The sequence below is a fragment of the Pinus tabuliformis genome, chromosome 2_1 (assembly GCF_031772625.1).
Source record: "Pinus tabuliformis cultivar Carrire ecotype Pingquan chromosome 2_1, CPIR1, whole genome shotgun sequence".
NCBI classification, from domain to species: Eukaryota; Viridiplantae; Streptophyta; class Pinopsida; order Pinales; family Pinaceae; genus Pinus; species Pinus tabuliformis.
This window is the reverse complement of record NC_142299.1, coordinates 198,386,400-198,458,488: the sequence shown is the minus strand read 5'-3', so window position 1 is coordinate 198,458,488 and position 72,089 is coordinate 198,386,400. Positions and strand designations below refer to the sequence as shown.

Genomic DNA, 72,089 nt, shown 5'->3' with positions numbered 1-72,089 from the left:
TCCATATGCATCTCCCTATGAAACAGGTTTTGAAATGGATGCACAGATATGGAGAAAATGCAAAAATGGCTGACGGTGATGGAGGCATATTTCTTGGAAACCGTGCACAGGAATTGGATGAAATTGCTCGGGCATGTTTCCATCGTCCCTATACAACTCCCCGTAAAACGGTTTTTCAAATGGATGCATGGTTTTCAATTTAGGGCAAAAACAAATTTTGTTCTATGTATTTTTTCTTCAAAGCATTCTGCAAGTTTTTGCATGGAAAGAAAAATTGAGCTTGGGCTGTGATGCAGGCATGGAGATGATGGAGGAGGAGTTTGAAGATTGCAGGAGGACTTTTGAACCCTTGAGGAAGCTATCATGTTTGCCAAAATACCTTTTTCAAATCCATTTCTAGCTTCTTGTAGAAATCCTGGAATTTCTACAGGAACTTCCTGTAGAACACACAGTCTTGAGGAAAGAAGCACAATGAGATAGAAAAATGATGGAGAATGGTGAGGGATGAAAACATGGATGCTTGCAGGCCTCATGGACGAATTCCCAGCCTTCAGGTCCTCTTCAGAGATCAATTTTTGCTTGTTTGTAGGTTTCCTATAGAAGACACAGAACTTCCTGTAGAAAATGTTGGAGAGGTAAATCCCCTCTACGGATAGAGGCGATCCCTACTAGCCCAATAGGGGTCTAGCAACAATCACACAATGCTGCCACGCATGTTCCTAGTTACAATTAAACAAGGAGTAAAGAGCACCTACTTGGATTCCTGCGCTGTCGTTTGACGAAGAGATGTTTCCTTCGCTCCTTCGCTTCAGCTGGTCACAGTCCTCCGCGATCCCCGCGAACGGACACCTGCACACACGAAGAGAAAGCAAACGCAAGCGTGAAATCTAGTAAAAGTAACTATATGTCAGTCAGAAAAGACATAATTCACATTTATCCATCGCATAAACAAACGAGAATGGAACAATAATAGCAGTCATCTATTATTAATCAGAATAGAGAAGAGTACAACCAAATGTTCTGACGTCGATAAACTTCTCAGGAGGGATCAGTCAGCATGTATCTCAAGCATTCACCTTTGAGGATGGTTCTCCCAAGACAAACAACTCTCTCTCTCTCACACAAATGTTACAAACAAACTTCCCCAAGCAATCAATCACTTCCACACCTAACACACCAAACCTATAGCAGCAATCTGAGCACTACAAGCTCTATACAATCCAAGCCAAGTCTAACTAGTTCCAACTAGCTGCTCATGGTGATGGTGGATGCTTATATAGGAGAAGGAGTCTCCTAAAAAGGTGGAAGGATGAGCTTATCTTCAAGGGAAGTAGTTGCAAAGGGTCGAACAGACATGCCATAGAAGGGAGTCGACATTCACAAAGCTAACAACCAAGCCTGGAGAGATCTGGAAGGCTGGTTGTTTGAACAAATTCGCCCAAACTGGATCAGCGCGGATTATAGGGAGACTGCCGCGCTGTCAGCACATATCAATAACTGAACAAGTCATGTCAGCGCGGAAGAACACGGGAAAGGCGCGCTGTGCATCATCGCGGAAAAGTGATGTTCTTCCGCGATGGCAGCGCACGAAATACACTGTGAGGCGCTTGTCATCGCGGTTATTTTAGGAACAGACGCGCTGATGCACAAAACTTTGGAAAAATGGGTTTTTAAGCCAGCTCAGGGATCAAACACTTAGTGATTGTGACTTCTGGACACAGCAGGGTGACTGACAGGAAGGCAGTGATAAATTACTGTGTAACAGATGCCCCCTAAAGCATGAAGACCGAGAGAGTGGGAGGGGTGAAATGCTTTACAACACATGCCGAACTGGAACACCACCAGGAAGTACCGAAAATCTCTGACAATCAAATACATGCAGTCTAGGCATGGGCGCAGCCATCCAAAAGACATGCGAGACCGGTCTATGGTATGGACGCAGCCACCCAGCTAAAGAGACCATAACAATGACAAGGTATGGTCGCAGCCATCCATGAAGACTCAGGTATGGGCGCAGCCATCCAGCAATGAGTCATGTAATGATTATCCACAAAATCGCAACCTGGACCTCAGTGAGCAAGGATCCAGGGTCTTGCGCTCCATCTCGACCCGAACAGAGTACAAGTCCAAGCATGTGAATACATAGGTTGAAGTCGAACATGCATGAACATCGTCTGATTACCGGTCAATGATGAAAACCGTTAACAGACGCGAGAGGTACCACCAATAATGACAATGGTCCTCAAGGTACTATAGGTACAATCCGTGGCGTGTGAATCAATGAGTTGGTGTCGAACACCCACGGAATCATTCGATCGTAGGTCAATGATGTAAACCTTGCGTCGAACACGAAGAACCTGCCATTGAGGCATGCAGGCTCCAAGGCACCTGGAAGGAGTCTCTAAGTCACTTTCTCGGATAATGAGTTGAAGTCGACGAGAAGTGACCTTGATCGAAGGTGGGCCATGATGATTCCCACATCATCGACACGAGACAGAGACATAATAGGTTGTGATGAGATAGCGAACGAGGTTGCATTGTGGCAGAGGACAACTTCTCTTGAACATATAACGGCACTGTAACGGATTTGGCAGTACTTGACATCAAATGAGTAGCGGATAAGATGGCGACGACAATGAACAGATGAGAGGTCAAATAGGATGTCCCAAACCCATGGAAGCTAGTGAAAACGAGATGAGATGATCCCACCCGGACACGAAACAGTGGAGTGCCATGTTCAAGAGTGACGTACTGCCGAGACGACTGTAATCATAGTTCCATTTTCCCCACCCTTGCAGGCAGGTACCCCGATTATTTTTGGATGACAAGCTTGACGGGGATAACATATGCTTGATGTGTGTCATGTTGACAATATCCGATGTCATTGAGTGTTTAACGAGCCTGACAAAGGAAAAACTCGGCTTCTTTTCTTGTTTCGAGAGTCTGAAAAGGAAGCGTAAAAGGAGACTCCAGGGGGGTCCTTTTTCGTACAGTTGTGTCTCTCGAGCCCGAAAAAGTATAAAACTATGCTCGAAAGAACCGCCCGGTCATTACAACCGAGGAGTACTTTTCGTGAATAGTGTCTCCGACCTGAAAAAGTAAAAAAGCGGTCGAAAACACGTCGTTTTAGAGCCAATATCGAGCGCGAAACGACAAACGCCCGGCGATCTTTCTTGGTTTAACGGTCGGAAAAAGAGCTTAAAACGACCGCCTTTCATTCCCTTTAGCGAGCTGAAAGGAAGCTCGGCTATCTTCTCTTGTTTAACGTCGGAAAAGAGCTTAGAGACGACATTTTGAGGGATCTCATGAATTGTGGACCGGCATGACCAAGCTGCTATACCTGTACCTGCACAGGGCACTACCCGCATAAATCCATTCGATATATGTAAAAACACATTAAAACATGCTTAAAACAAAACCAGGACTAGTTTTATGGTTAAAAATGGTAAAAACCCAAAAAATATGGCAAATTAGGAGTTTTTACTATAAATAGGGGGTGGTAATAAGTCATTTTTACCATTTTACTATTTGAGAACGTGAAGGACGTGGAGGAGCCAAAAAGTTGACGGAGCGATTTCCAGCCCGTACGGAGACCATTTCCAGATCTGCTTCTTCCAGGTAGGTTCTCGTTCCCTTGCCCTGCATTCTGGTTCATTTTAGTAGGTTTTTAACGGTCGAATTGGCCCAATTGGGCATTTTTTATTTGCATGGGTGCGCCCTCGGTCAGCGCGGAAATCGCCCACGGGGTCGCGCTGACCGAAAAATAACAAACGTAGCCAACTTCGGGTCAGCGCGGAAAAGTCGTGTTCTTCCGTGCTGACCTCGCATTTTTACGAAGGGCCGCCATTGTCATCGCGGCTGTTCCTAAAACAGCCGCGATGGCGCGGAAAAAATTTGTTTTTTGATAAATGAACGTAAATTTTCCTATGGAAGCATTTCTAATTGGTTTTTATGGTTCATGCAGGACATCATGGCCTTTCAATGGCAAGAGAGAGTTCACGATGTAGAGGATGTGGCTGCTTGGGGAGACGTGAATTGCTGCAACGCCATGCGGGCTTGCGGATTCATGAAATCCTTCCTTACGCCGCGTTTGAGGGCCCAACATGATCTTCTGGAGCTGTTGATCAGGGCATGGAACCCGGTGGACCAAAAATTCACCATCCGTGGTCACGACATTGAGTTTGACCACATGGACATCTTTTTCTTGACTGGATTGTCGCGCCGAGGTGCGAGGCCCATCCTGGAGGGACAGCGCCCTAGCGACGGTACTCTGGATGACTTGATGGCCCAGGTTTGCCCGGGGGCGGTGAAGACGCGGAGTGGGAAGTGCTCGATCCCCACAGTGAGAGACATAGTGCTGCGCACCATCTTGTTCATGGTGGCCCGGGCGGCGGGTAGCATGGCGAACCATGAGGCGTCTAAGACCCATCTCCTACTAGCTCTCGAGTGCCTCGAGCCTACCGTGTTCGATTGGTGCACGGCAGTGTGCAACAACATGAAGAGGCAACTGAGCAACTGCCGTCGCGGGGAGACGAAGCAGTTCGGCTACGGATCGATCCTGGTCCCGCTCATTCTGGAGCGAGTACCAGCCATGCGGCTGCAGTCTATGGCTGTGGATGCCCCCAGAGATCCTCGAGAGACGAGGGCCTCTCGATGGGCTCGGATTATGCCACGTGGGGGTGGCGGCCGGCCACATAGCTGGGGGGCATTTTTCAGAGACTGGCTGGATCAGCAGGAGATCTTCGTGCAGGATTGGCCATATGCGGGGATGGATTTCCGCAATGATCCTGATTTGGTACTGCCTCCGGGTGAACAGTGGGACGATGCAGGTATGACACTTTTGTCTTTTTGAGTTTTGTATTGTTTTTTAATTTTCATGTACATGTCCTAATAAATGTCTTGTCATGCAGATGTGGGGCCTACTAGACCGATTGGCCTGGCAGCCACGGCACGGAGAGAGGGCCCGGGAGCTAGAGCCTTGGCCTTAGCCCCTCCAGGGGCCAACACATCGGAGACTGTGGCTCGCAACCTTGAGGGGTTGCTGGAGGGGGTGCCAGACTACCAGGGGGTCGAGGAGGTCCCCGTGGAGCATCAGATCCACACAGTGGGGGTGGAACCCAGAGTGCACCGCCTTCTGAGGCGGGTGGCACGAGCAGTGGTGTACTACAGAGAGCACCATCCAGCTGACTAGTCACCTAGGTTTTACTTCCACTGTTTATTTTGAGACATTATGACTCAGATGTATTGAGATTTTGGGACATGCATTTCTATTTTTGAGCGCCTTAGTGCGCCACACGATATATATATATATACATACCGATTTTTGGATGAGTCGTTGTTACATGTGATGATGTGTTCTTAATGTTATGCGTTTATTCAGTACAATTTGTGATCTTATGTATGAATTTGCACGACACTCGACTCATAGATTTTATATTTTTAATGCAAGCTTAAAAGCACACACATGCAAACTATGCTTGAAATGATTATTTACATATGCTTATGGTCTTACTATGCTGTTCTATGCTTTCTTGTATGATGTTTATCTGTTTCGCAAATGTCTATCTAATACATGATTTGCCAATGCATCAGTCAACGTATTTAATCGTCTCGGAATGTGCTGATAAGTAATGTAATCAAAATTCTGTTCTAACAATCTTACACGTAGGTACAACCTTAATATGCGCTGGTCTCTGACGGAATATCGCCTGTTGAGTTGATGGACAACCAGCTGGGAGTCCAGGTTCACCACTAGCTCTCGGATGCCGAGGTCAACTGCTTCGGCAAGTAATTCTATTACAGCGCTGTACTCGGCAACGTTGTTAGTGGTACGACCTAGGCAGACACCCTGAAGGTCTATCAACTCTCCGTGAGGATCGTAGATCACCCACGCTGCCGAAGACAAATTACAAGTACTACGGCAGGCACCATCAGCGAAACCAACATAAGGGGTACGAGACATCTGCGCAGGAAAGAGAAAGCATAATAAGGGGCAAGACACGCCTTCACACCAAAGCAAAAGAAACACATGCAGTAAAAACTCAAAAACACACGTATATACAAAGTGAATGTGAGCAGCTATGCATAGTACTTCTTCAGATACAGCCCATTACGGGGCTTGTCAAGAGGATTTCCTTCATAGTCAATCAACTCATATGCGCCCTTTTGTAAAACACGTTTCACGATGTAGGGACCTAACCACATAGATTCGAGTTTTCCTGCCCCCAGCTTATCCTTAGCTTGATCGTAGAGCAGTACTAAGTCTCCCTCAACAAAGGAACGAGGATGAATATTCTGGTCGAAGTGAGCTTTGACTCTCTTCTTCTGTGCTTCGATAGCCAGAGAGGCCAAACGACGAGTCTCGTCTAACCGTTCTAGGTAAAGAAGCCGTTCCTCCACCGGAGTGGTGTTGGGAAGCAACTCGACAGCTAATTTTAATGAAGGAATTTCACATTCGACGGGAAGGGTAGCCTCCAGTCCATAGACCAGTTGAAACGGGGTGAAACCGGTGGCATCCTTCACAGAAGTCCGGTAGGCCCACAAGGCTGGGAAAAGCATTAGATGCCAGTTTGACTTGTGTATATTGACGGTGCGTTGAAGCATGGTGATCAAAACTTTGTTCACGGCTTCAACTTGACCGTTAGATTGAGGATAGTACGATGACGAACTATCTTGCCGCAAGCCTAGCTGGGTCGTTAACTCTGTCATCATATGATTTCGGAAATGCTTTCCGTGATCTGTAACAATAGCCTGAGGGACTCCGAAGCGAGTGATGATATGATTGAATAAAAACTGCGCCGCTGTGTGACCGTCTTCGTTTAATGTAGGCATCGCTTCGGCCCACTTGGTGAAATAATCCACGGCAACGATAATGTACCCATGCCCCCCGGCCGAACGAGGGTTACAGGACGTATAATCGATGCCCCATTTGGCAAATGGACCTACGGTTACGACAGGTTGCAGAGGTGCAACAGGTGCACGCATCTTCCGGTGGTAAACCTGGCATTCATGGCATGCGCGTACAGCAAGGATGCAATCCTTGAATATAGAAGGCCAGAAATAACCAGCGCGGAGGATCTTTTGAGCGGTAGCGTATCCGGACATATGGCCGCCACAAGCGCCGGAGTGGCAGTCATTCATGACTCGCTCAGCTTCCTCGAGGGTTAAGCATCGGCGAAGAATAGAATCAACGCCGAGGCGGTACAGGGTGTCGCCCAAAATGCGATACGGTTGAGCCTGATGACGGATCCGTCGTCGAGCATCTTTCGATGTATTGGGACGAAACGAAGACATTTGTAAATATACAATGATGTCCCCGTACCATGGGTCGAGAGTGCTGATGAGAAAGAGCGTTTCATCCGGAATCTGCTCCTCTGAATGAGATGGTGCAGACTGAGATGGTAAGGAACAGAGCAGTTCGGCAAAGACCAGTGATTTCTTAGACTTGGCGGCAGTGAATTCTAAGTCAAACTCTTGGAGGATTACGATCCACTTCGAGTATTTGCCCCCCAACAACTGACGTGACAAAATATAGGTCATGGGGTTGCAGTCAGAGATCACGGTCGTCGTGCGCAACAAGATGTAATGACGGAAACGTTGGACGGCGCAGACAGCGGCCAATGCCAACTTCTCGACATATGCATAGCGAGTCTCCGTATCCAGAAGGTTGCGACTAAGATAGTATACAACGTGCTCCGTGCCATTGTCATCGTCTTGCACTAAAACCATGCCGATGGTGGTATCGGCAGCGGCCAGATAAAGGGTGTAGTCGCGGTGGTAATTTGGAGGTCTTAGGAGCGGAGCTGAGACCAGAAGGTCTTTAAGGCGCTCAAAAGATTGCTGAGCGATAGCGTCCCAATGAAAGGGCGTGTCTCGCTTTAGTAATCGCGTGAAACCCTTGGCCACCTCGGCATAATTTGGGATGAATCGTCTAAGAAAATTAGCTTTTCCCTGCAAGCTTTGTAACTGCTGTAGAGTGGCAGGGGGAGGAAGATTCACAATGGCCTCGACTTTAAGGGGATCCAAGCGGATGCCCTCCCGGGAGACGATAAACCCGAGTAGTCGGCCAGATTCCACGCAGAAGACACACTTATGCGGATTGAGTCGAATACGATAGTGTCGACAGCGAAGGAAGATTTCGCGTAAATGAGATGGATGGTCTTGACGTTTAGCTGAATGAGCGGGTAGGTCATCCAGGTAAGGTTGTACGATGTGTCGGATATCATGAAAAGCATACGACATCGCACGCTGGAAAGTGGCGCCGGCATTTTTGAGACCGAAAGGTAGCTTCTTGTAAGCGAAGGTGCCCCAAGGACAAATGAAAGCAGTCTTGTGCTGGTCTGCGGGGGCTATGTTGATCTGGTTGTAACCAGAGAAGCCGTCCATGAACGAATAAATTTCGCTTCCTGCGCAATCATCGATAAGCTGATCAATAAAAGGCGTAGGAAAGTTATCTTTTGGACAGGCGCGGTTGATATCGCGATAGTCAACACAAACCCGAATAGTGCCCTGTTTTTTATTGACAGGAACTATATTAGATACCCATTCCGTGAGGGGAATGGCATAAATGAAACCAGCTCGAAAAAGCTTTTCAACTTCGGCCTTGATGGCTGCAGCCTTTCGAGGGTGCACTGGGCGTAAACGCTGACGAACAGGCTTAGCCCCAGGATAGGTAGGGATTTCGTGCTCCACGATACTAGGGTCAATGCCGGGCATTTCTTCGTAAGACCATGCGAAAACATCACGAAATTCACGAAATAGATCTTTGTAAATTTGAATTTCCTCAGGAGTACATGTGACTCCAATATGAATATTTTCGACAACCCCTGTTTTGACAGAGATGTCGATAGCCAAAGTCTGCGTAATGTTACCCATGTTCCCTTCCGAAGACACTTGATATAACTGGATAGGTGTTTGGAGAGGGATATGTGGGAGACATGAAGCAAACTTTCCGAGACACGTGGCCATTTCCGAATGAGGAGGGAGAAACGAAGAGCGATGGTGGTGATCTGACCAAGGGAGCTCTTCGGGAGACATAGTCTCGATGATAGCCTCGTCGGAGGGAAATGATTCCTTCAAGGGGTCCGAAGTGGCCTTCTCTCCCAACCAAGGGAAGGTTTCAGGTGAATCGGGAACGCTGCCTGGAATAGCAGGTTCGGGGGTTGAAGCCGATGCAGCAACTATTTCGATGTAGTTGAGCTCGGCTGGGCTCAACGGCATCATCTCGCCCCAGGACTCTTCTTGATTCACGGGAGGGAGAACCCATGGATCAGAATGCGTTGTGATCATATTAACGGAGGTGAGATTTGGAGGTGGGAGGGGAAAGACTCCCATCAAGGAGGGATCTTTAAACAATCCGGCACCCACACTCTCTAGCGATTTGAAGGTATGCTCCACGAATGGTACATTTCCTTCAGAAGAGGAAGCGAAAAAGGACAGCTGGTCCACCGTGACGATTTTTCCTTGATGGGGAAAACGAACGACACGGAATAAGGAGGAAGCCACGGCTTGCATGGCATAAGTCCAGCTTCGTCCTAGGAGGAGGTTATAAGTGAGATTAGCGTCAACGACTTCAACCTCGACTTCTACAGTTTTCCCTTCTAAAGAGATAGGTAAACGCGAGAGGATACCGAGTGGAAGAGATTCTCTTCCATCGAACGCCTCTAGGGTGGTGGGAGACTGGCTCAGAGCAGGCGAACCAATAGCCTTCCAACAAGCAACCGACATGATGCAGGTTGAGGCTCCTTCATCAATGACAGTACGATGAATCGTCTTGCCTTTGATGAGAACTTGTATAAGGAAAGCCACCTGATGAGGCAATCTCTGCGTGAAACCTTCGAGGTCAAAAGAAATTAGATCCGAATCTGCCGGGTCGATGCCACCAATTGCTGATAGCAGGGACTTCCTCTGGGAGGGGCAGCTCTGGAGGACTTCTAACGCGGACATAGCAGAGGGAGCCTGAGATAAGTCCTCGACAATGCTATAATGCTGAGCGGCACGAGCATTGGGGTTATAAGATGACTTCCTGAGTACACCTTTTGGAGGGGGTCGGGGGATCGTCTCGGTGCTGGGCCGTTCAATATGAAGAGGGCCAGAACTGGACGCGGGAGCGCTGGAGGGGACCTCTGGCTCCTTCCCGGCTGAAGATGGATAATCTTTCGTTCGAGTCGTAATATGGACGGGGATGGTTCCCGCCATGAATACTTGAGAACCGAACGAGGAAGAGGATTGAGAAGGGTCTGCCACCTGATGCGTCTGCTGGGATGGGAAAGGCTCTTTAAGCACGGCGGGGGACCCTGAAGCACCTTTTAAAAGCCGACTAACCTCGGACCGCCTGGGGCAGTCCTTGGTGTAGTGATCCTCCTCACAAATGAGGCAAGGATACTTAGGCTTCCGCTTGGCTCCTTCCTCGGAGGGAGGTTTAGGAGGGTTCTGCTTAGGTTGTCCGGATTTTTCTTTGGCCTTTCCTTTCTTTTTGCCTTTCGAGGATTTGTCTGCCGCGGTGGACTGAACGGCATTCACCTCGGAGGTATTCCCAGGAATAGATGGGCTCTGAGAAACGTTCTCGTTAGAGGCGTTTTGTTTCTGCTTCCCAGAGTTTGCGGTTGATTTCTTACTTGATGAATTCACGAAGCCAATAACTCCATCAACAGACGGTTTTGGTGGAGTTTTGGTTTGTCCGTGCCTCGGGGCATCTGGCAAATAGTCATACAAAGTACCTGACTGAGAATACACTAAGTCGAGGTATTGAGCTCGCGCAATCGCTTGCTCCTCAGTTACGCACGCCCCCATTGCAATATCTTTGGCAATTTTAGGGACAAAGGACGTGGTAAACCAGTCGGTCAGGAGTTGATCAGGAATCCAAAATTTAATCAAACGACGGCGCCTTCTCCATTCATGTATATGATCGGAGATGTGCGTTGCCGTATCCTGTTTCAGAGACGTGAGCAAATTGGTCCTAGTCTCGTACCGAATGGGTAACTGAAAATGAGTAAGAAAGGCCATAGCCAACGAGTTAAAGTCTGAAAACATGCCGCGATTAAGTTCAATGTACCATTTTGCGGCCGAACCAGTGAGAGTCCTCTGGAAGAGGCGCAGTCGGATAGAATCATCAAGCCATGAGTTAGATGAACACCAAAGGTGATAAGTCATTACGTGGGCCTGAGGATCCTCTCCGGCTTTGCCGTCGAACTTTGGACAGTCACCTGGTATCTTGGTCGGAACCGGTGGCCAATATGAGTTATGCAAAATAGGATCGTTTGTTAACTTGGACACATCGGGTAGTTCCAACGTAGCCAAAAATGGTAGCTGCGGGTTGAAGGACATCTGTGGCTGAGGGTTCGAGGCGGTATTAGGGTTCCACCCAGATTGGGGTTGCCCCCACGAACTTTGTCCGGACGGACCTGGCCCGAAAGGACCGGGCGCGTAGGAACTTGGTCCCGATGGACCTGGTCCAAAAGGACCTGGCGCATAGGGAGTTTGTCCGTAGGAGTTGTGTCCATGTGCGGACGACTGTCCCTGTGTTTGCCCCCCAGCTCCCCATGAATTAGCAGCTTGCCCGCCAGGTTGACCATATTGATAATTTTGATAGGGAGTGACCTGTGGTTGCTGATAATTTTGGTAAGGAGCATACTGATTTTGCCCCTGGGGTTGCTGGTAGCCATGTGACTGCTGGGTCCCATACGGAGCCTGGTAGGCAGGCTGCGTTTGGTATGGGGGTTGATAACCTGTTTGAGTCTGAGGCCCAGAGTACTGTCCTTGAACCGGTTGAGGTTGGACCATACGTCCCGAAGGTTGACTTGGTCGGATTCGAGATGGACCTGGTTGGCCAGCAGGATAGCCTTGCTGAACGCCAGGTTGTCCATGTGCCACCAAGGGCTGTCTTCGCGGAGCGGGTGGTCGAATTGGTTGGATAGCTGGTTGACGCTAAGGTTGGCCAGCTTGTCCAGGTTGACGATGAGGGTAGACCCCGGGTTGATTTGGCTGTATAGACGGTTGGCCCGTTTGTCCCCCACCGTAACTGGGTTGGGAAGAGGGTTGGGCTTGTTGTACGGCAGGCTGCCCTCCTTGGTATATGGGCTGAGCAGAGGGTTGCCCCCCTTACCCAGAAGGATTTGTGATTCGAGGGGCAGGTGGGCCCTGTTGAACATAGGGTTGTCCACCCTACCCAAGGGGATACCCTTGCTGGACGGCTGGTTGATTTGAAGGATTGTATACTGAGCCAGTTTGTCCAGAGGGGTACCCTGGCTGGAAACCAAGCTGGTCTTGAAAAGACGGCTGCTCTGGCTGCCCAGTAGGTTGATTCTGATATGGATATGGCGGACCTCCAATGTCCATAGGTTGTTCCTGGTAAGGTTGACCTTGTGGATGCCCAGATTGTCCTGGGTCAGGCGGGCCATACAATGGTTGCCCCTGAGGGGGCTGCACGTAGAATGGCGGATCCTGATTGGGTGGTCCTATGGGCTGCCGAGGAGGGTCTCGGTTTCCAAAGTACTTAGTAGTGTGGTCATACATGACATTCAAAGATTCCTCGTTCTGTTCGAAAGGGCGACGAGGGAGACCTGAGATTTCCTCAAGAAACTCGCCATTTTCATCAAAGAAAAAGATAGGACCATCGTAATCTGGGTCCGTTATAGGTTCCCCATAAGCATCATACGGTCCTGATCCTGGAATGCTTCCAACAAACGAACCAGCTTGAGGAACTTCAGACGAGGGAATCGGTACAGCACTGACGACCGGAGTCGAACGCGCTACACAAACAGTAGGTTGAGTGGGAACTGAGGTGACGGGCGGGTTGAGTTCTGTCGTGAGGGGTGGGAAAAGAGGCTGCGAAACAAAAGGGCCGATCGAGGCAGCGAGACTAGGATCCCATATAGTGGTAGAAGTTGTTCTAGCATCATACCTATCCCTCAGCGATTGATATCGTGGGGGGAGGGGAGAGGAAGACGGGATCGGGGTCTCAATGTCTGTGACCGCGGGTGTCTCGATGTCTGTGACTGCGGGTGTCTCACCCGTGCTGGAAGCTGCCCCCTCCATCGGAGATGACATACCTAAAGGGGTACGGGGGGTGCGGGGGGTATCCCAATCTTCCTCCCAGACGGGATTCCAATCCTCTAAGTAATCTGGGTTGCCTGGGGAACGTACGTTGATAGGCTGGATACTCGGAACAATGGGAAGAGTACCGCCTACAACTGGTACCTCGGGGGCAACAGAGGATGGAGAACCTTGATCACTTATACCAGAGGTTGATGGGTCAGCCAGGATGACCAGACCCCTTAGAACTCCTAAAGGAAACTACCGATAAAAGCCTACTCAAAACTATCGCACACAAGACCTAGAAAAGGTGATGTTATCGTGGCCAAATTAATTTTAAGACGCAAGGACCAAACTTGACCTTTTCATATTTCAGGAGTCGAGAAAAGGACAAAGATGACTCCAGTCTCCTTCGAATGTTTAATGAGCACGAAGTGACAAGACGCTCACAGGCACCTTTTCGTTTAGGGAGTCCGAAAAGGATCAAAAGCGACTGCTCTGGAACTCTAGGTAGAGGGTGTGCCAAACTCTTCGCAAAACCACAGAATACTTTTTAGGGTACGGGTGGTCAATCTTCGTGAATGCTGTGTTCACTGCATTGCGAATCGTAGGGCGGCCGACTCGGCTTCCTATGGATAACGGATAAAAGCCTAGTGGGGTCTCCCTATAAACTCGACGGTACGTGGGAGCGCAGTCCGTATTAGACCACTATCGAGTCACAGAAGGAGGAATCACCCAACCTAATGTGAAACAACAGTGACTATGTTTTAAGACGCCGGAACACGTCTCTAACCTAGACCTTTAAATATTTGCGTTTAGTTCCAATGCGTTTTTAGATTCATTTGGCTCATTTTACAGTTGATCTTGAGATTAAGTTTTGATTTCAAGCTCTATCGTATGTTCGCTCACAATTACTTAGATGCAATCTATATGCAAAAGAATTTCGTTTCATTCGATGAATTCTAGCTACGAGAGAGCAAAGAATTTTTTAAACAAAACGAATACAAACAAACAAGTAGCTAAATGCAACTAAAGCGAGGAAAGGAAACTTTTCTTTTGAAAATGCAATCCAACGAAATGTTCTTTTCCTTTTCGAATTTTTAAAGCAAGCTACTAATTTGATTTCTTTTCAGTGACATAAAACACCTAAAGGAATTTGGAGGAACCTGAACACCAAGTAAACTACTTAATGAGCACACAAAGTTCCCGAAACACTCAACCAAAGTTTCGAAATCAAAAGAAAACAAAGCAATGCACGAGCTATGTAATCTAAGCTCTGCAAAACAAGCAAGGATCGCAAGCAAGGAGGAAGCGAAAAAGACCGCTTGGAAGCGCAATCCAACACACTCTGACAATCACTGAACAAATGCGAAAACGAGTCTAGAACGAGCTGGTCAATCAAGCAAACAGAGATCCTCACGGGAGGCTTGACACACACACGGCCACTAGATGTCCTAGGGTTCAGAGTGCGAAATCAATAGAGAAAAGCAAACATCCGACGGACCAGAGTCACAACCAGTCAATTAGAGACTCAACACAATCCAGCAATTGCAAAAGTAAGGACGAAAACACGAACCAAGCAGCGAGAAGGGAAGGTGTTTGCAAACTCAAAACCGGGCAAAACGAAACCCTATGGAGCTGAGCTCCGTAATCAAACAGTTCAAAGTTCAGACAGTGAAAAACAAGTCATTAGACAAGTGGAGAGAAGAAGGGAAAGTCACAGCAAGAGGTTCAGGAGGCCAATTTGGACAAAAATGAGTTTTTAAGGCTCAGCGCGGGTAGCCTTCAGCAACTTGGCGCTGACAGGGGGAGGCCTTCAGCAACTTTGCGACGTCAGCGCGGAAAGACAGGGAAAAGGCGCGCTATCTCGAAAAACGAGGTCAGCGTGGATATAAAGCACACAGACGCGATGACTGAAATCACAAAGAAGAGGGGGCGCGATGTCAGCGCGGAAGAACACGAATAAAGCGCGCTGCCCTTGAAAACGAGGTCAGCGCGGCTGTTAGACGTACAGGCACGATGAAGATAAAACCAAAGAACGAGGTCGCGATGTCAGCGCGACTGTTCCGAAATAAAACGCGCTGAGAGCAAAAACAAGGAAAGCCAAAATAAAAACTTCCCAAACCAAAGGCAGGAGCTTTTCAATAATAAAGATGCTTTCCAGAAACACCCAGAAAGTTCATAAGCAACAACGACAATCCCAAAAACTCGAAAAGAGGTCAATCAAAACCAACACAAAAGTGGACTCAAGAGACAATAAGGCTTCTTCCCCAGTATGGTCGCCAAATTGTTGGAGAGGTAAATCCCCTCTACGGATAGAGGCGATCCCTACTAGCCCAATAGGGGTCTAGCAACAATCACACAATGCTGCCACGCATGTTCCTAGTTACAATTAAACAAGGAGTAAAGAGCACCTACTTGGATTCCTGCGCTGTCGTTTGACGAAGAGATGTTTCCTTCGCTTCAGCTGGTCACAGTCCTCCGCGATCCCCGCGAACGGACACCTGCACACACGAAGAGAAAGCAAACGCAAGCGTGAAATCTAGTAAAAGTAACTATATGTCAGTCAGAAAAGACATAATTCACATTTATCCATCGCATAAACAAACGAGAATGGAACAATAATAGCAGTCATCTATTATTAATCAGAAAAGAGAAGAGTACAACCAAATGTTCTGACGTCGATAAACTTCTCAGGAGGGATCAGTCAGCATGTATCTCAAGCATTCACCTTTGAGGATGGTTCTCCCAAGACAAACAACTCTCTCTCTCTCACACAAATGTTACAAACAAACTTCCCCAAGCAATCAATCACTTCCACACCTAACACACCAAACCTATAGCCGCAATCTGAGCACTACAAGCTCTATACAATCCAAGCCAAGTCTAACTAGTTCCAACTAGCTGCTCATGGTGATGGTGGATGCTTATATAGGAGAAGGAGTCTCCTAAAAAGGTGGAAGGATGAGCTTATCTTCAAGGGAAGTAGTTGCAAAGGGTCGAACAGACATGCCATAGAAGGGAGTCGACATTCACAAAGCTAACAACCAAGCCTGGAGAGATCTGGAAGGCTGGTTGTTTGAACAAATTCGCCCAAACTAGATCAGCGCGGATTATAGGGAGACTGCCGCGCTGTCAGCACATATCAATAACTGAACAAGTCATGTCAGCGCGGAAGAACACGGGAAAGGCACGCTGTGCATCATCGCGGAAAAGTGATGTTCTTCCGCGATGGCAGCGCACGAAATACACTGCGAGGCGCTTGTCATCGCGGTTATTTTAGGAACAGACGCGCTGATGCACAAAACTTTGGAAAAATGGGTTTTTAAGCCAGCTCAGGGATCAAACACTTAGTGATTGTGACTTCTGGACACAGCAGGGTGACTGACAGGAAGGCAGTGATAAATTACTGTGTAACAGAAAACACAGAACTTCCTTTGTCTTTGTTTTGAGCGATCCTCCTGACCTGTAATGTCCTTCTTGCAACCTACAATTATTCAATGGAAATTAGCTTTATTTTTCTTTTCTTTTTCTCTTTTTTTTTTTTGAAAAAAAAGCAACTAGGGCGCCTCATGGAGGTTTTCACCCTAATTGCCTGCCCCGGGCGCTTCCAAGGGAGGTTTTCACCCAAGGATCTTATTCTTTTTTTATTTCCTCTTCTTTCCAACCCATTGACCGCCTCATGGAGGTTTTCAATCAATGAGCCAATCTAAGGCGCCTCCAAGGAGGTTTTCACCTTAGATTTTTATTTTCATCTTATTTTCATTTTTTCCTTTTCTTTTTTTTCTTTTTTTTTTTTCTACCCTACCGTACTTGAAAAACAAAATTCTTTTCAAGTATAAGAATACTTCCAATGGAGCCATGTGCACATCAAGATTAGAGATAAGATGATGTGGAGGCTTGAAATGCATGCTTTGACAACTATCCGGATTTCAGAGACCAAATGATTTGACTTTTAAGGGATCAAACATAGCCGAAGAAGAGAGTATTGCTGCAACTTAGTGACCGTCTGAAACCATATTTTAATATAGCTCTGATATCCTTGGTCCTTCTCCTGATCTGGATCATTCTCCATATCTTCTTCTATCATGACCTTCACATCTTCCTCTTTGTGCTGATTTTTCTCTTGACTACATGGAGGGTTTGATGGTAACCATGAGGGAGCTTTCTTGATCTTTGCTTCTGATGTCTTCTCTTCATCAAGTGCAGCCCATGGTGCTTTGATCTCCTCTTTTGAATCTTCTTTTGTCTTTGGTCCTTCAATGTTGTCAATATAATCTCTGTTTTGCAATACTCTTCCTGAGCTATGGTGAAGATCATCGAGCTCAAGAGGAGTCATTTGGACATGTTGTGCCTCAGCTTTGCAATTGGGTTGAGCTATTCCAATGTGCAAGTTTGGAGATGGTGGTACGGGTAGTTGAGTGGGGGTGTATTTTTGAGATGGATGTGGATGGATTTGTGGTTGGGCAGGTGGTGGAGGCAAATGAGCGGGAGGAGATTTGTACTAGGGCCTCCACCCCTGATGAGGTGCATTCCACTGAGGCTGTGGCTGAGCATAAGAGTGAAACGAATGAGCAGCTTATAGGGCATAATATGGATCTGTGAAGGAGCAAGGAGGAGGTGTGAACTAGGAAGGGTGAGCAGGGGGACCCCAAGAAGGTATGGAAGTGGTTTGATAGGGGTCATAATAGGTCTGGGATGTACCTTGCATTCCCTGCTGGTAGGGTATGGGTCCATGTGGCCTCCTTTGGTTCATATCATAGTGTGATTTAGTGGCTCCTTTGGCTCTCTGGTATGCAGCTTTAAGTCCAGGCAAGGAAGAGCACTGATTTGTAGGATGGTATTCTTCACAGACGAAACACACTTCTAGAGAGTGCATTGGACATTCGTTCCTAGGATGCTTTCTAGTGCACCTAGGACAAAAAATGTCCAAAGCCCTCTTGACTTTCTCTTGCTTCCTTTGGATTTGTAAGGTACCCAGTTGCATGGCAAGAAACTGCCTCATATCACTCTTGAAATCTTTCATCTTATTTTCAAATTCGTTTTTGGACAAGGCACTGCTCCCAACATTTCTGCTTGTAGCCATTTGCTCCAGAGGAATGTTTTCTTCTTCTTCTTCCCTTGAGGTTCTTCAAATATGTCTTGCTTTCCACCTAAGGGTTCTTTAATCACAACCATCGAAGAAGAGAGAGAAGGTTGGCTGTGTGAAGCAGTGGGAGTGTTGTGTAATCATTTTTCTAAATTATCTCTACTCCTACAAGGCATGAAATGAAATCTTTTTGGTTGAATTTATTTATTTATTTATTTTTATTTTTTTTTCTGCTTGTACCTGCAAAACTAAAATAGATTGAACTGCAACTAACTATCTTGCTGAAATAAAAATGCGGAATTGAAATGAAAGCAGGAAAGAACTAATCTATTTTTCTCAAATGAAATTGCAGGAATGAAGTGCTAGTCTATGCTTGCATAAATTAAATGCTAATCTATGTTTGCAGAAATGAAATTGTGGAATTGAAATGCTAATCTATGAAAGCGGGAAATGCTAATCTACTTTTGCGGAAATGAAATTGCAGAATGGAAATGAAATGAACTACTTAGCAGAAGGTTGTAGTAGAAAATAGAAGAAAAGCAGCAATCACCAATACTCTGATGCTTCCCCGGCAATGGCGCCAAAAAAGATGGTGGGCCCCAGTATTGCAGCAATAATGTTGCAACTCTTGGGACTCCCTTCTTTACTTTTATCAACCCAGTAGTTCGTAACAAACTTGGAAGCGACGGTGCTGTATGCACAAGTACTAGCTCTTGCCGCGGCTGTCACTTGATCAGCTGGCACAAGTCCGCTAGGAGCTTAAGCCAACTTCTATGAGCTCTCAGAAGAAGCTTTTTAACTGATGGATGAAAGCTAACTCAAAGAAGGCTAATCTAATTGCAAAAAGAAGCGAAAAGCGGAAAGGAAATGCAAACCCTAGCAAACCCTAATTTTACCAGCTAGCCCTACTGATGCGAAAAAGAGGATGCAGGATACTGAAAGAGATGCCATTGACTTCTAGGAAGGTAAAATGCATGTTGCTAAGCTACTTCTATAGTAACATCTGAAAAAAACATCTTTTTGTATTTTTGAATAAGTTGTTAGAACTATCATGCATGTGCTTTTAACTGGCTTTTGACTGTGCAGAGGTAGATTGGCGAGAGGAAATGCTTGCAGAAGGTTGGGAAGGTTAGGAGAGTTCCTAAGGGGTCCCTAGCACCCTTCCCGAGAGTTTCACAGTGATCGGATCTCAAGAAATCACTTTCGTGAGCTTCTACAGGAAGTCTGCAGGGGTTCTACAGAATGTTCTGGGATTTCTACAGGATGTTCTATAATTTTTCTACAGGATGTTCAGAAATGGGGTTTTGAAGCATGGATGGAGGGAAAAAGGTGGAGGAATGAGTATGGAGGTGAAATAGGGGTGTAGGGGAGTTCAAGACTTGGAGGATGGAGTTGAGGAGTGGTGTAGATGGTGAGATTTGTTCAAGGAGGGATGAAACGATGTTGCACAAGAAGATGAGAATCATGGAAAAGTAAGCAAATGAGGCAAATGTAAGGTAAGGGTTCTAAGTGAAGGGTGAAGCAGGTAGGTTGGATGGAGTATGGGCAGGTAAGGAAGGATAATAGGTACTCTGCAAGTGGTTTTTCAAACTGAACAAACAAACACTTATAAAACCTATGACCTAGTTACTTCACTCTAATCTGACCTAACAGCAAAAGGAAATGGAAAGAAGTTTATTCGAAATGAAATACGTGAAATAACTATGCAACTAAGCAATCATAAACTGAAGCATGCAATCAAAACTGATATCAAGTTTGACAACTAAGAATCCAACACTACTAATTGCATGGTGAAGCAAAAAACAGTGTTTTTGTTGGCAGCAAAGTCACATTGGTCCCAGCTCATGATTCCACTGAGGGGGAGGTGAGATCCAAGGTGCTTGGTAGCCTTTTTCTGAAGATCTTCCCTGTGATTAACCGATCAAGTAAATCTGAACAATAAAAGCTATTTTAACCATAAAAAGCAACCTAAATAACAAAACAAGAGTTAAATCTAAATAGCAGATTTTATTCTAAGAATGCAACGAAGACACATGAAAGTAAACAAAGGAGGTACTAGGCACTTGAGATCGGCCCAATCACAAGAGCTACAGCCTCCTAAGAGAGATTTAGAGCTGGTGCAAAGCTGGATTCATCTTTATTGAGCAAGAAATCATATTTACATCAAAAACGGTCCACAAGGGAAAAGCTTGAAAATGTGCTGAAATGCAAAGCTAGCCTACTGACTAAAATTGAACTACAAACTAGCTAACTTCTGCCTACAAAGTGACTAACTACTGGCTAACCAAAATGAGGCCCTAAGCCTTCTTATTTATACAAATTGAGGACCCCAACAGCCCTCCTAAACTTTAGGAACTCGACTGCCAAAACTTGTAGTTAACAGCACTTTTACTAGCACTTGCTCGGCTGCCCTTGTGATAATTGATTTTGTGGCCCTTGAACTCCGAGCTGATGGTGGAGAATTCGACGTAAGGGCCCATAAATGAAGGGGACACCTTCCTACAAATCCTCTCCCTTGTTCTCCCACGAATTTGGCTACCAAGTGCTCATAAACCTTTGATTTTGTCTCCAAATTGACCAAAAAGACTACACAAAGCACACATTAGACTTGTTGGCATAATTACTAACCCAATTCACTCTATTAGCATAAATATAATAAAAAACATGCAATAAAGTAATGAGAATGGTGGATTAAGTCGAATTAGGAAGTTGAATGAGCCCATATAATTATCCATTTTTGGGGCTCATCAGCGACACATTCCTCTCGAGAGTCAAGGTCTCATAAGTCAGCCCCCTGATCCAATATCAAATGCCCAAACTTCTCATAGAGGTTTTCCATGTTAAATTTGCCACTATTAGACATCTGTGACAACGTACAAATATATGTATGTTCAAATACTAGTAAAGCAGATATGGAAGTAAGTTGTCACAATTATAGGAAAATACCTTGTTATATATGGTATGGAAAACTTTGTTATTAATCTAAGAACACGTAGCATTCACAACTTGTAGCCCACACTCTTCTAGTGTGAGTAGAAGATTGGAGTATACAATATGATCTTCAAACATGTTGAGGGACATCTTAACGCCATAATGGATGGAATTTATTTGCACCATACTGAAGACATAGGAAAATACCTTGTTATATATTTTCTTATATATAAATGAATGCTATAAATAATAATGAGAAACTTATCATGGAGGAACTTATTAGAATTGGAACAATCTCAAATCTCTAGGAAATTGATGGGTGGGAAGCCACATGGCACAAATCTATTTTTTTAATTTATTAAAAGTAGTGGACCATTTTTCTAAATAAATTTTGGTTATATATAAGTAGATGTTATAAATAATAATGAGGAACTTATTAGAATTAGAATAATCTCAATTCCCTAGGAAATTGGTGGGTGGGGAGACATAATTTTTAAAATTTATTAAAAGTAAAGGACCATTTTTCTAAATAAAATTTGCTTATATATAAATGAATGTTATAAATAATAATGATGAATTTATTAAAAGTAATAGACCATTTTGCTAAATAATTTTTTTTTTTATATATAAATAAATGTTATAAATAATAATGAAGAACTTATTAGAATTGGAATAATCTCAACATGGAGGAACTTATTAGAATTGGAATAATCTCAAATCCCTAGGAATTTAGTGGGGGAGGAGCCACGTGACACAAATCTATTTTTTTAATTTATTAAAAGGAATGGACCATTTTGCTAAATAAAAATTTGCTTATATAAATTAATGTTATAAATAATAATGATAAACTTATTAGAATTCGAATAATACTAACATGAAAGAACTTATTAGAATTAGAATAATCTAAAATCCTTAAGAAATTGGTGGGTGAGGAGCCACGAATATAATTTTTTAGATTTATTAAAAATCAATACAACTTAACAAACTTTGTAATACTAGAGCTACTAATAAACATTAAGAAAAAACATATACTAAGCATATTCCCTTGAAAATCAATTTAGATCCTCAATTCAAAAAAGTCAATAAATCTCTTTTGATCCAAAATTTATATATATACACCTATCAAAAATTTATAATAAAAATAATATTTATTTATATATTTTTAAAATTATTACTAGTAATATAATTATAATAAATTGTTAAATTATTTAATGTAGTAATAATGTGAATGTTCTTTGCATCATTACTACATCATTACGTCGTGATGTGATAGCCAAAATTCACAGCATTATAAATTGGTATCTTATAATGCTTCGAGGATGAAACTTTTAGGAAAAAAGGAAATGCTGTGCTCTTATGATTACCTTTATGGAAGGGAATGTCAGTGCTCCTCCGGTAACATTTTAGAAGAGGGGATGTTTTACTTTTACCATCATTATCTAAATTAATTTAGAATTGAATTTTTATACACATAATATGTAAAATTAATTATATATAATTATATATTATATATATTTTTAATGTTTTTTTTATTTTAATTTAAGTTGGATGAGAATGTGTTTATTTTTATTTTTATTTTTTTAATTGACGGCTTAGATTGAATATGCTTATCAATTATTGTAGTGTGTTATAAAATTTGTTAAATTGCATTGATTTTTAATAAATTTAAAAATTAGATTTGTGTTACTTGGCTCCTTGCCCACCAATATCTTAAGGATTTGAGATTATTTCAATTCTAATTAGATAGGGAAATTATATATAAGCAAATTTTATTTAGCAAAATGGTCCATTTTGTGTAATTCTTTGTTTTGTCAAACTAAATTAGATTCGTGCCACATGGCTCCTTGCTCACAAATTTTCTAGGGATTTGAGATTATTCTAATTCTAATAAGTTCATATTCTAATTAGATGGGGAAATTAATATATAAGCAAATTTTATTTAGCAAAATGGTTCATTTTACAATAAGATGTGTAATTCTTTTTTTTTCATCAGGGTAAAGTTAACCCATAACCTTTTTATACATGGCTAATCAAGGAAATGTGTACATTTGTAAGGCATTCTTCATGTTGCAATATTTTTTTTGTTATATTTATAAAGTCTTCGGCTACATCAACCACATTAATATTTTTAATGTGGTTGTACTAGTTTATATTTATTGTTCAGGGGGCATTGAGTAGATGGTGAAAGGATGTACATTTAAGTTATTTCATGGTGTAAAGGTCATTAATTCAAAACTCAGTGGGAAAAAATCTAACCATGCTAAGGGTTGGTGTGGGCAATTACGACTTAGATGCCCCTAGTTTGTGATTACTCAAAGCACAGATTAGGCGTGCCAATCATCTCAAGACTTATATAACTTAACAAACAAAAACAATATTTTTAATATTTATTATATCGATTTAATTTGATATTTTCAATATTATTTTGATTTAATAATTTTAATATTTGTTATTTTATTTTAATTAATTTAATTTAGTATTTTCCATTATTCAATATAGTTAACATTTCATCTTTGGAACGTATAACTCTAATTTACATCCTTAGTGATTCCACGTAAAATGTTTTTACTTATTGCTTATTATATAAGATAGGTCTATTGTTGTTTATACTGGATAAAATAAACTACTGGATAGGTGTGCTTTTATCCCTATATTAACTATTTCAACTGATAAACCTCCTATTATACATATACATCCTTTTCCAAAATTGAATTGAGACTTTTTGTGTTGTGCTTAAACCCTTTTGATTGTTATGTTGTTGGTTGAGAGTCATTGTGGTGTTACAACTGGGAGTTGTTGATAATGAATTGAGAAATGGACTTTGGTCCTTGTCAATGGTTGACTAGTTGAGAACTCCTGAGTAATTTACTTCCTCAGACTCTGATGCTAACTTGAGAGTGGTTGACTATAAGAAAGAATAACAATGCAGTCAACCTATGGTTGGATGGACAGTTGAATTCCCAGTCTCAGTTTCGAGTCATCTAGCTCTTAAGATAAGTGACAACTTGCATATCATGTTTCCTTATGTAATGTGTGATTCACGTACATTGAAGATTGATGGCCACTACATCCACATAAATTTATGGGTAGATCCACCCAAAGGGATCACTTCCCATCAGTTCATAGTAGAGGCTAACCCCGAGAGCGTCGAGGGTAATTGACTCTATAACCTTCCATAACAAAGTGATTTAACAACAGGAACTTGACCAATTGAATTAACCCTCAAAATTGGAAATTATATGGAGTTGTCTATAATGCGACTTTTTGAGATTCCGGTGACGGAATCCGGCGGAAGAAATTGAGATGAAATCACGATTTGTTGCAGTTAAAATGGTTTTTTAACTGCATATTCGGATTCACCACCCACCCCTGTGACGCTTTCATTGTGCAGAAACTAGTTATCAAGCTTCAATTTCAATAAATCACTGCCGGATTTTCACCGGAAAAAATCGCCGGAAAGGCTTTCAAAAAGTCGCGTTAAAGACTACGGCAAATTATATAACTCATACATATCAATATAGCTTTCACTACATTCTACCATACATCCTACCATAATGAAGGTAATCTTATATAAAATAATATAATTGTATTTTAAATATTTATAAAGTAAAGTTTAAGGTTTAAATTTTAATAGTGACTCCCTGTGAATCTCATGATTGAGTGGAATTATAATCTCATTGTAATGTTTTTATGTTATATTTATATAAAAGTATGAATAAAGATAAAACAAATAATATCCATAACATAATAATGGCTAATCCTCGGGGTTGGAAATTACATGGTTCATACATACCAATATGGCTTTCACTACATCCTACTATAATGAGGATAATCTTATATAAAAAAATATAATTGTATTTTAAATATTTATAATGTAAAGTTCAAATTTTAAGAGGGAGTCCTTGTGAATCTCATGATTTGATTTTATTTTTATTTTTATTTTTATTTTTTTAATGTCGGGTTTATTTTTATATAAAAAAATGAATAAAAAAAAGTAAATAATATTTTTAAAATAATAATAATACTAATTTTTAAATAAGTAATTAGGGTCATAATATTATTAGAGAAAAGGAGAAATGAGAGGGAAAATGAATTTAGACTTCTAATTTTACTTTCTTTTTTTTTCCTTTATTGCTAAATGTTTATTACTAAAGGTTTGATTAGAAACTTAATTACTAATTATTGAATGTAAAGTTGTGGTTGGTGAGGAATTCCACCTTCCAAAGTTATGAGGGTATAGGGATTGAGTACGATATGGGAAGAGGTGTAAGAGACACTTTTCTCATATGTATTTGAACTTCTTGTATTCTTGAACACTTCTTCCTCATGAAAATTCAAATTGGCCCATAATCCATTCATTCTAACCATTGGTTGCCACTCTTCTTACCATTTGCATGCTAATTTCCCTCATACTTGTGGATCATTTTAATTACATATTCATAGTTAGGACTAAGATTTGAACTTGTGACTAACTATATCGAGTTGTGCAAGGGAATATGGAAAGATTAAGAAGGGAGATGGTTGGCTACACAAAATCATAGAGGTTGAAATGTATAGGAAATCATCATTTTCATATAGATAACTGCTCATTGAGGGTCGATGAGCCAAGCAAAACTCTGCTAGGATATTCTTGAAGGCATACAATTTATTGGACTTCTTTTATACACATTAAAGAGAAATGAAAGGAAGAAAATTCTCAAGGGACTATTAACTAGGGAAGGAAAATTTATTCCTTGTTTTGTGTGGGATATTGGAAATGAATGTCATACCCATGTTGGCTAGATGATTACTTGGAGTGTTATGCAATGAAATTTGGTTGATTGAGAACAATTGGGTTGGGTAAGTGACTTAAGGGAGTACTCAACCTATTTCCTTCACATTAGTGGTCACATGGCCTAGCTTGGGGGTGGAAGCCATAGATGATTCCTATGGTTGGGTGGGAAACCATTCTTTAACAACTAGTTTGATGGAATTGCATTTATTTACATATAAATATTCAAATATTTTTTTGTTGGAATGGTTTTTGTTTAGAATACGATCCCTGTTAGCCTTGAGGGTTAGCTCGGTTGGTCAAGTCCCCGTTGTTAAAGCACGTCTGCTATTGAGAGGTCACATGTTCAATTCTCTCAACACTCTCGAGGCCAGGCTCCATGGTTGAGCCAACATGAAGTGATCCTTTCAGGTAGATCTGCTTGGTAAAAATATTCTATGGACGTAGCAGTTAGGGATCTTCAAGGATCGTGAACCACATAGATAGCCAATTGAGTTTAGCTTGGGTGGTCGTGTGGAATAGTTGTTATCCTCCCCACCCAAGTTCAAGTCTCGTAAGTTGATATGTTGACTCTTTGGAATAGAGTAACTTTCTTGCACTCTTAAGTGAGTCTATAGTAAGGGCTAGCCTTGTACCAACAACCTCTCTCTTTCCTTCGGGCTAGGGAGGTTGAATTTCTTCCCCAGTGGATATCCAATGCCAAAAATTTAATCCTTGATGGTTAGCTCAATTGGTCGAGTCCCCGTTGTTAAAGAACCTCTGTTATTGAGAGGTAAGATGTTCAATTCTCTTAACTGTCAGGGCTAGGCTTCGTGGTTGAGATGATAGGAAGTGATCCTTTTGTGTTGATTTTACTAGTACAATTATTTCATGGACGTAGTGGTCACTGGACTTTCTGGACCATGAACCACAAAAAAAAAAAAAAAAAAAAATGTGTGGTTCCTTGAATTTGATGTGTAGCGTATGAATTTAAAATATCATGCATTTTTATTTCACTATTGCATATGAATTCTAAATGGAATTGTTGTTAGAGTTCAAATTTTGCATAATAATTGGTTAATTAAAGAAACAATTTTTCATGTATTGCCATGATGGAAAAAGTAATGCATCCAAGTACATAATAGTAATGGATGCTAAGGGAAGAAGGGGTCAAGGCTTAGAATATCAACCAAGAATGCCCATGTATATTTGGATTAATGATGGGTTGTGGGATTTTTTAGCCACTGAAAATTTCAATTCCTTTCTCCATGCTTTACCTTTATTTTGACCTTTGACAATTATAAATCGTATAGATGTAATATTCAATGAAAAGGTCTTGTATAAGAATCAGTTGCAGGAAAAGAAACAGGAAAAATAAAACAAGGAATATATAGTTCTTGATGAGATCACTGAAAAAGTAAAGGTCCCTAAAAATAATAATAATCAGCAACCACAACAACAGCAACCACCACAACAGCAACAAGCACCCCAAACACCTAAAAGTGGTGTTAGAAGATCTACCAGGATAAGTATACCCCCTGAACGATACTCTCCTTCATTATATTATTTATTGTTCACTGTCTAGTGAACCCGAATGTTATGAAGAAGAAATTCAGGTTGAAAGCAGGAAGAAGTGGGAGCTAGCCATGGAAGAAGAGATGGACTCCTTAATGCATAACTAGACTTGGGACTTAGTTAGGTTGCCTGCAGGTAAAACTACATTGCCGAATAAATGGGTTTACAGGCTGAAGGAAGAAGATGGAGGAAAACAGAGGTACAAAGCTAGACTTGTGGTGAAGGGGTTTGCATAGAAGAAAGGTATTGATTTTGATGAAATATTTTCTCCTGTTGTTAAAATGACTTCAATCAGAACTATTTTAAGTCTAGTGGTAGTTGAAGATTTGCATCTTGAGAAATTAGATGTAAAGACAGCCTTTCTTCATGGGGATTTGGAGGAAGAGATATATATCCAGCAACCACAAGGATATGAGGTAAAAGGGAAGAAGAAACTAGTGTGCAGGTTGAAGAAGAGCTTGTATGGCTTAAAACAGGATCCAAGGCAATGGTATCTAAAATTTGACAAGTTTATGTCTGAACAAGTTTATGCTAGATGTCACTCTGATCATTGTGTTTATCTGAAAAAGCAAAATGATGGCAGCTATATTATATTGTTATTGTATGTAGATGACATGCTTGTTGTAGGGTCTAACATGTAGGAAATAAATGTTCTGAAAAGAAAATTGGCAAATTCATTTGCAATGAAGGATTTGGGAGCTGCAAAACAAATCCTTGGTATGAGAATAACTAGAGACAGGAAAAATCGCAAATTAACATTGTCTCAGAATGAGTAAATACAAAAGGTGTTGAAAAGATTTAATATGCACAATGAAAAACCAGTTAGTACACCTTTTTCTAGCCATTTCAAACTTAGTAAGGAAATGTGCCGAAAGACCCAAGAAGACATGGATTATATGTCTAAAGTTCCATATGCATCAGCAGTTGGAAGCTTAATGTATGCAATGGTCTGCACAAGGCCTGATATTGCACATGCAGTGGGAGTTGTAAGTAGGTACATGAACAATCCAGGAAAGGAACATTGGATGGCAGTGAAATGGATTCTCAGTTATTTGAAAGGTACCACAAATCAAGCATTATGCTTTGGTGGTTCAAGCATTTCTCTGCAGGGATATGTTGATGTAGATATGGCAGGTGACAGAGAAAACAAGAGGAGCACTACAGGATATATATTTACTGTAGGTGGAACAATTGTCAGTTGGGTTTCAAAAATCCAAAGTGTTGTTGCACTTTCAACAACAGAAGTAGAGTATGTTGCTGCTATAGAGGCTAGTAAAGAAATGATTTTGTTACAAAGGTTTATGGGTGAATTGGGTAAGGAGCATGATATGGGCACATTATACGGTGATAGCCAAAGTGCCATTCATCTTGCAAAGAACTCAGCATTTCATTCCAGGACTAAACACATACAGCTCAAGTACCATTTCATACGATCAGTGTTGGAAGATGGAGAGTTGAAACTGGAAAAGATACACACTAGCCAGAATCCTGCAGATATGCTAACAAAAGTTGTAACCAGGGAGAAACTGAGAACATGCTCAGTTTCAATTGGTCTTCAAGGATGACAATGAAGATGAGAAATAGCCAGGTCCAAAGAGGAGTCAATGTCCAGCAAATGAAGCAACGGTGGAGTTGCTACAATCATTCTCCAAGTGGGAGATTGTTGAGTGTGGAGCATGATTGTTCAGAGGTCTTTGTTTCAGCCGGATGTATACCCCAGGAAGTTTGTACACCCCTCCACGCGGGGGGGTGCGGGGGGGACATATCCCCCCGGCAGGGGTTCGGGGGGGCTGATCCCCCCCGGCTGGGGGGTCGAGGGGCCAGCGGTCCCCTGGCGGCATTTCGGGGGTAGCGCCCCCGAAGCTAAAAACATATGTAAAATTGCCTTGTAAAAGTATAGTAATTTCTAGTCGATATGGGTCGTTCATTAGGCGGATGATCTGATGGTAGAACTTATGTTTAGTTTAGGGTTTTTTGCCCTAGAAGGCAACCCCTCTCTTTGTGTGAGGGCATTGTATTTGAGGTTGTGTAATAGATGTGTATTCTTCAAGCAAGAAGCAGAGAGGTGAGACTGTGAGAGAAAACAAAGGATATTACAGTGGATCTATTGTAGGTTGTGTCTCTTCATTTTACTGGATAATAGAAAGGAAGGATTGGTTGTTCGGGGTGGATGTAGCCCAAACTAGGTGAACCACATATATCTGTGTCTCTCTTGTTTTATGCATTTTCTGTGTTTATATTTTTGCAATATTTTATGTGTTCCATTGCTCCGTAATATATAATTTTCTAACACCTTCCCTTAATGCTTGTCATCTCACGTGTCGATTCTCATCATGGGTAACCATTATTTACTCATGCTTTCATGGTCCCCACCGGGCCTATTCTGTGTGGTAGCGTCATTGAGTCACCCTTGCTCAAAGCATCCATGATGAGTCACCTTTGCATCCATAGAGCTTATTACACGTCCAATTGTATCATGTCATAGTATTTCATCCATCTTGGCATGTCGTTCATCCTGTGTTGCCCATTTTGGCCTCAAGTCATATTGTCCCCCATCCCCTCCAGAGTCAAGTCAGTCGCTGCCAAGTCAACCGTGCACTTTATGCTCTGATAAGGGAAGACATATGCTTGTCCCTCAGTCCCATTTTCCCCATTGTCCCTGGTGTCAGTCCATCAATCACATTACTATTTTCCCTCATGCCTTAGTTGAGGATCCTCATTATTTTGTCAGCATCAACACATTTATTCCAAAAGAATGGCCTAGCAGGCGGTGTATCTTGGTTCCAGCTTCAATTCTTGTTCGGTGCCTCAAATCGATCAGAGGGACTCATTATTGCCCTTTGACTTGGTTATTTCATGCTCCTAATTCATACACTTGATGGTCTAGTGATACAACATATTGTACCAGTGATTCCTGGGTGTGTGTGAGATGTTTCAGACCTCATGAGGGGGTGGCCCTCTAGGTAGCCCCCCACATGCCCGGATGCCTTCATATTATGTTACAACCTTAGATGTAGTTACATAGATTTAATGGGTTTGGTTCCTGCCGATTGCAATGTTCATAACATGCACGCCTCCTTCAGATGGTCCATTCAGTTTCGCAGAGCCCTTCCCTGTTCAACAGGGCTTCTTCGGTTGTTCTACCCTCCCTCCCACCCATTTTTTGAGGGAAGGGCCATTATATCTCATGTACTCAGATGTTATTGTATTATTCCTAGCTCATGTTTTTTTCCACGTGCATTATGTATATGGGACACATTGCATTATTTTTTGGCTCAATTATGCCAGCATGTCATGTACCATTTAGCATGTACTTTATTGCTCAATTTTATGTTTAAGGGCGCATCATTATTCTTGTACTAAGTTATCTCAGCAGGTATAGGTATGCATCCCCCACCTCGCTGAGATCTAGTACCACAACATAAAATGAGACTTGCATTGGTCTCATCCCCTCTGTCCCTATCCTCTTTCGCTTCGGCTCCATTAGTCTCTCTCTCTCTCTCGAACTCCACTTTGTTGTCTAGTGATTGTGTCTTTACAACGTACTTCGGTCATACGTTTTGCTCCTAACACTCGTACATTGGGGGGCAATTTGTTATCACAAAAAAATGATCATCTAGCCTTAATTTACTAGATGGATCGAAGTACACCATGTAAGGCCAATTTTACCATAGTAAAATTGCTTTCACTGTGAAAAATTACTTAATAAACCACATTTTTTAAGCAATTTATAATTAAACCCATGAAGAATAATTAAATAAATCACTATTTCTTTAATTATCTTCTATGAATAACTAATTAAACCATTGTTTAATTAATATTCCTTGTCATATTTGACCCAGTTATGAGAAATAAATAGATAAATCATTAATTATCTTATTTTTCTCTAGGAATAATTAATTAAGCACTAATTAATTATTATTCATTGTCAAGTTTGACTAAATCCCTCATGAATAATTAAATAAATCATTATTTGTTTATTATTCATTAACCATGTTTCTTGAGATGATAAATAAATCAATTATTTATTTATTATTTCTAAATAAAAGTTTAAATATTTTTTCCCTCTAACTAGATATAATAAAATATTCCAAGTGGTTATTTTTAGAATGGGTTAATAATATCTTATTATTGCTCATTATTCAAGGATAACTCAATATTTTGTTATAAATAGAAGTGTTTTCCACTCATTATTCACTTTTGATCGTTTTCATTGTTGCACTCACTGTTTATCACTGTCGCACATCATTTTTCTTCCATTTGGTTCCCATTGAGCTCAAACAATTTATTTGTTGGGTTTACACATTATAGAGGAGAGAGACTCTACAAAAGCTGAAGATATTTGAGGATAGCCAAGAAGCCATCCCATAGAGGGGGACTAGTAACAATTATTTGTTCCCTTCACATGTGTTGTTTAATAAAATATATTCTTTGTATATCTGGTTTCCATTGGACTATTGGAGTTACCCACATTTATTACTATTTCATTTTGTTATTTATTAGCTATGATTGTGGCATAGATCAGAGCTTTGGCAAGTTTTGTTTCTATCATTTTCTACAGATCTACAATGTTTAGCAGTCATTTATATTGTTGAGATTGTTTATCATCCACAGTCTTAAGTGTTTCCTTTTCGTACACCTTCGAGGAGAAAACACTATAACACTAAGAATACACATGCATGTACCATCCTTGCCACATCTAGTAAGGAAATCACACATGCAAATTGATACCTGCAAGTGATCTCATTGTAGTTGCTTGATCATTCTCTTCCTTTCTTGATCTTTGCTTCCCTTGCCTTCTTTGTCCTTCTTGATCCAATTCTAGAATGCTCCAAGAACGTGTTGTGTCCAAGAGTGAAAGAGAGAGAGAGCTCCAAAACTAAACAGACAAAAAGGTACCAGCTGATCCTTAGAAGCCTTTTTATTAATGAGGCCTCTGTTTTCTTCAATTTTCCATTATTTTCCTTCATTTTCCTCCTCACATGCAACTTGTGACCTTTCACCTTCCTCTTCTCCTAATTTCCATTATTTTCATAAATAAAATGCCAATAAATGTCACTTTTCATTTCCAAATCCTTTGCCATTACCTTTGCCAATTTCCTTTAGCCATAATAAACCAAATGAACACCCACACTAAGATTTTTTTTCCCAACATTCAACTTAGAATACGTGTCCCATGACCTTGGTTATTATTTTGCCTTTATTAATTTATTACATGGATTTTTTACCAGGGTTGTTACAATAATGACATTGTCGCCCTCTTTCACAAATTTTTATGGCAAGGGGCCCTTGCAGCAAAGAAATGGACGTTGGTGGCATGGGAAAAGTTTGTCTTCCAAAAAATGGTAGTGGATTGGTAATGCATGACCCAAGCCTTCTTAACAAAACAATGGGGGGGAAATATGGTGGCAGCTCATTCAAGGCGGTAGGGAATTATGGAAGCAGATCTCAAGTCAAAAGTATTGTACAGAACTGGAAGCAAATGAAATCATGTATCTAAACCAGCTCCCGAATGGCTCTTCAATCTAGAACTTGGCAAAGGAACAAAGAACTTTTATTAGAAAGTATATTTTCTGGGAAGTTCGAGATGTAATCATGCCAGATTCTAGGATGAGTCGTGGCAACAGTTCCCACCTTTGGACTATAAGGAAGAATGGACAACCATTAAAATAGGCTCGCTTAGAGAGGGTGTGATTGTAGTGAAGGATTTCTGGAGACCAAGGGAGACCCGGGGAGGTTGGCGCGTATGGAAAAACTCAAATGACTAGGGTCATAAGGAGTTATCGCAATAGTGGAACGATTTGGAGGCCACGTTACAAGAAAGAAAGATTCCAGTGGCTAGTGACCTGAACTGCCTAAGATGGGTTCATACACATCTTGGAGTGTTTACTACTAAAGAGTCTTATACCCTTATGACAAATCAAAATGGGATACATGCTAACATTATTTGGAAAAAAATCTAAGGAAATAAGCTATGGTCTAAAGTGGCTAGCTTCTTATGGTTGTTAGGCCAATGCCATCTTCTCGCCTAGGAACTTCTATGTCGCAAAGGATTTGAAGGGCCATCCCAATGTCCTCTCTACCTTCAACACAAAGAAACTCTTGAACACCTCTTTAAGATATTCTCATTTGCCGAGAAATTGTGGACCTCAGTCCAGTCGATCTTTAGACGCTCGGATTGTACTCTTAATAGCATAGTTGAAACAATGGAGACCTAGAGAGGCTCGATATTTACATGCCATATTTTGAACCGAGTTTGGATACTTATTCCAGAGCTCTTATCCTGGAACATTTGGAAACCCCGAAACAAGGCGCTTTTCAAAGATATCAAAACTCCTTGAGAAGAAGCGTTGGGCGTAACCAAATGAAACATCAAAGAAACAATCTTTTCAGAAAACTTGACTGAGGAGGATTGGAAAGTGGAAGGCGAAGTGGACCAAATCTTGCAGTCCCTGAAGCTTTCACAGGAAATGATGGTCGAGTACTATGGTAATACCAAGGTGGGGCACTCATATTCCCCATCAGCTTTCTGGCTCCCTCTCCAAGTTTTATCAAGCTTAACTTTGATGGAGCTTCCAAAGGAAATCCTAGACATGCAGTCGACAATGGCATATTTATAGATGAGAAAGGTCAATCCACGGATTTTATGCATGCTACTGTGGTTACATTATAAACAACATGGCTGAATTCCAAGCATTGGAAAGAGGTCTAGCTTGAGCTGAGGAGAAAGGCTTTCAGAGAATTCAAATAAATGGAGACTCCTTACTAGCAATAACAGTAGTCAAGAAACTTCTGGATGGCTCCCCTATACAAAAAGTGGTAAAGAGTTGGTGACTGGATATTTAGCCCACAACATCATATATTTATTACTAACATTTTCATATGTAATCACATCTCATTCCTTACGATCTGCTAACAAAGTGGTTAATCTCCTAGCTAATTAGGGGAGCCTAGAACCCAACCTTTTCACTCGTCGGGACATGCCTCCTACTTTGCATGTAGAATGGACTCATCATCTAGCTAACATCCTCATCCAGGAACAAGGATCCCCGCTGGGGGTGACAGAGCACAGTAATCGTAAGGGGGTTGTATTAGGTGGTCATTCCCACCTCAGTTAATGTGCCATGATCCCAAGGACCAAGCGTGACATTTGGAGCATGTGTGAGTGGAACTCTGGAAGCTTCGAAGCAGTGGCTCTTCATTGGTTAACTTCATAGTGAGGAAAGGTAATGGCCTTTCATTGTTGGATGGGAGATGTAAGTTCAATTCTAGGAGTAATTGAGTGTGCCCAAACTGGTCTCTAGGAGGCACTAAAGAAGCAATGGCTTAGTGTGGGGGTTAAATTTTCATGGTGCAGAGGCACTTTGGGGAACTGTGGATATTTGTTGTGGTTTTGGACTTGGGACCCAGAACCCGAGACCAACAGGAGAGCTATTGTCTGGGTGGTTTTGTTTGCGCGTGGAGGTTTCGCGACATAATTGGGAGGTAATAGGGCTCCCTCATTTATGTTGTTTTTGTCCTAGTTTTGGGTTTAGAGAAAGCTACGTGGACCTATGTAGTTATAGGGTGTTTGGGCACTCCACTAGTTGGAAGTCGGTTTCTTTATATTTGTGTTGTGTTCTCGCAGTGTTGCCAGCTCAGGACGACATGTGCTTCACTTACCTTTGGTGGTTCAAGTATGAAAATAGGAGGGCCAAATCTCTGACCCTTGCTCGGTGTTGGTTGGGCGTTTGTGGAAAAGTTGGGAGAGATAATCTTCTCAGTAGCTCGATTAGTGGGAGAGTTGGGGTCAATTTTTGTTGTGGCTCTTGGTTGGGCAGCACCAGGTTGGTGCAGGTCTCTGTGTGTTGCCTTGAGGTTTGTGGTTCCCTCGTGTGGTGGTTGTCTTTTGTAGAGTTGGGGCACAATCAGAACTCGAGGGTAGCAGTGATGAGGGTTTGTGACTATCTGCATTATCTCGTTTGTGTGGTCTGGATGCCCCTCTCTACACTCTAGCGGTGTTGGTATTTCGTGTCGTCGGGTTAGGTCAACTGTAGGTCGCTACTTGTGCATAATTCGGGTTCAAGCGGTCCTCAGAAATAGAGGTGGGTTTTGGTGTCATTGAGGACGTGGCTGAGGTATAATGCAAAGCTTGTGTTAGAATGAGACATTTCATGTTGTTTCGGGTTGGTGGAGGGGATTACTCCTTCTGATATTTGGTGGTGTTGGTCCTTTGTGACGTATTGTGTGTATGATTTGGTTGCATGGTTATCTATGCAGCATCGGTGGGTTTAGCGTGCAAGGGATCACTTAGGTGGTATGGTTATACGTGATGCTCGACCTCTTGGTACCATTCTAGATGACCCCATTGATGAGGTGCATGGGAGAGTTGGCGCAGGAGTTTCTATCAACATCCTCGTCAACAGTAGCTCCTCCGACCCTTGATTTCATTGCGAGACAAGTTAACAGAATTATGGCTATGCTTGTGGACGGGGGGAGACATATGCGGGAATAGTAGTTTGAGGCTTCGGGCTTCATGGAGGATATTCATCATGCCCAATGGGACCAACTGGATCGCCTCGCGTCTCTCTCAGAAGGAACCAACATCATCTCCATGCTCGGCTGGAAAGACTCGAGGCTAGAATCGAGCACTTGGAATTTCATGTGCATGGACAACCTCCCGGCTCACCTCCAATGGGTAGAGACCCCCTTGAAAATTTCTAATGACTGGGGGTTTTGTTTACATTCTGAATGTATTTTGGAGCCTACACAATTGTTTTTTTGTAAACTTTTTTGGTTTGTAGCATACAGATGAATACAAAGATCTCTCTCTTCTGTCCAACAAATCTGGTAGGAGTGAGGCTGGAAGAGTAGACAATCATGGAAACTCCTTTTGTAAAATTTTGACCATCTAATGAAAATCCTTTTGATCGACCAAAAAATAATATTTAACTTTATAATGTTAATATTAGAACTAGATTACAAAGATTAGTTGTGTTATTAACATCCTCATATTCTTATAATAGAAACCCATTTAGGTAATACATTTAGAGTATTATGTATTATAGTAACACACATGTGCACACACGCACACATATATATTAAATTACATTGAGTTAGAATAGTTTGTATTATAACTAATAATAATGAATTAGTAATATATATTCTAATAATAACTTTCATTTAGGATTAAAATTTTAATACAATTAAACTATGGTATAGTATAATAATATATTAGTATAATGTTCTATTATCATAGATTTAGTACTATATGCATTGAAACATAGTTATATAGGCATATTAATATAGGTATAATATAAGAGATAAATATTTATACTTTAGTATCTAATATAACATTAGTATCTATTAGTATAGCATTAACACATAATTAACAATTAATGTTATCTTGACATATTATAAATAAGAATAGGTTATAATAACACTTAGTTTAGGCTAGATTAACCTTAGGCTAGCCTTAGGGTATGGGTAATTGGAGACCCAATAGAACCAATTAGAACCACCATTCCAAAAGGAAAAGGGTCTTATTTAGTGCCTTGGCTGGGTGGTCTCCTCGTTGTTGATGAGGTAATTTTTTTCCATCAACAAAATGGCACTAGATGGAAGGTCTTGAGATAGATTATCTATGTGGAGTCTTGTTTTTAAAAAAATCGAATAACCATGGATCTTGTGTGCATTCCTACTTTGGGTCATGCTTTTAGCTCATGCAAGCCTACCAGAGGCATACCTAAGAGACAACTTAAATCCTTATCTGAATTGCAATATGATGGTGAGAGTGAAATTTATGCTTTAGATCATGTTGATCAATTTATAGATAAATGTAATTGTTTTGACATCACTAATGATAATGAAATTTGCAGGTTATTTACTCTCACATTCCAAGGAAGGATTCAGGAGTGGTACAAGATGCTACCAACTAAGTCTATTCACTCTTGGAACCACTTCATGCAGGTATTCTTATGGGCTTATCACAATTATAGTTATGAGAAATTGTGCTTGGAATTTGATAACTTGACCATCAATGAAAATGAAATTGTTAGTGAATTTTTTGATAGATTTATGTTATTATGCTACAGATTCCATCATGATGACTTACCCCTAAGCAAGTTTTGATTGAAAAAGTTACCTCGATTGTTCTAAAACATAATGAAATAACTCATAATGAACATAAAGAGGAATCTCCATTAGTAAATCTTGATCCTACAAGTACTCCTATTGAACCCTCAAATGAAAATAATAATCCTCCTCAACCATCAACATTGGGAGAAAATCTTACATACTCTCAAATCCTAGATTTAAATCCTAGATTTAAATCCAAGATCTGAAAGTGTTCATGTTGCATCTCCTTATGTTTATGAAAATGAATTGAGTTCAACAGAATTCAATTACATAGAACATCAAGATTTAATGAATAATCGTGATGGTAATTCTTCTTCATAAAATGAGTTACGTTCTATTTTGACCACATGTGACTCATTATTAAACCATACATCATTTAATCATTTAACAAGAGAAATTGGAAATGATGATTTTGAGGGAACTTATTTTAATTTATTTTTTGGTTATCATTACTTGCAACATAAAGATTGTATGAGTCAACCTATTGGAACATTTACTAGTTCAAATTTTAAGAATGAACAATATCATGGAATTTCTTTTAATAAAACTCAAGATGTATCTTTAAATGATCATATACTTATTGATATCAGTTTAGAAACTTCTATCCATCTTTTTCGTGACATTCAATGCTATTAAGATTCTTATAAATTGTGGGAAAAGGATGTGACCTTTGATAACTATCCTGATACTTATGAACTTGGATCATTTGGTCCAATCATAACATATTTTCGTATTGATCTTTCTGATTCATTTCTAAGCACAAACTCACTTCATTCCATTCTGATTGGGATTATCAACCTTTATTACAAGTTTTCGATATTACTCGTGACAATCTTAAATTCGAAACTAGTTGAGTTAAAAAATGTTGATACAATCATCTAATGGCCCTCTTATCTTTGTAAATAAGTGTTGGTTTACTAGTTGGCTTGATTATTGTAGAACTAATACATTCACTAATTATGTCAATATAACAAATGTCTTTAAGTATCTTTCTTCTTTTTCTCTTTATTATAACAATCAATATCTCATGAGGGAAAATATGATTCTTTTAAACTTCTAGAAACAATTGATGTAAATACTTTCCATCTTTTACAGTTTTCAAAAGCAAGTTCTTATTGGATTCTTAAAGGTGATATCTCTAACCCTTTAGGTTGTACATATGATGATAGAATTTATCTAGAAATTGAGAATTCTTTTAGCATAAAATTTTCTAATTTTAGATTTCTTTTATCTTTATTTTTAGAAATAAATACACATATTGACTTTAGGGTTTTTGTACATAATTTAATGTTTGTTTTAACACTCTCACTAATGGTTGTTGTATATATTTATGCAGGAAATAAGACCTTATTTGGTTGCACTAGAAATATGACTATACCTAGTCATTTTTCCTCATAAAATTAGAGTAGGAGTAGGCTTAGCCTAGTTTAGTTTGATTTTCTTTTCTTTTAAAATAAAGTAGTTATGGTATTTTTTATAGAAATGATTTTTTACAATTGACTCAGTTATCATTTTCCTTATAGTGGGTTTATCATTCTTGAAGCTTTATATTTGATCGTTATCATTAGCTTATAATCGTAAAACTCATATAATAAGATGTTAACTTGAATATAATGCTCATTTTTATTTTATGTAAACATAATTGCATCATGATTAGAATTTACATTTAAAATAAAGGCTTAATCAATAAAACAACTTACAAGATAAAAATATATGAATCTTGACATAGAATATCATCTCATACATTCAATTGATATGCCAAGCTTTTTATTTTGTTTTGTATCCATGTGGCGCATTGCTTAGCTTAAATAATTTGAAGATCTTCAACATGTGTAAATTTTGAGGAAAGTACAACTTGTTTTTCCTATTTTTATATACCCTCCACGAGAGGATGTCAAGATCTATAAGGTAAATTTATTCTTCCAGGTATGTGTAGATGTGTTGATCTTCATCTGTTCCTACTTTCAGTTCTTATTTTCTTCTTTAGTTACATTTTATCTTTTATTTCTAATGTTCTTCTTTTTGTGTTTCTTCATTGGCTTAATTTGAAGACTCGACTTTATTAGCAAAATTAAATTTGTCTTAGAATAAAGCAGTTGTGAGGAGCAATCATCATAATGCATTCAAGGAACCTTTTTTTCTCATTCCAAATTTTGTTTATGATTTTACTATACTCATTGAAAGTCTTGTCTCTAAAAATTGATCTTTAAGACTTACAAAGTTAGTTTTGGAGCAAGATTTGCGAAAGAAATAAAATCCATGTTAAAACAAACTTTAAATCACAACTATGCTTTAGAATAAGAGCCTTAATCATGGATCTCTTTACAAGGCAGAGCTCTTATTATCTTGACATAAGCATTATTCCATATGCCTTTTTATGCTAACCCCTTTTATTTTGTCTTGTAAAAAAAAAAATTCTTGGCCCATTCTCTTGTTTGTTTTCTTTTTCTTTTTCAATGTGGTTTGATTTCATTTTTGTTTTGTTTACATTCATTTTTATCATTATATTTATTCTAATTTCTCTTTGATATTTTCATTTTTCTTTTATGTCATTTTATAATAAAACTAAATGGGGTATTTTATTGGTTTAACACCAATAAGTGATTCAAGGGAATTTTTACTCTGTCATTTACGTGGGTTTTCATTTACCTTAATGGAACATCTTTATTGAATTCTAAGTCCTTACGCCTTAATTCTTTTCCCTTTGAGGAACATTCATCTTTTCGAAGTGACAGGGTTCATCTTTTTTAGGAAAGAACCAACGTGAGTCTAATTCAATGAATCTCGCCCATTCCACCACTTCACATAAAAGCCTTTGAAATGATAATTGTAGGGAAAGATGAGGGAGTCAAATTTATAAGTATTATATCCATTACATTTAAAATCTCCTATACCATCCCACCCCTTCACCCACCTACATAAACTTAACTCACAAATATATTTATCAAAAATTGGGTGACATATAAAAGGGAGAAAACACGGGAAGTGCAAGCAAACATGTCGGGGTATTGAACAGGCTTGTTGGTAGCGAAGTGATGTTAGTTAAGGGAGACTATGTATATTGATAGATGTATACTTTGTTTAAAACTTCCTATCTCTACCTCTCTTGTCACTTATATGAGGTAAATTCAAAATAAATTATTTACCTAAAACTTGGATTCATGGCCTTGGACTTCGTTTTTGTCAAGTACTTATCTTTTCAAAACCTATATTGCTTGATCTATTAATATGAGACCCATGGGAAATGTTTTAGTGTTTGAAGACTTCATAGAATTCATCGCATCGTCTTTTTGGAAAATTTAAACCCATTACCTTTAAACCAGAGATAATTGTTTCTTCCACATGAGTCGCCAATTGTTGTGGCCACAACCCCCCCATAATTTTTCGCGCAAATCATGGGGACCCTTGATTTTTTCATTTTGGAAAACTCCCTTCATTCCTAGCATATTAGGGATTGATGATTCTTTTGATTGCTATTGTTTGGCTTGTGATATTTTTGCATATGCTTCATTATGGCCATTATGATTGTCATTTTGCTTACTAGATTGTTAACCTCTCTTTGCTACCTTTCATGTTCATGACAACGCTCTCTTGATGGTCATGAGAAGGTGATGTGACGCCTTTGGTTGCCACATCACCTTACAGTTTGCATTGTGTCACATTGGTTGTTTGTCTCCTCTTCTTAGTTTGACTCCTACATCACAAAAAAAGATGAATCACTCAACATTGTAAATAAATGAAAAAATATTATATGTAAATTTATATTTATATATAAAGAATGTACATATTAAATTAATATATCATATTATACATATAATTGTAAATGTAATAATAAAATAAAGTAAAAAATAATATATATAATTCAATTATTGTAATGTATTAATAAATATTATTAATATATATATAATACACCACTTGAGGAGGATAGCGTGCACAATTCGTCAAAAATTGAAAATGAGCCATGGTGTATATACACGCATAGGTTATTCTTTCTCCCATCGATATGGGATATAATTCTCATGGAATAAAAAAACAAAAACAAGAATACTTGGTATTAAACCGCAAACCAAGCCTTAGGCCAACGTGCACACAAAAGAGCCCATAACGCAAATGGGCATTAAGCACCCCATATCCGACACATGACCAACGTAGTGCCAACTCGAGTTTCAACGTTGCATTAAGATACAGGGTTATATAAAGTCATATGACAATAAACCCACATGTGGGATATAGTTGTAACCTTCGAAGATGAGGAGTCGTAAACAAATGAATTGCCACTCGTTGATCCCCTTCAAGCTAGAACTCCACGCCCATTAAACCCACTTTCCAGCCGGCAAGAAATGATTTTAATTAGTGTTGATTGTATATGGTAAGATTTTTTTTTGTTATCTTTTTTATTAGTCCCTGCCATCTGGCAATGGTCAGGGACTATTGTAATCGTTCCGGTCGACTTAACATTAGTTCGGTGCTCTTATACCGCTCTTATACCGCCCTTATCCTAAAGTCTAGTGACCTGTTCTCTGCAGTTAACCAAAGTCGATTCCGCCGTTCGCCTTTGTCATCTTATTTGGCCTCTTCCCGAGGCGGAAGAGGCCGGAGCATATGGTAAAATGATATTTAACCACTATCATCTGTGCTTGACTGTGTGCGGTTTACTATTAATGCTGGCATTAATTTGTTAACCTTTAATGTTAAGTCTACCACCGGTTCTTCACACTCAGCCCTAGTTCTTTAACGCCATGGGTTGGTCCGGTGTTTGTTCTTTCGCAGGTGAGCATGGCCACCGTATTAGTCTTCTCGACACGCTCTTTTGCTTGCTGCATGAATAATGGACGTGTCACCCCTCTTGCACGCAGGCTGCCATCTGGAAGGTAACCTCCGTTTCGTAGCTTTCGTTTTTCGCCTGTAAAAGTTGCCCACTGCACTTCTAAGATAGGTTTCCCTTCGGCCTCCCGGGCGGGGGTACTGGGTACTCTCCTGGTTTTGGCTTCCTTTGAGTGAATGCCGGATGATGGTAATCTCCGCTTCGTAGCTATAGTTTTTTTTCCTTAGAATGCTGCACACTGCACTCTGAGATAGGTCTCCTTTCGGCCTCTCGGTCGGGGGTTCCGGGCACTCGTTCTGGTTTTCGGCTTCAATTGGGCTGATGCTCGGTATATTGGTCTCTTCTGGCTCTTTCGAACCCAAAAGTTTGTGTATTACCTCTGCATGACCACTCCCTGTGTTCTATCAGTGATGCACTATTCCTTGCTGGAGTTGGCTAATATAAAGGAGAAGCATGACAGTGTGAAATGCAGGCAAGGGGACATTGTGGGCATGCCCTCTTCTTTGCCTCCCTTGGATGTTGTCTTCATAAACTGCCTTCCTGCCTTGAACCACTCTCTTCCAAGAATTCTTGACGCCGTAGTCCGACGCTGTGTACCAGGTAAGCTTCTTCATGCCTTTCCGAGGCTCTGCGGGATCACCCACAATCTTGAAGCACATACCTGTGAATTTTCTGTGATTATGTTCTTCCCAATGTCGCACAGATGATTGTGCATTCTTATCTGTGAATTTTCTGTGATTATGTTCTTCCCAATGTCGCACAGATGATTGTGCATTCTTATCTTTGCCTTCCCCCGCCAAATAGCAAGCAGCGTCCATGAACAGTGATTTCTCTTGTTCATCAAGTGCTTCAACTGTGATTTTCAACCTTTCTTTGATATTCCAAGGCAGAATTCTAGAAATCTTGCCCAATATAGCTTCCCATACTTTTCTATCAGCAAAATATACCGATTCACTGGGAACTGGTTGTTCATGCGGGCCCCTGCATTCAACCTACTCTCTGCAATATCGAATGCTGCCATGAAATAGATGGCACGCCATGCCATTATCCAATAAAACTTTCTATTTGAATAGAAACCGTTGCCATGAGGATTAATGAAGAAGGGTACTTTCATGGAAACCCTAGTCCATGCATTGGACTCTGAATCATAAATCTGCAACACCATTACATACCCAGTCCGTTCTTTACCAGTAATTTGACCGAGCAAGACAGTGCAACGCCTCAGGGTAGCGTCGAAGTGCAGTGCATTGAAATGCCAATGTGGGTTAAAATCGGCAGGGCGAGGGAGTTGTCTCCAGGTTCTGGTAGCAGGATTGAATAGGGAAAGATTCAATCTGTCTCCATTTCTCATACAGAGGCAGATGCTCCGGCATGAATCCACAATGATTAGGTTATTAATTGGAGAAAGGGCTTTATAAATATTTATATCCGAACCACCACCGTGTGCTAATTCTATGACCCACGGCTCCTGATATAGGGGATCCCAATAGAGTTGAATGAGAAATGCAGGGATTGAATTCACTGAAAAGTTTGGATCAATTCTTTGCAGGGCATCGCCAGGAAGTAACAGATTTTTCCATCGTTTGCAGACAATCCTCATTCTGGCAACATCCCGAACAGGAAGCCTAGCTAAAATCGAACACAGTAAACTGTCGGGCAGGGCATCCCAAATATGCGTTTCTGTTTCCATCTTTTGATTGACAGCACAAAAAAGTTTACTGTAAAGGATACATCAATCAAGAACAGAGGTTTCTGTTTCCATATATGTGGGCAATATATTACCCTATGCCTGGGTTGGAAATTCCGAGCAGCAATGCCCGGGGACTTGCGCATATCCATTCGCAATTAGCAGAGATGGCTTCCAGTTCTCTTATTAATGCCTGGTATGCCGGTAACTGGAATCCTACTCCAGGGTAATAAAGCTATGCAATATCGATTTTTGGGTGTGGATGTGGGCGTGGCGGTGGCGGAGGCGGAGGGGCGTACGGTGGCGGTGGCGGGGGCGGAGCGTATGGATCAATATCCGTCCCAACTGAGATTGCAGATCCGTGTGAAGGAATCTATGGCACTGGTGGAGGTGCAGGTTACACAGGGCAAGTGATGAATGATGCCCAGGGAGCTTCTTTTAACTTGAATATAGTGGACAGGTTCAACTTGCTGCAGGGACTCGCTGCGTCGCAGCTCCCCTTGTTTTGTTTCTGAGTCTATTGAAAAACTGATTGCGATTTTTTAGAAGTACTCCGTGGAAATGGAAAAATTGGGACGAGATTTGCCATAAGCTTTTGGCATCCACCCAATGTCGGAGAAGGGCACGAAGGCAATCTACATACAAGAGAGAAACGTGGTCAGACAAACCAGGTCCCATAGTCGGCCGCGAGACATTGATGGATGGGGATTTTCAAAGTTAAACTCTTTGGAAAATTTCTACTTATTAAATTCATGTGGAGAGTTTTGTTTGGTGATGGCATTATACATAGGATTTTCAGCGGGAATGTTATAGATATATTTGGGCACTGGAACCCCAATCATACATGTTTATAAACCAAGGGCTTCTAAGTCCCTAAAAGTGTTGTTTCATACCCTAAAGGAGCAAGGTCAGCTAATTACATAATCTCTCAGAAGTTCTCCATGAAAAACTACTCAGAACTGGTCAAAGCAGGACCATACAGACTGCCCAGTGCTAAAGGTGTGATGCATCTCACCTGCCACATGCAAAAAGTGCGATGCATACTGGAAAGCCCTTCTATAGGGTGCGATGAGCGAGAGCAGACAAATGGCACAAGCAGTTTGCTAGGTGGAAACCCAGAGAATCTTGTAGAAACTGCTCATTTGACACTTGCCTCTCTGAGTTCGCCCAGGGATGAGTAAGAGGTCTGAAATCTCCATGTGGAACCAGGAACTATTAGAGAGATGACACTAATCAAAATCCCAGAAGCTGACTCACCCCCCTGCAAATATCTATAAATGGATCCCTCATCCCAGGGATTTAGAGGTTGGAATTTAGTACTTTGCAAAGAGGTGCTGCTGGTTTCTCTTTGAAGACATCATTGGGTGATCTTGCTTTGTGTGAGGTGAAGAGGGCTTTCAAGCTGGGAGGATGGCGCTAGGTCAGACCAAGGGGTTGTAATCCTCTCTTCTACTACTTTTACTAATAAATCTATTTGAGTTTTCCTCCATATTCTTGTGTATCTCTGAATATTGTGTTGATATATGCATTTGTATGGTCAATATATATCTGATCCTATATTGTTTACAGTGAAAGATCTTTATGCTTTGATGGTATTATGCTGCTGTGAATCTACAGGTGCTCTTTGAAGCGGGACAAGTAAGGAAGCAGTGGCGAGATTCTATCAAAGGGAAAAGGAAACAAGCAAGGAGCCAAGCGGAAGACTGAGGTTGGTACTCTGCTTCTTTCTCATCTCTCTCTCATAAAGGAAAAACAAGTGACTTTAATCTGTTTGTTTCTAAGATAGCTACCCGTCTTAGTGGGACTAGCAGCTCTGAATAGACACTAGATTTCCTGATAACAAAATGGCGACTCCGCTGGGGAGCGATTAGTTTGATTGCTTGTCTCTATTTGTTTGATTCATAAACCACAGACGGAGCCTGAAGTTAAGCCAGCTAGCCTTCGAACTGCATTTGCTATGCAAGTGCAAAGTAGATCAATGCTGCTTCAGTCAATCTCCGGGTTTGTTTATGAACTGAACAATTGACTTGCAAACATCCTAAGTGCCCTAGAGGTAGCTTGAGTAACCTCATTAGATCACCCATGTACTTTGTAGTGACTGACTATCATTTGCTCGACCTAAATCCCTGAACTAAACTGCAAACTGTGACCAAAAACCAAGTTAAAGTCTTGTCCCTAGACCATCGCACCTTGTCTTCTTGGCAATCTGGATGCATCACACCTCCCATGTGCAGTAGGTGGGATGCATCCCTGTTTCCCTGTGTTACGAGTGCGATGATCAGACAAGACTAGATTTGCCTCCAGATTTTGGTTTTTTCTTCACTCTCCTCAGCTTTATTCAGGAATTTTGTTGCCTGTGATCAATAGACCACTGTTGAAACCCCCTTTCTTTGCATCATTCAACCTCCATTGTGCAAAGATTTGTGAATGTTTTTATGTATTTTTCGCCATTCACGGTTCTCATTTACAAAATGGTAGCTTAATCGAACTGTAGTCTTTGGATTTGAAAGTGTTGCAAGTGTCGTTTTCAGTGAAAGAAAAGAATCCTTCTCTTTTTTATAGTCGATTACACTGTTACTCTTGTATTTGATCTGAATTAATAGTACTTCAAGTGTCGAAAGCAGTTTTCAATTCAAAATCGCAAAGAGTCGTCTTGTCTCCCTTTTGTTTTTTTTGAAAAGAAAATCGTTAGTACTGTCGCTTTGAAAGAAGATATAGTTCAGATTTGTGCTTAGCATTCTTTTTGTCATTCACACATTAAGAAAGCTGAAAACAAATACATGCATGTGCATTTGCATTTAGACTGCTTATTGATTTTGATTTAGGATAGTGCATCTAGTGTGTGCTCTCTGCTCTATGTTGAAAGAATTTCATTTCGCTTTCTTTAGTAACTAGGATTTTCATTGCAAAAATAAGATTAAACGATTGTTTATCATCTTAGATTGCATTTTAGGAAGTGTATATCTACATCACGCGGTGAACCTGAAAGGCAAATTTCTTAAGAAAGATCAACTGTAAGATAAATTCAATGAACATAAAAACGCTTTGGAACCTAACGCACGACATCTAGAAGTCTAGGCTAGAGACGTATTCTGGCGTCGTAAAACCTGGTAACTGTCGCTTTCGTCGTAGGTTGGGTGATTCCTCCTCTTTGAGACGACAAGTACTAGTACGAACTTGTGCTCCCACGTACCATCGAGTATATATTGGGAGACCACAATAGGCTATATCATTTATCCTTAGGAAGTCGTGTCTGTCGCCCTATCGATCGCAATGCACTGAACACAGCATTCGGGAAGATTGACTGTCGTACAGTAAAAAGTATTTTGCAGTTTTGCGATTGGTTTGGTAATCCCTCTGTCTAGATTTCCAGAGTAGTCTCTTTCGTTCCTTTTCAGACTCCTTAAAGGAAAAGGTCCATCTGAGCACTTGTCACTTCAAGCTCATTAAAAATTGAAGGCGACTAGAGTCATCTTTAGCTTTTTCTCGACCCTTAAAAATTGAAAAAGCAAGTTTTGTCAAAGCGTCTAAAATTTATTTTAATCGGAATAACGTTATTGTTCCCTCGTTGGTCTTAGGTTGAGAAAATGGAGTCCACCAACCAAGGATTTCCCCTTGGGGGAAATCCTAGTCCTTTCTCTTCTCGGGGAGATGTTGGTGCACCTCATATGGCCACATTGTCCCTTCCAGGACTGACAATTGGCCTGCCGGTATGGCTTTTCTCGACCTCTGTCGTTCAAAGCACCGTGATTCCTGAACAATCGAATCAGCAACTAGATGATACCAGAGTTCCCCCCCAACCTTCTACTTCGTTTGTCTCTCCCTCTCCTTCTTCCTCTTCGCTTGGTGAAGATAGTAAAACTAAAAACCAAGTAACTGAGAAGAAGAAGAAAGGGAAGGAGAAGAAGAAGAAGGAGCCAACGGCAAAAAGGGGCAACTGTGCATCGTCTAGTGAAAATCCACACACTGCACCGTCCAAACCTAAATCTCCATGTGTCATCTGCAAAGGAGACCACTATCACCGAGATTGTCCTTGCATCCCACGGATCCTAAGGGACTGGTCTCCCCGCTTGCACAATCTGGTGTCGTCAACCTCTGACGATCATGTTGAAAGTACACCGTCAACTAGTGAAAGCGAAGTCATCAGACAGAAAGGAAAATCTAAATTTCCCTGCAGACTATGTGAAGGCGATCATGCCCTCCACCATTGTCCCTTCCTGGACGAAGCTAAAAGAGTCTTGGATAATCGTCCTGCATCACCGCAGCGACTCCCTCCTGGATACAAGAAACTCTTGCCGAATCCATTGCTAGTTGAAAATCCGACTGACCCACCTTTGGTGTCGGTCGAAGCACCTATCATTGAAGATAAACCCTCTGAGTCCACATCGGACCAAAGTCAACAAGTCGAGACGGCAGTCGACCCCATCTTGACTTCAGAAGATTTACCTTCAGATGATACAGTCACCAAAGAGAATGAGAACGACACTGTTCAAATTCTTTTTGTAAACACAGACTCTGATGAACATGGGGGCAATCTGCCCATTCCTTTACCGCAGGAAGGAAATTCGTCAGAGTTGTATCCGGCTGTTTATTCAGTCCCACCTCCAAGCAACCTAGTCGTTTCCTTCGATTGGAATCTACTAGGCAGACCTCGTTTACCATCTAATGTACCATTCTGAATCATAGTGCAAACTTACAAAATGGTCATGGTCGGTACCATCATAAATGAAGGGGCTTCTGTGAATATCCTTTCCTCAACTGCTTGGAAAGCACTTGGTTCGCCATTGCTTTTGCCTGAGATGCGAAATCTGACAGGCTTCGATAAAGGAACCAGTCAACCGTTAGGGATCCTTCCAAGTTTGCCTATAACTTTGAGAAGGAAAATCGTTTATCTGAACGTAATGGTAGTCCAAGGACCTTTAGATTACAATCTACTCCTTAGGCGTGACTACATTTATAGCATGGGAGCCATTGTCTCCTCACTCTTTCGAGTAATGTGTTTTCCGCATGAAGGCAGAGTGGTCCAACTCATAGACCAGCTTTCATTCCCTGGTTCACACATAGCTAATAGTCAAATGCCATCCCTAACAGGTCTTTTTGCACAAGGAATGTCTCATCAATCTCTAGTCCGTCCACCTGATGAGCGCGAGTGATTCGGTGGTCGTGACTGAAACCCAGGGGGCATGCACCCTGGTCTGCTTCGGCAGGAAAACTTCAGGTATAGGGTAGGTTTCCGTAGAGGATATATGACTGGTCTGACACACCTGTCCATTTAGGAAAATGGGATTAGACCGGAATAAGATACCTCTATTAGAAGGTAGGCCTTTCCCGATAGAACAAATGTTTTGTCTGCAAATTGAAGGGTAACTTGGAAAAGGTAGGCCTTTCCCGATAGAACAAATGTTTTGTCTGCAAATTGAGGGGTAACTTGGGAAACTCTACTTTACTATACCTGGGGGCATGCAGACCTTTTAGCGTGAAAGTGAAAAACGACCATTTATTTTCTTAGTTTGTAGGTTCTTAACGCTTTAAACTCGTAGGATTGGTCGTTCCTAGCTTACATAATAAAAGGAGTCGGAGCATAATTTCGAATGGTGCAAACTCCCTAAAAAATGAACCTATCGATGAGACATCCTTATTATACGACTGGCACGAGCAGTTTTACGCAAAGTTCAAGCTCGTTAAAAATTAAACCTGGCAATGAACATATGTTCCACCAGAGTTTAAGTTCATTAAAAAATGAACCCACCTCCAGTAAATAACCTTTGTGAATGATTATCATCAGCTTTTGAGCCTTGTTCGTGTTCTTACCATCACCTCCACTCTGTTTTAGTTGATCATTCGCCTCCATTTGATTGTTTACCCCTTTTGAGGAACAACTGCGACGAATGATCCTCTTAGCCATCTTCTTTACACTACCGTGATTGGAAAGTTCCAAACCTTACCTGGAACCAGCTGCTATCTGAAAACATCATTCGTTCCTCAAAAAACGAGTCTCCTTTAAGCTCTTTTCAATCTGACTCGTAAAATACGAAAATATTGTCGAGCGATTGGCCTCTCCAGCTCGTTAAAGTGATTGGAAGTGTTATCCCTCCTCTAGATTTTAATCTTTTTAGACCTAAGGGATTATTACACAAAAAGATCGAGCGTTTGTCTTGTTCGGCTCGTTAAAACTATCGAAAAGTCATCCCTTTCGCATTGTTTTATACTTTTTTCGGACTTAAGGGATTATATTACGAAAAAGGAATATTGGATTTTTCTTTCCATCTCTTTTCAGACTCTCTAAAATTGAAAAGGACCGAGTTATCCTTGTCGTTAAACTCGTTAAAACAATAGCGACAAACTTGTCCATTCAAACAAGAGCGAGTTTCATTGTTGCTAGGCTCGTTAAAACATAGCGACGGGTTTGCCCGAAGGGAAAATTATAGAACAAGCATATGTTATCCTCCTCAAGCTTGACAAAAATAAAGAGGTACTGGTCAGAAATGACTGGAGAAAATTGGGAAGAAAACTTGAAGAAACTTTATTGGTAGCAGGTCGCTCTTGAACATGACACTTTCACTCCACCATTATTGAGTCAGGTTAGGTTATTCCGTTCACCGGTCATACCACCATTGGTCCACTGTACCATCCACTTTTGGGGTCAACGCTACCAATCCATTTCAGTGTCGCCGATATGTTCAAGAGAAGTCGCTCAGAGAATTCACCTATCCAGCTTGTGTCTCATCCGCTACGATACCTTCACGCTTCATTCTTTCATGACCGCCACCCTGAACCTTGTATCATCAGATCATTTTCACCTCTACAAAATCATTTGCTTCGTTCCGTGTCGTAGATGTGGGATCCATTAATGCCCTCCTATGATGGGTCACTTCTCATTGACATCAACTCATTATCCAAGAAGCCGACCTAGGAACAACCCTTCCAGTACTTTGAAGCTTGCATGCCTCAATGGCAAGTTTCTCACTTCCGGCAACAGGTTTACACTAATGGCCTTCGACTGAAATATTTTGCGTGGTGTTCAACATCAACTCATGTATTCACACCACGTGAATTGTACTGCAATACCTTGAGGGTCATCATCATCAGTGATTCCTCTCGCGTCTGTTAACAGCTTACATCATTGGCTGGTAATCAGGTGATGTCCTTCCATGTTCGACATCAGAACATATTTTCACATGGATCGAATTGTACTTTCGGGCGAAGATTGAACGAGTTTTGAAGACCCCGGATCTAGTTTCATCCATCTGGGCTGCGATATATTCAGGAAAATAAATACATCAAATGTACATCATTGCTGCATAGATAATCATCCAAACTAAGGGATGATGGCTCTACCAGAATCATCAGTCTGCACACAGATGGTTGTCTGTCCTATGTACATGAAAATGAATTTATCAAACTGAGCATGGGAATGCCCACCTCAGCTAGATCATGAAAATATTATGAAGATAATGTATTGTATTGTATCTTATTACAGGTCACCTTCCAGTGTGAAAAACCTCGGATCCTCATTATAAAGCATTTCACCTGACATCAAAAAGGATTTACGACCTCATACTTTAGGGGGCAACTGTTATAGACATATTTGGGCATTGCAACCCCAATCATACATGTCCATAAACCAAGGGCTTCTAAGTCCCTAAAAGTGTTGTTTCATACCCTAAAGGAGCAAGGTCACCTGATTACATCATCTCCCAGAAGTTCTCCATGAAAAACTACTCAAAACTGGTCAAAGCAGGACCATACAGACTGCCCAGTGCTAAAGGTGCGATGCATCTCACCTGCCACATGCAAAAAGTGTGATGCATACTGGAAAGCCCTCCTATAGGGTGCGATGAGCGAGAGCAAACAAATGGCACAAGCAGTTTGCTAGGTGGAAACCCAGAGAATCTTCTAAAAACTACTCATTTCACACTTGCCTCTCTGAGTTCGCCCAGGGATGAGTAAGAGATCTGAAATCTCCATGTGGAACCAGGAAATATCAGAGAGATGACACTAATCAAAATCCCAAAAGCTGACTCACCCCCCTGCAAATGGATCCCTCATCCCAGAGATCCAAAGGTTGGAATTTAGTAATTTGCAAAGAGGTGTTGATGGTTTCTCTTTGAAGACATCATTGGGTGATCTTGCTTTGTGTGAGGTGAAGAGGGCTTTCAAGCTGGGAGGATGGCACTGGGTCAGACCAAGTGGTTGTAATCCTCTCTTCTACTACTTTTACTAATAAAGCTATTTGATTTTTCCTCCATATTCTTGTGTATCTCTTAATATTGTGTGGATATATGCATTTGTATGGTCAATATATATCTGATCCTATATTGTTTACAGTGAAAGATCTCTATGCTTTGATGGTATTATGCTGCTGTGAATCTACAGGTGCTCTTTGAAGCGGGACAAGTAAGGAAGCAGTGGCGAGATTCTGTCAAAGGGGAAAGGAAACAAGCAAGGAGCCAAGCGGAAGACTGAGGTTGGTACTCTCTTCTTCTTTCTCATCTCTCTCTCGTAAAGGAAAAACAAGTGACTTTAATCTGTTTGTTTCTAAGATAGCTACCCATCTTAGTGGGACTAGCAGCTCTGAATAGACACTAGATTTCCCGATAACAGAGAAATATCTAAAAGGTAAGTCATTTTTGGATTGGTTTCAAATAGGAGAAATAGACATTAAAAATGACTCATACATTGGGAAGAGTTTCCAGAATTACTCTTTCTGCAACTTATTAGATGGACTTTTGAAGGGGGAAATCAAAGTATGATTGGAAGAGACAACATCATGGGTTTGTACTCAGATTATAGAGACTTTCGATGAGCATTTTAGAAGCTCTACACCAACGAGGTATTTTCTTATTGGGACAAGTGATTAATGGGTGGCGTGGGTACATCCAACATGGAGGGAGGCAACACAACTCGATATGACAGGACACATCGTCTAGATTTGGAATGCTTTTGTAAACAATTTAAAGAATGTTGGTTTATGTTGAAGTTCAGGTGGAGACTCCCTCTCTTGGGATGGCAGTCTACAAAACCACTCTGTGGTGGTGGCGGAGTGTTATAGACACTTCTCTCTACATGGTTTCGAATACTCCACATGATCTTGGTACAGAGCAATCCGGAAGTCATCTGCGCCTTAAAAGTCATCTTTTTTTTTGTTGCTAGTATGGTGGGATCGCATTCTTACTTGGAATAACTTGTGCAAACACGATTTTATTGAATTGGGTTGCTACGTCTTGTCTCGTGCGAGCAAAGAATCGATATCACACATGTTCCTTCACTGTAGCATTGTTTTACATGTTTGGTCTATCATACTTTCTTCTTGCAGGTTACCTTTCATCATCTTTTTATCTATTAAACATTATTTGAGATGGGGAGTTGTCGATGGTGATACCATTTCTTACATTCCCCTATCTATATTTTGGGAAATATGGAAGGCACACAACCACTTTGTTTTCCATGAGTTGCCTTTCCACGTACACCAAATATGTGCAAAAGTTATAGCATGGCTAAATCACATGGAACCAAAGTGCCCTCGCATTGAAGACATGTCCAACGTCTCACACCCCCTCACATTATTCTACCAATGGGATACTTTGATGGTGCAGTGCAGCAAGGCAAATGTGGTTGTGGGGGGTGGCTTCGTTTGGATGGTCAAACTTGTTACAAATTGCATTGGAGAGCTGGGAACATAACAAACACCAAGGTTGAGATGATTGCCCTTTGGGGCTTGCTGTGGTTTTCTAAATAAAAAGGGATACACAATATTTGTATTTCTCGAGATTCACAAACCATCATCGATGGCTTCACGGGTGCTTCAAGATTTGACCCTCCGGATCTATAGGGATGGAGGGATCGAATCAAAGCTTTGCTTTCTCTTTTTGGAAGCTATATCATCACACATATTTACAAGGAATCTATTAAAGTTGCAAATGGTATCTCAAAGAGGGGACTACATGACCCAGAAGGCTTCATGTTCTACTGCTCCATCACGAAAGGCAACAGGCAGGAAGAAGGACAAATTGTCATTTCGTAGGTGATGGGGTCTTTTGAATTTATGTTTTTCTATATATGAATGTTGTCTCTTCTGAAGTTGTTTTGAAGTTTTTTTTATGGACATATAAGGCAACAATTTTTATATTTTTTGAAAATGTGTGGTGTTTTTTTCTAACTCTGATGACTATATGTTAGAATTTTACCTACAATGCCTAAAGAAGATACTCCCAGTTAGTTGACTTATCAAGGTTTATGCACAAGTGTTGGCCCGAAAGAGTCATTAGGGAGAAAAGACCTTGGGTTCAGGCGCCCTAGGCCAACAATGGTTCATTGTAGTCTAGGACAACGCCGACATTTTCACCTTACCCAAAGGGTAAGGAGTCTCACCTGAGGCATGCCACGACCGGAAGTAAGAAAGGTTCATCATGGGCTCAAGGGAGCACCAACCGAAGCACCATCCGATAACAAATATATGACAGTACACACATAACAGAGATAACAACATAACAGCTAATACACAGAAACTACTAGATACATGCATTTGACGACACATTAAATTTTTTTAAAGAGTCATCACACCATAGTATCCATACACATCATACTCCACAACCAGTCTGTCTTTTCTTTTCTATTAGCTTAACAGTAAAACAATACAATATGTCTTCGGCATTCACCGCAAGCAAATACAAGGAATACCCGGCTTAGACTCACGAGCTTTGTCTAAGTCCCAAGGGCCCGGCTCATCCAGACTCCTGCCTACTAATATCGGTCTGCTGCAACCAGATGTCCTCTCACCATCCAACCCTTCTTCCTTATTGGCCCTCTCCTTTTATATTCCTTTATGTCGTCTGGACTGCCAGTTCCTGCTCGGCTGCTCTTGCACCTTCCCGCCCACTCGGCTGCCTTTGTCTTCCACTGCCACCTCGCCGCAACTCTTCCACAACTGCTTGTTTATGCTCTGTTGTCCAGCTAACTCCACAATCTAACCGTTGCTACCACATGTTTCCTCCTCATCTTTCGGTCAGCCAAAATTGATCAAAACCTTTTCAAAATTAAACGAAGGCCCCAACCATAATTCTTTGACTCATCCCTGAGTCAATTTATTTCGACCTTGGTCAGTCCTGCTGGTATTTCCATGGGCTCTGCGAGTGGTGGCTGCACTTCCAACTGCACTGGTTCTACTAGCAGCTGGGCTGGTGCTTCTTTCACCTCGGTCGTTGCTCATGGAGTGGCATTTGTTTCTACTACACTTTCCTCCCTCTGAGGTTCCTCCATTCCAGACAAAGGCTCCAACTCTAGAACAGCGATCATGGTTTGCTGCCTGAACTCTATGTATCTTTGAATGGCAGTGTCCCATCCAGTGAGGATTGCATCAGCATGTTGAGTGAATGCTTTGGCCTAATTTTACATTATCTCTATTGGTCGTTGGCTTTGCAGGTCACTCCATTATTGTCCGTTGGAGTCACACACCTCCTTCAGAGTTAGAACCTGCATCCGAACTGGTGGCCACAGATCTCTGATCACCTTCTTCGTCTTTGCAGACTCCTCCTCAATTTGATCAACTTGGGCCTAGATGGCATCAATCTGGTCGTTGATCCGCTGCAATTGGGAAGGGTCTGTACAGTCCTTTGTGCTGGCAAATAAGGTATGTATTTTCTCTCTCATTGGGTAGACCAAGTTATTTTTAGCACCAGGCTTCCTGGCCAGTCATGGACTCTGTTCATCAGAGCGTAACCGTCGGCGAGGGCGTTAGCTAAGTCTTGTTTCCTTGCTTACACTTCAATTAATTTTCCCTCGACCATCCTCGTGTAGATCTATACTGGGTCCGGCAGTGCTGATCTCACCATCTCCAGCTTCCTTTTCATTTCAGCATTGGTAGCTACCAGGTTTGAGCATGCTGCCTGGATGTGGTTGCAACAATTTACCAGCGTGCAGGTTATGATGTTCGTCAGCGCCTATGTGTTTGCATCAATGATTGTTGGCCATAATGACTTGAGTCGTTGCGTGACTTGATCAACCTAGGCTTGCAAACCTGTATTTGCTCACCGCAGGTGATCGCGCTCCTCTATCACTTCCTACAACCACCTTGCTTGCTACTCATGTTCCTTGGCCAGATCCTCATGGATCCTTTCAGCCCTGTGCGCTGCTTGCTGTATAAATGTAAATAATTGTGCCGACGACCAGTGCTAGAGTGTGTCGGCCTGCATTGTATTGGGTTCAGGGAAATATTGTTGTATGGGTAGGCCACTGGCGATGGATTTTTCGGAGTGGGAGGCGGGCGAATGAGCTTGTTGTGACTACAGAGTGAATTATGGAGTGGGGGGAATGATGGTAGGGTTCGGGACCACTGTGAGCTTTATAGGGAAAACGGGCGGGTACGACTCAATCCTTTCTCCCTGTAGAATAGCGTCTAGGCTTCCTCCTTGTGGTGGGTCCGACCCAAGCATTAGTGATGCAAGTGATGTTGGTTGTGTTCTGTTGGAAGGAGTGGTGCCCTCTACCTGCCCAACTAACTCAACTTCTGTTTCCACTGTCGTTCTTCGCCGGCCTGACAGGAGGGTCTCTGATAGGATCGCAGAGGTGGAAGCTGTGTGCGGGGGTTGTGGAGATTGAGTGCTCGACCTCATCAGTAAGGTCGACAACTGGGGGTGGTGGAGTAGTTTTCATCTTTTTGACGGCCGGACTACGAACAACTCATTTCTTCTTTAGCTTGGGGACCGTTGGCTGAGAGGGAGACTGGGCTACTCCCGTGGGGAGTTTCATGGCTAGCGGGGTTATGATAATAGGAGAGAACATGGTATAACCTTGAAATTGGGCAGGATAATTGCTCTCACCTAATTGTCCTTCGAAACTGGCAATTGTTCGTCTTATCTCGAACATTTTCTCCTCCATCTGAAGCACCATTGGGTGGAGGTCATCTTTAGTTGGTTTCTTCCTGCTACTCTCCACCACATCTCCCCCTTGGGCCTGTTGCTTCAAGGCTCTAAACAGATAGTTGTATTTCCTGTCCGTGATTTCGCAGGCCACTCCCAGCCATGATCCCACCTCTTTGTGTAGCACTTCTGTTGTTAGCACAAACATCTACGGCCTCATCTTAAATGTCTCTGGGTGGACACACCGTGGTCTAAGATAGGTGTGTGCGTGTGAGGTTCCAAACCAGAGCTCTTATGAGAGGTCATCCAACAGAGCCTTTGGTATCCTCTCTATTGACCTTATGGTGGCTAACATCTGCTCATACCAATCCTTGAAAGCTATCTCATTTATCTCCTTCGTGTTGGGGTCTCCCGATGCCCTTCATGGCTCATAACAGAGTGCTATCGGTTTTCCTTCAACAATGGTCACCATTTCCCTTTCCTTCGGCGGCCTCCACTTCCACATTGCCAAAGACATCAAAATGTACCCTGAACACGAAACTGGTACCCTGCATGTACACATCTTCACAAGCTTCAAATAGCTCGTTAAGAGCAAATGCAGACTAGTTAAGTACCTCTCCCTGGCAACAATGTTCCGCAACCGGAATTGCGTCCAACATGAATTTGTTCTTTGTAAAAATTTTCATTGTTTTTCCTGCTATGATGTAGCAGGCAAATCTGATGTCGACCTTGTTGATCATATCTAGCTTCGCTCCTCTTCCACCCCGCTCAATGTCGTATCTTGCATAGATGTTATCTTCATTCTGCTTCTTAACTCTCTTAGCCCCTAACTGAAATGTTGTGCTAACTTCCTTCCCTCTTTCTGACAACCCTGTTAGACGATTGATATCATCCACATGAATGGGATACTCCTTGTCCAACCATAGTGATCCTCCGTGCATCCTGCTCGCCAAAAGTTTGGTACACTGCATTGCCGCGAATTAAGTGACGAACACAAGTAGGCTTCTCAAATGGAGTGCCATCGACCTCTGTATCCCTTTGAACTCCTCCCTAGCCCTGGAGGTCTTGGTGCGGTCCTCCCTCTAGATTTCCTCTACATAAACTTCCCTTTTCAGAGCTAGGAACTAGAAACAGTCCGTAAGATCATTGTCGACCAGATTCGCCTTGTCATATTTTCCATACAAATTGTCGACCACCTCAATTCTTTCATCTAATGTGTCCTATGGGACTGATACATTTCCTTTTGCCATCTCCCTTCACCTTTGACAAACAATTTGTACCTGATATTTCTTGCGTTTGTGTCTCTGCAACTATTCTTTAGAGGGGACCTGTAATTCTCTTACTATCTGCAATTGAAATTCTAGAATTTTCTTCATTATCCTTCTAGTTAAGTAGCCAGACATGACACAACGTTTCCTGACTGACTGGACCTTAGCAACTAATTACTCCAGCAACTTTCCCCATGTGTTCTAGCTATACCTTGTCGACGTCGGCCGACCTAGACCTGATAACCATGGCGTGGACTATGAAAGTACAGAGTGGGTTACATGGCATATTTATTTTGTCGTGATGGGGTTATTTATTAACTAAATTCATGTTTAATGGGACAAGATTTTTCAGCTCCTACTTCAATAGTTGCATTATTGGTTACTTAATATGGAAATGACTACCAGTACGGCGGAAAGGATAGGCACATCGTGTGATCATAAAGACTGGAAAACGCACATGCTTACATGTACCTTGCTGACTGGGATTACATGTGTGACTACTAATCCTACCTTTCTTCCCCCACCCCCCCCGACCACAAATAGGTTATGGCGTGCTGAAATTGTTGCCGCAACCTTATTGTCCTTCTGCTTATTTCTATGATAAGAGCATGACTCTACCTAGTGGCTTATTATAACTGACTAACTCTTATACTTCCTACCTAATTTCGGGCTCGTTTCCAAGACCCCCTTTTATCTTGAGTTATGTCTTGTGGAAGGGCTTCAAGCGTGCACCATTCACCCATCCATGCAACATGACTCCATCTAGTTGCACAAGTCTCACTGCTCCTGAATCTCTAATTTCTTTGACTATAAATGGGCCAACCTAGTGCATCTGCAGTTTCCCTGGGAACTTTTGGAACTTGATGTCGTATAGTAGTACATGTTCCCCTACTTTAAAAGACTTCCTCCTGATATGCCTATCGTGCCAAACTTTCTGCCTTCTATGCTCCACTAACTTATGAAACTCGACCAAGAACCGGGTTACATCAAGTCCCATCAGTTGACTCAGTCTTTCTCATAAGGCCTTGTTGTTCGTCATCCCCGTGGCTTCATATATGAACATGCTTGGTAATATACATTATGTTAGTACCATCGCTTCCCTTCTGTATACTAGCTGAAATAGAGTTTTCGTATGAAGTCTCTTTACTGTTTTCCTGTATGCCCATAGAGTTGCAGGTATTCTTTCATCCCAGTCTTCCCTATTGGCTGATACGACCTTTGTTAGCCCTTTTTTCCAGGATTTTGTTGAACTCTTCCACTGCGTCGTTAGCCTATGGGTGATACGGGCTACTCTTGTTATGTTGAATCATGAAAGTATTCAGAAGAATCTCATTGGTTTCATTCAAAAAGTGTGTTCCTTGATCGCTCGAGAGGCTCCTCGGGCATCCAAACTTTGATATTATGTTCTCGAAAATAAACCTTGTAGTGGTTTCTGCTATACAGTCCTTAACGGGTGCTGCTTCTACCCACCTGGTGAGGTAATCTATCGCGGTTATTATGTATCTTGCGCGTGAATGCCTCGCCTGTGGTGTAATGGGTCCAATGAAGTTTATTGCCCATTTGTCAAAGATTTGCACTATGTGAACAGGATTTAGAGGTAGCTCGTCCCATCGCGAAGGCTTTCCAACCCTTTGACAGACTTCGCATCTTCTCACAAATTCCTTAGAATCTTTATGAATATTTGGCCACCAGAGTCCTACTTGTAGTATCTTTCTTGCAGTGGCTTTACCTCCCACATGGCCTCCCACAACTCCCGCGTGGCATTCCCATAGCACATCATTTCTTTCATGCTGAAGGATGCAGTGCCTCAATATTTGATCTACGCCCATCTTGTAAAGGTGTCCTGCGATCAGCTGGTAATCTATTGCCCTTACTACCAAGTGGTGTCTCTGTTCTATCGTATATCCTTTTGGGCAATGACATGTTATTAAGAATGTAGTGATCTCTTCTAGGTGATCTGGGACTACCTCTATTATGAATAAGTCGACATCGGGCAACCAATCATCCACTGCTCCTTCATTCTCCCCTATCTCCAGTCGCAACAGGTGTTCTAGTTCCACATTCAGTCTGTTGGGTTTTATAACCACCTCAAATGTAAATTCATGTAACAGCAACAACCATTAGCATATTCTCCCTTCTAGTACTGGCTTGTTTACCAAATATTTCAGTGTGGAATGGTCTGTAAAGAATTTGAATGGCACACTCAACAAGTAATGCCTGAACTTTTGGAGAGAATAAACCATGGCCAAGGCTTCTCTCTCAGTCGTTGTATAGCTTATTTCCGCAGTTGACAGCTTTCTGCTAGCATAATACACCAAGTGGTCCATATTCTTCTCCCCTAGATGCTCTAAGACCGCTCAAGCGCTATCCCTAACGCATCGATGTGCACATGGAACATTTTGTGCCAATTTGGATATACATGTATAGGGGTGCTTACCAGCCTTTCCTTTAACCTATTCAGAGTTTTCTGACAATCCTCAGTCCAAATGAACTCTTCCATCCTCTTCAACAGTTTTTCCATTGGGGTTGTGATTGATGCATAGTTCTTGATGAAGCGTCGGTAGTACCCCGTGTTGAGTCCAAAACCTGCACTTCCCTATATACCCTTTCAGCCTTCTTTTTCCATTTACTTCATCCACCAAGCTGTCAAATCATTGCATATTAGTCTAAAAAGAGCTTATGAAATGGTTTCCTAACTATGTTTATGACTGTTGTTTGATTTAGATTTTTGTTCAAGCAGCTGTGGAAACTTGTCACTTTCCGCAGCCAGCCCAAGTTTCCGCAGCCATTTTGTTAAAGGCTATGCTACAGGTGTCCAATGGAGAAACCGGCCACATGGGTAAGCTGCAAGTGACGTGTACATGGAGTGTGTCCCCTCAGATCAACCAAATCACTCATAAACGGTCGCGGTCAACGATGGTCAAAGGAAGGGCCAAATGAGGAATTTTACGGTGGCACGGCTCTGTTTTGCCCACGTGAAGGTTTGCGTGGCACGATCCTTAGTTTCCGGAGGTACTGGCACACCTGGAGAGCAGCCCGTGAATGGAACCAAGCAGCCACCACTCCATGAATTCAACTGTCATGATGACCATCACGCTAGATCTCGGGTCAAGGAGATTTACGTGTCTCTTGGCAGCATAAATCTAGGAATTAGTTGCAGCACCTTTTCTTATAAATAACGCGTTGATATATGCTGAATAGTTAGCTTTTGAATTGTAATTTTGACTGTTGTCATCAGCCCACTGTACTGCGTTTCACTTTGCTTTATTACTGCACTTTAAATACATGAGAAGATAGTTTTTCTGAATCTGATTTGTGACTAAGTGATTGACTGGTCGAGGTTGCAGAGGGCCCCTGTACACCAAAGCTTTGTATAGTTTCTTACTTGCTTTGATTTACTGTTTTTAAATCATTGTTTGTATATATATATTGTGTTGTTCTGATGTTCATTGATGTCTGTATTTCCTTTATGTTTTTTTTTATAACTGTTAGCTAATCAGTGCTTCTTTTACAGGTTTTGTTGTAGGTAGCCCGGGCAGATTTACATATTTTTTTTTATAACCACTGACATGAGATCATCTTGTCCTTTCTGATGATTTTCATTTCCTGAGTTTAATTCTAGCACTGTCATTTTTCAAATTGTGTTTTTCTTATTTACTTTTCTGCTACTTAGACATCATATTACTCATCTGTTTATGATTTCCTTTCTATAGTCAAGTGACTCTATTAGTAAGGAATCAGAATATTACTTATTGTAGTATGATTTAGTTTTCTTTCCTGCAAGTTAGAGATTGAATTACTTATGTCATTTTCAAGAGTTGAAATATGAATGAGTAGTTAAAATCTTAGTTTCCTTTTATGCAATTTAATTTCCTGCAATTTAGATATCATATTACTCAGCTTGTTTATGATTACTTCCTATAGACAGATTGAGTTGAAGGGTGAAGGATCAGAACAGGGGTTGAAGTAGTGTGATTTAGTTGCTTTGCTTTCAGTCTTTGAGTTGCTTTAAGTTTAGTTTTTACTTTCTTTTTCATACAGTAGTAAGGATACTGGGCCATTGTCACTAGTTCACTGTTTTGGTACATTTACTTCCTTTTTAGAATTGATTTCATTACAGTTAGTTTGAAGCTTTCTTTTTGAAAACTTTTAAGTTTGGAAAATCACTGTAGAAATCACCATTACCATCCATACTTAACTTTCAATTTCGCCATCACACACTAGGGAATCCATAGAAGATAAACCCAAAAACAAACTAAAAAACTCAAAAATGACAAAAGACTAAGAAAATGGTTATCTTGTACATATAGTACACCTCACTTCGTCAGTTTACGAATCCCGGATTGACATTTAAATTAGCAATTTAGAACACACTAAATTGACCAAACATTTTGGCGCTGTTGCCGGGGAAGTGAAACTAGGTAGCCAATTTCTTAAAAAAAAAAAAAAAAATTCAAGAAAGGAAAATTGATAACCTCTCAAAGTATGCTCTCCTCTTTCACTTAGCGTGACCTGGAGGATCAGAAAAGAGAAAGTTATTGGTTTAATAGTTTCTTGAGTATGCTCTCTTCTTGCACCTAGAGTGACCTGGAATATCAGAAAGAGAATTATTAGCCTGACTTGAAGAAAAATAAAAATGACATGCATAGAGCAAGAGATTCTAGGGGAATGTTTTTAGCTAGAGCCAAGAGTTCGATTTTCACAACTCCATCTACTTCAAGGAATAGACAAGAGACACCTCCATCATCTTCAACCCACACTCCTAGCCCTAGGATCCCTGGAATTCAAGAGGCAGTAGTTGAGTTAGGAAACTCTTCCACACCATCCATCGAATCTGAATTAGGAAAAGATCCTTTCTTTCCTTCTACGAGGAGACACATTGTAATTGAAGAGGTAGAATCACCTAAGGAAGAAGAGGGAGAAATTCCTCCTCGTTCGCCATTAGTAGAGGAACCAGAGGACTCTGAAATATCTGAGGAAGCTATCATGACAGAGGAGGTAGTTAACGGATTTGGTAGAGGTAGAGGTAGAGGAGGAGGAGGAGGAAATAATGGAGGAGGTAGAGGTAACAATGGGGGAAATAGGGATGGAGATAACTCATTCGAATTTCCTATAGTCGATGAGGATTCTCGAGCAACAATGAAAAATATTTCACCATCTGTCCTCCCAAACTTTCATGGGTTAAGAAATGAGGATCCTGAAACATTTCTATTTGAGTTTGAGGTCGTGTGTCGAACTTATGATTATTTGGAAGACTCTCAAAAACTCAAACTGTTTCCTTCAACATTGAAAGGAGCTGCTTTGAAATGGTTCATGGGATTACTCACTCAATCCATTAGGACTTGGAATAATATGAAACAAACATTTTTGGATAGATACCTGGACTATTGTATGCCCACCAATCACAAGGATGAAGTGTTCAAAATGGTGCAAAGAGAAGATGAAAACTTGGAGGATTTACTTGAAAGATTCCAATACAACCTGAAAAGAGCAAAAATGAGTAACTTAGATGAGGAAACCCTGAAAGCCCTTCTATTAAAAGCCATTAGAGATGAATGGATAGATATTTTGAACATGATGGGAAAAGGAGACATATCTCAACTTCCACTTCATGATATAGCAGAGCTGTGTGTTCATCTCTCAAGAGGAAAATCTAAAACTGGAAAAGGGCCTAGAGATCCTTCTCTCATCAGAGCAAACAAATCTGCAACTGGATCAGTAAGTAGGGCTGAGATTGGCAATATGCTTGATGAATTCAAAACTGATATCTTAGGGAGTCTTAGTGAGCAACTAGACACTCTTAAGATCCACAATAAGCAGAAAGCAGAAGCTGAAGCTTTAGCCATCTTTTGTCCAAAATGTAGAAAGAAACATGCTCTCAGGGAATGTCCCTTGGATGCAAAAATTGTAGAAACATGTGCGATTTGTTCAGAGAATCATGAGACCAAGGATTTTCCTTCAATTCTTGGGCTCAAAGCTATCTTCCAAGAAGATCCAAATACAATTGAGTCTCTCTGTTTTATTGCAAGGAGACCTTGCCAGGGGCAACAAAACCAAGGGTTTAACAACTCTATGAACTTTCAAACCCCACCAAATTGGAATCCTTGGCAACAACCTTGGTCCCAACCTCAAAATCCTTTTCAATCATGGGTACAAAGCATGCAAAATCCTTATGGGAGATTTGCTCAATTTTATCAATATCCTCCATCTTTTCAAAACCAACAAGCTCCACAACTTCCAAATCAAAATCCACAACTATCATTGCCATTTCAACAACAACCTTCTCAACAGAACCCAAATTCTCAACTCTTGCTTCCATTCCAACAGAATTCAAATCAACTTCCTTCCCAGCCATTGCCAAACCCCAATAATAAAAACCCTCAAAATGCTTACATGGTAGAAGGTCAACAATTTCCTACCTATATGATTGTTCCTCTCAATGATGTAAAACTCAGATCTGGTAGAGTTTTAGATAAACCTTCTATAGATGCCCAAAAGCAAAGCATTTCTGAGGAAGATTCTCTTGAAGCCAATAAAGGTTCTGAAGCACCTCTTCAAAACCCAAGCACTCAGAAAGAAAAAGAAAAAGAGCTAACCCCCACAACTCCTATAGTTGAGCAACCTGCATCTTCATCCACACCTCCTTTTCCTGAAAGATTACAAATTGACAAACGGGTGGAAAAACAAATCTTGTTGCCTGACTATGATTTTCTAGATGAATTGAAGAATGTTTGTATCAAGATTCCCTTGTTACAAGCCATTAGAGAGATTCCTATTCTATCAAAAACAATAAAGGAGTTGAGTCTTAAAATACCAGGAAGGAAACCTAGAGATACAAGAAGAATCCACCTGGTAGGAAAAATTGCAGACATCATGATGGGAAAAATTACTATGCAGAAGTATGTAGATCCCGGTAGTCCAATTGTCAAAACACACATCAATGGGGTAGAAATTCCAAATACTTTGATTGATTTAGGGGCTGCTATCAACATTATGAGTAGACAGACTATGGAACAGCTGAAACTTCCTAATCTTCTTTTTACGCCTACTTTACTGCAACTTGCAGATCGATCAATTATCAAACCAGATGGTGTATTAGAAGACATTTCGGTCACCTTAGACTCTTGGGAATATCTAGTAGATTTCATGATTTTAACCCCCAAGAGTAATTTAGGAGGACACCCTCTCATCTTAGGAAGACCTTGGCTAGCCACAGTTGATGCTTTCATCAATTGTAGGTCTGGGGATATGTATATTTCTGATGGTAATTCGACAAAGAAATTCAATCTGTATCCTCCAGCAAAAGAAATTACAGAAATAGGAGATAATGAGTGGATTGATGATGAGGATACTATACAACCTATCTTTACCATTTCTGAAGTTAGTGAAGATAGTCAAATTCTGAACACATTAGAAAACTTTGAAACATCTTCAGAATATGACCACACACAATTTCAGTTAGATTCTGACATTAAGTATCTATCATCTAGACAAATGTCTCTTTTCTCTATGGAAGAGTTTGGTAGTTCCGCCATTGAGATCTTTCCAGATAAAACATTGAATATTAACAAAAATTTGGAAAGATCACAACAGGAAGAACTAACCAAAATCTTGCAAAAACATTCTACTGCATTTGCATGGGAATATATTGATATGAAAGGTATTGACCCTAAGACTTGCATTAATCACATCTACATTGAGGAAAATAGTAGACCAATCAGACAACCTCAGAGAATGATGAATCCAAACCTTAGGGAGATAGTGAAAGAAGAGCTCCAAAAACTACTCAATGTAAACTTCATTTATCCAATCTCATACAGCCGATGGGTTTCTCCTTTGGTTATAGTACCTAAAAAGAATGGTAAATGGAGGGTATGCATTGATTATAGGGAATTGAACAAAGCAACTTTGAAGGATCACTTTCCTTTACCCTTTATCGATTAGGTATTAGATACTTTAGCAGGCAAAAAGCATTTTTCATTTTTGGATGGTTTTAGTGGCTATAATCAGATTCAGGTAGCACCTGAAGATCAGGACAAGACCACATTTACCTGTCCATGGGGAACTTTTGCTTACCGAGTACTTCCTTTTGGATTATGTAATGCACCCGCAACATTTCAAAGGGCAGTACTAGGAATCTTTTCTGATCTAATCCATGATTGTGTAGAGGTTTATATGGATGATTTTACAGTTTATGGTAATTCGTTTGAAGAGGCATTAGAGAATTTGGAAAAAGTCCTTATAAGATGTAAAGAAACAAACCTATCAATGAGTCATGAAAAATGCTTTATGGTGTTTACTAAAGGGATTGTTTTAGGACATCATATTTCAGGGGATGGGATTAAAGTTGATAGATCAAAAGTTGAAGTCATCTCCAAGTTGCCTATTCCAAATTGTCAAAAAGATGTTAGAAGTTTTCTTGGATCTACTGGATACTATAGAAGATTTATTGAAAACTTCACCAAAATAGCATCTCCACTCTTCAAATTACTTACAAAAGACTGTGAATTCAAATGGGATCCTAATTGTCAATCTGCATTTGAAACTTTGAAAACAAGAATATCTGAAGCACCCATTTTGAGAGGGCCAAATTGGAAACTTCCTTTCCATATTTCCACAGATGCTTCAGATACAGCTCTAGGAGCTGTGTTGGGACAAAAGGATTTAATTCCTTATGCAATTTACTACACCAGTAAAAATTTGACTCCCACCGAGTTAAACTATACTGTGACTGAAAAAGAGTTCTTAGTTGTTGTTCATGCAATCAATAAGTTTAGACACTATATAACTGGGTATGAAACTTTTGTCCATACTGATCATTCTGCAATTATATATCTCATGAATAAACCTGTTACTAATGGCAGAGTTACAAGATGGCTCTTACTTTTACAAGAATTCAATATTACTGTGTTGGATAGACCAGGGAAACAAAATACAGTAGCTGATTTCTTGTCTAGAATCCAAAATACTAATGAAGATTCTCCTGTAGAGGATAAGTTTCCAGATGAGTATTTATTTGCAATAACTACTAAGACTCCTTGGTATGCAGATATTGCTAACTATTTGGTTACAGGAAAGCTACCTCCACATTTATTTCATGGTGAAAAAATAAGAATTATTCAGGAGAGTTCAAGTTATTCATGGATTTTTGATGAATTGTTTAAAACAGGGCTAGATTGTGTGATCAGAAGATGTGTTCGGGAAGATGAAATGCCTGACATCCTCAAGGAATGTCATGATGAACCATGCGGTGGACACTTTGCTGACAACAGGACGGCCTATAAAATCCTTTCTTTAGGATATTATTGGCCTTCCCTTTTCAAAGATGCAAAACAATATGTCAGAAGGTGTGACAACTGCCAAAGAGTTAGGAGACCGACTCTTTCAAATGAAATGCCATTACAACCACAGGTACTCATCGAACCCTTTGAAAAATGGGCTTTAGATTTCATTGGACCTATTAATCCACCATATAAACAGAAAAAGTATATATTGGTATGCACTGATTATGTCACTAAATGGGTAGAAGCCAAAGCATTGCCTTTTGCCACTGAAAATTCAGTTGTTGAATTTCTTTTTGAGGATATTTTTACTCGTTTTGGTGTCCCAAGAGAAATTGTGACAGATCAGGGAAGTCAATTTACATCTAACTTGATGGAGAAGCTAATGGAAGAATACAAAATCAAGCACAGAAAATCTACTCCTTACCATCCGCAAGCAAATGGCCAAGTGGAGTCTACAAACAAAGTTCTTGAGAGCATCATCACCAAAACTGTCCATCTACACAGAAAATATTGGGCAGAAAGGCTTCCTGAAGCCTTATGGGCCTACAGAACTACATGGAGAAATACAACAGGACATTCTGCCTATGAACTTGTTTATGGGAAAGAAGTCCTGCTCCCCATTGAGTTTCAAGTCAAGACTTTCAAGATGGCAGTCCAGTTGGGGATGAATCTATCAGAAGCCCAAAAGCACAGAATGGAGCAGCTGAACGAGCTAGATGAGATCAGACAAGAAGAAATTTTAAAGACCGATCTAGTTCAACATCAAAGAGCTAAGTGGCATGACAGATACATCAAAGAGAGAAAGTTTGAAGAGGGAGATTGAGAATTACTGTTTGATTCCAAGTTCAAAGACTTTAAAGGTAAATTTCAGACCCATTGGCTTGGGCCATATGAAATTGACAAAGTCTTTAACAATGGAGCGGTAAGAATCAAGACCATTGATGAATTTCAGATTTCTTTTATTGTGAATGGCCACCGATTGAAAATTTATCATAAGCCATTCTCAAAAGAAGAATTTGTCAAGATGTTCCAAGAGAATTCTGCAATAAGGCTGGTGGAGAAGAATCCTTCTTCCCCACCAGCCTAGCCTTTGATTCTTTCAGTTAAAAAAAATAAAAAAATAAAAATAAAATAAAATAAAATTGTATAAGCCTGAAAACCAATCATAGATTTGCAGTCTTATACAGAAAATATAGAGTGAAAATCAAGGACACTTGACACTCTATATTTTCCAAAAAAAAAAAATCTCCTCTCCTTCTCTTTCCATCTTCACTCCACCTCATTTTCCATTCCACTCCATCTCCATCTCATTCACATTTTCTCTTCATTTCACTCCGCTTCATTCTCATTCCATTCCACTCATTTCATTTTCATTTCATCAATAAAAGTTCCTTTCAGGACTATTTTCACTCAGTTAGTTCTTTTCTAACCATATTTGTTCAGCTAAGTGGGTGATGTCCCAATTTCCGCAGCTGGAAGCAGTTTCCGCAGCTGAAAGCAGTTTCCGTAGCCAGAAACAGTTTCCGCAGCCAGAAACGATTTCCGCAGCTACCACCACTCTGTTTTCCAAATTCACAGTCAAAATGTTAGTACAAAAATCATGAAAATGCAGGTGTAAGTGAGCAAATGCCATGAAGACATGGAGCATCTCCAAGACATCAAGAAAGAACAGTTGGTTAAAAGCTATGGGCAAGAAATGACAAAGTTTCCAAAGGTATGAGCAATTTTTTTTATCAAATAGCAATTAAAGTCATGATTATGCATAGTTATCAAACCATGAAAAGTTGTACTATGTGCAATGATTCGATATAATAGCTCCATTACCCACTCCTATCCCACGATATTACTCCATACACCATGCATTCATTTCTTAACGGTCTCATGATGGGTTTTCGGGTTTAAACTCAAGTTGATTGCACTTTCATTTGCCACCTGCGCTCATAAGATGTGACCAATCTCTTTACGGCTCTTCTTCACCGTATTTTCCGTAGCCATCTATCAAAACGTGTGATCTCCCGTACGCAGCCGTTAATTCAAAAAAAAGATCTCGACTCCACTACCGTTCACTTACCATTCCATTTAAGACCTTCCTTTTCATACACACGCATTTCAATTTGTAAATCCATTCAATACTGCTTATCCTCTGTCCCGCCTATAATCTGAAGCATTCCCATTACCTGCTATCGATTGCAGCCATTGCCTTTTACCATAAACCCTGTAACCGAGCTACTTTCCTCTGCTAAAATCCTCATACGCAATTGCATCCTTAGTTGAAATTTAAAACAAGGAAAGGAATGGGGAAACTGCTAAGGGCAGAGCCAGAAGGACCGAAATATCTAGAAGGTTACCCTCAAGCCAAGGATTTACTGAAGAAAGCCAAATGGTTACGGTTCATTCAAAGGTTTAAAGGCTATAACAAAGAAGTAACCAAGGCTTTTGCACGGTCATTTGATGGTCAGAAAGTGGAGATTGGAGATTTGAAGCTCACGGTGACCGAAACAACAGTAGCAGCTGCCACAAGCTTACCTCAGGAAGGTGAGAGATGGTTCAAAAATAAAAGCATGGATGAACAAGCATGGAGAATTATGCTAAGAAACCCAAGTATGGACACCACCGTGTTTACTAAAGGAATTCTTGTTCATGCATTGAAGGAAGAATGGGCTAGTCTGTTGTTAGTTATCCAAAAATTTGTCACCTGTGAAGGACGATTTGGTTCGATGTATATGTACCATGCTAGACTGTTGATGAATTTATTAGAAAATCAGACTCTTAATTTTCCTTATTTCTTACTCTTGAGTTTGAAGAAGATGAGCATTACAGTCCAAAAACACATAGGCAATATAGACCCTCATCTATACCATCATAGACTTATAAAAATTCTTATTGAAGACCACTTAAAGAAAAACAAAGATACATGGGAGCAATTCTTGATAAGAAACTACTTCCAAGAGCCACCTGAGGCCTCTGAAAGTAGCACACCAAAGACACCAAGAAAAAGTAGGAGAAGAGAAAAGAGCACTACAGTCCAAGACTCCCCTACTATAGAAACTCAAGAAACTGGTCAAAAAGAAGAAGAATATAGAACTAAAGACAAGAAACAGAAGAAAGAAAAAGGCAAAAGGACCATCCAAGAAGTCTACCAATCACCTGAGCAATCCATAGAGGAGGATTATCAACCACTGTCAGAAAGATTAGTACATCTTCAGGCTGTTGCTATAGCAAAGAAAAAGACAAAAGGAAAACAGAGTATACATGAAAAGAGTACTAGTCCATCATACTTAAGGAGAAGCACAAGGTTAAGAGGAAAAGGGAGTAAAACACAAATAAAACGGCCCCACTTCATTGACTTGGGTGGAGAGACACCTGAGAAAACTCCAGCTGGTCGTAGTCCACCTCGTCCTCAGCCAAGCATTGAAATCAGTCCTCCACATGATGAAAGCCCTTCTCGGCCAGAGCTAGAGAGCAATCCTCCTCCTCCACCAGATTTTGAACTCAGTCCAAGAAAGACACTTGAAGTAGACCCCAATCAACAGGAAGTATATGACTACTTGGAATCATTAGAAAAATCAGCTGCAGGTCCAAGTACCACTCTGCCACTAGATGCACAAGTTCATTCCTTAAAACAGGAGGTATTTGAATTAGAAGTCCTAAACAGGCATATCAAGCAGGAAAATGAAGCACTCAAAGAGCAGAGCAAAGTAGATAAAATTATTCATGACAACACTATGCTCCATTTAGGACTATGGCAAAAGAAAAACAAGAAACTGAAGAAAAAGTGCAAAAAGTTGAGTAGAGCATTGATCAATCTCAAGTTCAGATGTCTAATAAGGAAACCAAGAATGGTGGTAGCACCAAAGAAGAAGAAAAGAGGGCTAGATGTCCTAGCAGAAGCATCATAACATATGGATTAGAGAGGAGTGACTAAATTTTGGTTGCATGAGGACATGCAACACCTTCACAGTGGGGGTATGTTGAGTCCCAAACCTGCACTTCCCTATATACCCTTTCAGCCTTCTTTTTCCATTTACTTCATCCACCAAGCTGTCAAATCGTTGCATATTAGTTTAAAAAGAGCTTATGAAATGGTTTCCTAACTATGTTTATGATTGTTGTTTGATTTAGATTTTTGTTCAAGCAGCTGCGGAAACTTGTCACTTTCCGCAGCTAGCCCAAGTTTCCGCAACCATTTTGTTAAAGGCTATGCTACAGGTGTCCAATAGAGAAACCGGCCACATGGGTAAGCTGCGAGTGACGTGTACATGGAGTGTGTCCCCTCAGATCAGCCAAATCACTCATAAACAGTCGTTGTCAATGATGGTCAAAGGAAGGGCCAAATGAAGAATTTTATGGTGGCACGGCTCTGTTTTGCCAGCTTTGTTTTGCCCACGTGAAGGTTTGCGTGGCACGACCCTTAGTTTCTGGAGGTACTGGCACACCTGGAGAGCAGCCCGTGAACGGAACCAAGCAGCCACCACTCCATGAATTCAACTGTCATGATGACCATCACGCTAGATCTCAGGTCAAGGAGATTTACGTGTCTCTTGGCAGCATAAATCTAGGAATTAGTTGCAGCACCTTTTCTTATAAATAACGTGTTGATATACACTGAATAGTTAGCTTTTGAATTGTAATTTTGACTGTTGTCATCAGCCCACTGTACTGCGTTTCACTTTGC

The 72,089-nt window shown here is 40.9% G+C and overlaps 1 long non-coding RNA gene across 1 annotated transcript; it reads left to right on the top strand.

Annotated features, from left to right (window-relative positions):
- Positions 1–42,371: 42,371 nt before the first annotated feature.
- Positions 42,372–44,453, top strand: LOC149199406 (uncharacterized). Its single transcript, XR_016253768.1, has 2 exons — positions 42,372–42,918; positions 43,908–44,453. It is a non-coding gene; the product is annotated as an uncharacterized LOC149199406 (long non-coding RNA).
- The last annotated feature ends 27,636 nt before the right edge of the window (positions 44,454–72,089 follow it).